At 40.6% G+C, this 72,089-nt stretch overlaps 1 long non-coding RNA gene across 1 annotated transcript; it reads left to right on the top strand.

The window, feature by feature from the left end:
- The first annotated feature begins 13,316 nt into the window (after positions 1 to 13,316).
- Positions 13,317 to 50,910, top strand: LOC134634393 (uncharacterized). Its single transcript, XR_010094835.1, has 3 exons — positions 13,317 to 13,374; positions 24,552 to 24,614; positions 50,738 to 50,910. It is a non-coding gene; the product is annotated as an uncharacterized LOC134634393 (long non-coding RNA).
- The last annotated feature ends 21,179 nt before the right edge of the window (positions 50,911 to 72,089 follow it).

Below are 72,089 nucleotides of genomic sequence, written 5' to 3'. Positions count from 1 at the left end.
AATTAATAGAGTATGGTGGCTCATTTGGATTTTAAAACTGTACAGGTGGATGAGTTTGCCCGCTTGCTGTGGTGCTTGGCCATTTTTGGTATCACCAGGGCCAACAAATCTGGATGGCTCTATCATAAGCACATATTCTGCTCTCATGCAAGCAATGAAAGACTCATTACAATTCCAAAGATTGTTTTTCTGATCTCTTGTCAAGAAGGTTGATTTTACTACCAATATACTTAAGTAATTGTTTGTAACTTTGCATAACTACCATCGTGTGTGTGTGTGTGTACAATATACGCTTGCGCTACAGATCCGTCTTGACTAATACTTTGCCTGTAGCCACTCTGAAACTACTTCCTGTCATACAAATTCTCTTTATATACCCTATATTTCCTCTGTTTCCTCCCCTTGATTTTATAAAGGATCCAGCATCTCCCAGCAATTCTTTCACAAATTTCATTAGGTAAGGGGTGAGCGGGGCGGTGCACTGGTTTTTCAACTTTCACTGCGCATTACTTGTTGTCATATCACTAAGGAAGAGAGAAGAGGTCTGCGTACGGGCCTTATATTCAAAGTCACTGGAGCATTCCATGTGTAGTGCTCTGAAATATTGATGAGTTAGCAAAAACACACTGTGTCCTGTCATTTTAAGGAACACAGGCGGATGGAAGTCACAAGGAAGAGGGATGATGCCGCCTCCCCTTTTTTTTCAGCCTGTAGCCATTTTAACTGTCAGTGAAGGTAATTCGCTTTTGCACAACTCCAAGACAAGCACAGCGAAAGTCAACTGATAGGCCATTAAGTATAAACCGTGGATAAACAAAGGTTTAATCAATAAATCACCTATCTATCTGTGAATCTATATGGTTATATGTCTGTGTACTTCAGGCTCATAATATATGCATTTTAATAAGCTGCAATGATCTATCAACATTATTCATTGCATTATTCCATTAGATGCGCTGAATATATTTAACATGCAAGCCAGAGGAAAAAGAAATCACCATCAATTGTGAAGAAACACTTTTTTCCCAGCACTTGTTTGCATCCAAAGAAACCTTTCTTTTATTCAATCCTCTGCTCTTGTTTAATTGATTATTTGTCTTATTGCAAATTTTATTTCACCTCCGTTTTCTCGTTCTTTCTTCGCCTGGAGTTGAGAGAGACTGTTTGGTTTCAGTGGCTTGTGGGGCTACACTGATGTTAAGCCTATCTGGTTTGTCTGTGTGTAGTCTTATTGATCCTTGGCTAAGACATTAGATCTGAACGTCATGTCAAGGGTTTGGTGACCTCTAGCAGCCTCTCTCCAAGTGATAGCTTTGATAAGCCTCATCCCTCTCTCTGTTCTATATAGAGCCGTGCCCTAACCTTTAGCCCGACTCTGTGTTTGAGCCTGACCTTTCTTTGATGTGTAATACATACCACGTGCCGTCCCACCACTGAACATACTCATTCAGGCACAAGATATACACACATGTAACCCCCCTAACCACCTCTCCCCCAACACACACTCGCACACATACACCCCGTTAGTCAACACCCTGAAGCACCAACTCCCATGGAACCTTATTAAAACCACCTTCAGTGAAAATGGGGGAAGTTCTCAAAGTCTCTATAACTTGTATAATGTGTTGTATGAATAATGTTTTCTTCTCCTCATTTCCCCCTCTTCAATCGTTAATGCAGAAAAGCAGAGGCATCACTCACACAAAAAGACAAACGCCTAAGTCCGCTTGCCACTGATGGGCATGTCTTATTTACTAAAGGCAACAACCTGGCCTGGCAGGAAGCAAACACACACGCACACACCGTGATGTGCGTACGTGGCAAACACAATCACATTTGCACAATCACATCCCTGTATTCATGTATACATGCTGTCTTAGATACTCTCATGCACACAGGCCTACACACACACATGCACACACACACAGTATTTCCGTTTGATGTTTGCCAGTCATCCAAGATCCCTTACAGCCTGCCTTGCCTCCTACCAAATAACAGTCTTCATTAATTAAAAAAGAAAAGGCAGTGTTATTATAATTCTCTTTGCTTGGCCCTTGATGTAATGGAGGGGGTGTGTGGTGTTTTGTGGCTCTTCGAGAGTTTGCTTTCATCATCGTCTGAGATTCCCTATGGCTTTGCCTTACTGCCATCAAACTCTCTTTTCCTTCTTTTTGTCTTTTCATCCAATGAGATGAAGTTTGGAAAAGTTGCTCCAGCCCAACAGGATCCTTTTTAGCAGTTAATGCCCTTCCCAGCTGGCAGGCAACTAACAGCCCACAAGCAGGCCACCAGCGGCAATGTCGGACAATGTTATTAGCTTTCCAGCTTTTTTCAACTCATAGCTGATGGCTTGAAATTAGTATTGGCTTAAAGCAGCCAAACGCTTGCCGACTGTTTGCTCCGCAGGTCAGCTTTGTTTACGGTTTTCCTTGTGCATACAAGGTTATGGATATTAGATTTGAGCAGCTCAATTTTAAAAAGTAACAAACCAGATCAGGGTGATTTTAAAAAAACAAAAAACAAAAAAACATAATTAAAGTTACAGTGCTGGACAGAAACACTTTATATGTACATCTGGCCACTTTGACAGGCATGAAACTAGCAGAAGACGAATTGAGGGACAATTAGAAGGACAGACAGGCTAAAAAAACATTACAGAGCAGCGTGACAGACAGACAGGTTCAAAAAGCTGATGAGAAGAGGAAAGAAAATGAGTGAGAAAATGGGGCACGCTGCTGCACTCTGTTTGCAAGGGCTAAACTTATTAGTCCGTTCTTAATGCCTCTCACTGCAGATAGCATTAAGAAATACACGGTAATGATGATTTGTGTTCTCCTCAGCCAACAGAGGAAGAGGAGCCCACTTATTCCACATGAGTGTTATAATTGGCACCTTATTGCATTAGGGTAGAATGCACTGTGTGATTTCCTGGGTGTCATTTTTGACTAATGGATTCTTAAGAATAGTAATCTAATCGCTGTCATTATTTCATCTTTGCTGCTTTCAGAAAAAGCCGTCGTGATTTAGGTGGGGGAAAGAGTTTTAGCCGTGGATGTGTTGGGGCATGTTGCAAATTAATCTGCACACCTTGTAAACAGAAAGAAAGCAAACAGAAATCAATTTGGCTGAGTGAGGAACTCCACTTTCAGGGCTTTTAGCATCTGCATTAAGCCCAAGTTGTTTGGGTTGTAGTTATTTTACTTTTTTTTTGTTTCTGTGTTTGGCTGACAACTTTGTCAAATCAGCCCACTTATGTTACTTGTCAACATGGTATGCTATTTCCTGCTTCAATCAAGTCCTGTTTCTAATTATAAAGCTAAATCATCAGTACAGATATGTTTTCAGCCATTATTAATAGCAGCTGCAGAATGGTATGCTTGTTATTTGCTGGTGTATTTTTCAGCAATCTCCAGCTCCCTATTACTTTGTGTTCAGTAATCACACAGTTTCAATACACACCCTAGCATCTCATTCTGCCTAAAAATTCGAAACCTCTGCAGCTCTACCAGTCCCTCTGTTTCCATTTCCACATACCTTGATCCCGGTGTTGTGTCACTAATAGAGGTGATGTACTGTTTATTTTATTGATCATGTGTTTTATCCGAGCATCAATGCTGAGTTCACTCACTGGCATGCACATTCCCTTTATCAAAACAGACACTGGACCTCTGCTTTGAGGTTTTCATCAAGCAAAAACACCCATTATGGTCTCTGACTGGCTGGCTTGCTCAGAAAAAAAAAAAAAAATACTGCTGGTGTTCCCCTGACACGCAACATCCCAATTATGCCCACACAGACGAGAATATACACTTACACAGGTCACATAACACAGACACGCACACATACAGACACACAGCTACATAAGCACTCATAATTTTGTTTGAAGCTCTGACACACATTTCGCGTGCGCACAAATATAGACTAGCTGTTTTCTATACAGACATATAGTAGGTCTCTCTCTCTCTCTCTCTCTCTCTCTCTCTTGCTTTTTTATACATCCTCAGAAATACACACACGTATACACACACATTCATTGAGCCTTTGGTTTTCTTTTCAGACTAAGGAAGTGCAGGAATGTCAGAATGGAGGCTGATCTGATCGTCAGGAGAGTGTCCTCCTGAATAACCCTCGACACACATGTGCACACAAAAACACAGACACACACTCCACAGCTGAACATGCACCATAGATACATACACACACACACACACACACACACACACACACACACACACACACACAGACAATGAGACGGTCCACCACACCACACCTTCCCGACATGTCTTATCACCCCTCTACCCCCCTTCCCCGCAGCCTTTTTCCACCATCCCTCCTGTCTGCCCCCCCAACCCACCCTCCTTACCACCACTGTCCTCCACGCTGCCCACCCTCCCCTACGCCCCACCACCCCCCCAGCCTCCAGGGAGAAAAGGCTGACTTGCATTCAGCAGCATCTCTCAGGAAAGAAGAAATGAATAAAAGAAAGGAGATGTCCCGTTGACAGTCAATGTCTGCGCTGCCAGGAGCCAAAATAACTGTCAGCAAATGCTCGGGACTGTCCAAAATGCCACAGAGACATTAAAAAAACAAAACAAAAAAAATAAAAGGATTGATAAATAAATAAATACATGAAATTTGACAAAGAAAGAGGGGAAACCTTACTGTCACCTGCGGAAATGAAACAGAATTAGAAGCGAGGTGTAAAATCGGCTAAAAAGAGAAGGAAGCATCGCCAAGCTCGCTACATTGTTCAATCAGTCGTATACGGTTAAGAACCCTGAAAGAGTAGCTGTTGCTATGGTGTTAAGGCAAATAGAGCCACTAATAATAAACACATATGCAATACAATAAAACTATTTTGCTCAAGTGAGTGCAGTTAGAGTCATTTATAAGCTCCACGTATATTTTATGTGCTTTAAGCAACACAGTGGAAAGCGGTCTATCCAGCTGGGCACCATGCTGATCACTGCTTCAGTGGGGCCACACTTTGGAGGGCATTTCACTTTGCAACAAGCAAACTATGCTGTGCACACTCTTGCCTCGTGTGCAGTCATCACCACACCTTTGTTCTCATGCAGTGCACCGTCAAAGTATAATTAATGGGACCTATGATTACAACAGCAGCTTATGCGTTACATTATGGTGCCTACGTAGTCATTTGTATAATTTCCAACAGTAATTGGACTACTTTTGTACAAGCCACAGTGCCACTGATTGTGTTCTAGTTTGATTCATGGGAGCACTTTAGCCAAATGCTTTATTTGTTTTAACACTGTGAAAAAAAAAATTGTTCTCAGGCACAAGTAATCAGCATTTTCATGTATCTCCTGTATGACAGTGTAGTCATCTGTCTCGATCTGTTACTACATCCTGAAAGCTGTTGGAATTCCCACTCTATACATTTTTCTCTGTGCTTTTTCTCTAATGATCATTAATTGCAATAGATCTGAGAGGGCCCGGATGACCTTATATGCCAGTATCATACCTAGGACCACTTCTTACGGCAGACATCCTAATCGAGTGCATGTCTAATTTATGGGGCTGGAGTTTGCCATTAAGGGCCTGATCCATGGAATTAAATAACTAGCAGACCTTCGCTGGTCCCGGACGGTGGGCGGAGGAGGAAGGGAGATAGCATGATGAATTGCCCACCCCTCCTCTACCTCATCCTTGACTTTGAAAAATACTGTCTCTGCATTTTAGGTCAGCTTCTGACAACAATTAGGCACAGTGAAATAGATAGACTGTGACCCTACACCCCCTACCCCCTTCTTTTAGTGTTTTTTTTTCCTTTCTCCTGCCATATCCTGTGTGTTTGAAAGATAAAAAAAAAATACAGGAGGTTATAGGAGTAAATATGGGCCGGCATGAGCTGTAAAGGAACAGCAAAGTGTTGAGAAAACCAAAGAGCCTGTCTAAATACAATACTCATTAATCAGAAATAAATTTATCAATGGGTACCCCTTTCATTAAATATTTATAAAAACAATCCGACTGGATTTCATCATAAAGTAAGCTTTGGTCAGAGGTTCACATCAGTACTCTTTATAAAGAGGGAACATTGAAATAATACTATATAAACAGCATGTAATGATACGTCTTTATTCACAGGTGCATATTTTTTTGTCTTCTTTTTATTTTCCACAGAATATTTTCATGGACATTTCTATTGATCTTGCCATGTGACGGAGGTCGAGCCAGCTAATTCCCTTTTTCATTACAGCAAAGCCCCCCGAATTCTCTTAGTAGAGCTGCCTCTTAGGGGCATCCAATCCCTGGCCTCTCCCAATGACATGAATATAAGCCTGTGCTGATGGGGCCTGGTGTAAATGTATTAGCCCTGCGCCTGTGCCCCTAGCCTAGCCAGCCATAATTATGTTAGGAACCAATGAGACAGCTGGGAAATCAATATGCTAAGACAGATTGAGTGGAGATGTGTGGCCAGTGGAGTGGGAATAGAGAGCTCTGGCAGCTCCCCGTGGTGCGAAGGGGCTAGAGTCGACGATTAAGCCATAGACTTAGCATTTACTGCTAGGATTCACTGCCTGAATCTAGTTAGCATTTAGGGAAAGATCCCTGCGAGCAGACAATGTTACTATTAGATTGGAGGCTTCACTCGTTAGCTGAGTGGCCTATCATCTTTGGAGGTCGGGTAGTGGCATAAGTGCTTCAACATGCACAGCTTTGAATCCATGGCTCTTGTGGTCTGTGCTCACTTTACCAGTATGTACGGTAGAGTCTTGCTTAAAGAGTAGATTTCAGATGACATTTTGCTATAAGATTGGGCTGCCAAAGGTCATAATATCACTGATGCTGATATTCTGAGCTAGTTTATCAAGTCATTAGAAGTACCTGAGTCTGCAAAGCAGAAAAATGTGGATGGTTTCCTTCAGCACAATTCTTTTTTCCTTTGGGATATGCTTCCTTCTCTTAATTTCAAATGCTGAGAAAGAAAGTATGCCTGCACTGTAGTTCAGCTGTTTCATTTTGTTATAGCTATGGCAGCCATGAGTTGAGAGAAAGAACACTACAAGCACAGGCCTTGGTACGTTACTCTTCTCTGATCTTGATGAGCAGCTGGGAAGGAAATGAATAATTGGTGGGAGGGGGGCAGGGGTGGGGGTGGAGGGCGGTTGTGGGAGCAGGACAAGTGGAGTTGGGTTAAAGAAGATGGTGGTTCAGTCTTAACTTTGATGATAGTCCACATAAGCCAAAGCGCTGCTGTAATTTATATTCAATTAAGAAGGGGGGTTACAGATTCAAGACAAAGGCTCCGTGTTAAGGTGGAGTCAGAGGGAGAATTTAGAAGGGAGGGAGGGTGTGTGTATGCATGTGTGTTTGGGGAGGTGGGCGGTGGGTGGGGAGAGTTGCATCTGCTCTCAGCCCCAATCAGCGGCCTTGAAGGCACCGTCCCTTAACAATGGACCCCATCAGTGCAGGGAGCGGAGTCACAGGCATAAGTGCACCCAATAAGTGTGCAATTTCTGCCCATATGACCATCCTGACACAATTGCTCTAATTTTCCTCCTTTGAAATGACTGATAAAAGACTTAGGTAATTGCTACGCCACAGAATTTCTTCCATGATCAGGAGGAAGGAGGAGGGAATAACTGAGGGACAGGGAGCAACAGAGAGAGACCGAGGGGTGTGTGTCTGTGTGTGTGCGCGTGTGCGTCTGTGTTTGTGTGATCATGGGTGAGAAGTGACACAGCCCCAGGGCCTGACGATGGAGACTGGAGTGTCAGTTTGTGAAAAATCCCAAATTAATACTTGTCGTTTCCTTTTCCCCTCTCTGAGTGGTCGTCCTCTGCTTCCACCAAGGATCTTATTAAGAGGAGGTAATTTGTCCTGACAATGTATCGGAAATCACTCAATCAGATGATTTCTTGGAAAATATATTCAAAACATTGTGGTGTGGAGTTGAGGTGGCGGCTAATTCTGATGCTTATATGTCTCCCACTCAGTTTTTCAGTTTCTCTGCAGAAGTGAAACCTAACGGTGAACTTATTAAAGTGACACAATAAATGTCTCTTTTTTTGGAGTCTCCTTCCCGCTCACACGCTTATTAGTGATGCAACTGGACCCAGATGTTATCATCAGTCTTCAAAAAATTCTTTGACCGCATTTCTTTTCTGTTTGTGTGTGTGTGCGCACACACGCGTGTGTGTGTATACTTTCAGGTGCATGTGTGCCGCTGGAGTCTGAAAGCTTAGCTCCAAACCTGTGTCACTCCTCACTATGACCTTGTCCTTTGTAATCAAGCCTCTTTTATCTGATTCCTCACATGTGTGTGCGGCGTACTCACACCCATCTCATTGAAACACCATGTATTCTGGACTGTGGCCTTACTTGATTGGAGTTCAGTTACAGGGATAGATAGAGAGGTAAAAGATGTGCACTGGGAGTCAGAGGGAAATAGATAAGAGAATAGTAGTTTAGTCGCCTCAGTAACTAACTAACCTGTGACAGCACACCCAATCAGCTTCTCAAAACTGTGTGTGCGTGTTCTTGTGTACGTGTGTGTGACACGGTGTGACAGACTCCTGAGGTGCTGATTCTAAACACAGTCTCTGCCAGTGCCTGGGTAATGTTGGCTAATAGCTTAATCAATACTTATTATGGCCCTATTGGTTCACTAAAGTGAGAACAGAATCCCACCAAGCGCAGTGCCTCAGTGGAGAGAATGAAAGACAGAGCAAAGGAAGAGAAGAAGAAGTGTCTTCTGCTGATCCAGATGGACAGCCTAACCTCCCTCATGGGATTTCCTTATTCAGGAATCCAATTTTCCCAATGTGATTGACTCGGATTGGATCACATGGAATAAGGCTAACTCTTTTAGCACACCCAATAAAGCACTAATGGGCTTTGTCCCCCATTTTCCAACTTTTTCCCTCCTCAACTAGACTGGTCATTCGCAATTAGCACTGGCAAGGCAGTGGGTGGTCGAGAAATTAAGTGATGGGGAGAAGGAATGAGAGTAGAGGGGCATGACGAAGAGAGAGAAGAGGTGATTAGTTACAAATAGCAGTGGCACAAGCATTTACTGAACACCATGTTCTTAGGGCATCTTTAGAAATATGATCAAATTAAATCGAATGGAGTATACTTACAGTGCACATAAAGCAAGATTAAGTTTGTTAGACTGGTGCCAGACAGCTTAGATTTATATGTTATTAGTGTTACTGTAGTAAAAGCAGGGTTGTTGAAATTGTTGTAATGGCGGTTAGAAGTAGCAATAGTTGTAATCATAGCGGTAATGCACTAACATTGATGTTCAGACTGAGACTGAGCTGTAAATCTAACTAAATATGCTGTAATATTAAAATGAAGAGCACGGTTATGATAAACAATGTAAGCAGAGACTTAAATACACAGTGAAAGGACATGAATCGCATCTCATGTGATGTTTGCTGAAAAGTGCAAAATTTAATTTACAAGAAAAAATTAGTGTAATTGAAAAAATACAATCTAAATGCAGCAGTTAATTAGATGCATATACTTGTACAGTCTTCATTAAATCTGAATGCTTCAAATGTAATGAAATTCATTTAGTACTTTAATACGCTCACTTAATGAAAGAATATAAATTGAAAAAATACGATCGGGATAAATTATTATCAAACTGAGCCACTTCTTAAAGAGAAATGATTTATTTCAGCTTTATGGATGTTATTAATTAAATATTTTACACATAGTTGTGGCAGCTTCAATTCAGCTCAGTGTTCAGTGTTGAAGCAAAATCCATATGTATGCGACTTAGACTGAAAATTTTGCTAATGGAAATATTTGTTGCTAAAGGTGTTGGTCATTTATTTTTTTTATAATTCAACGTTGTTTTCTCATTATAATATTTATAGTTGCCACAGAGTATATATAAAATGCATTTTAGACCAATCCAAGCCAAAAATGCGAAGTAACTCTAAGCTGCATTCTTTCTAATGTCCAGCAGGAGGCGACTACTCTGGCTACAAAAAGAAGTCGGGGTGCATGGAAGTCGGTGGGAAAACAACCTGACTAAGCCCTTTCCAGATGAGTTTGTAGTTTTTAGTCTTACTAATGATCTTACTGATGATAAATTATGTTAGAGTCAAAAAGGTCAATAAACAAACAATTTTTTAGGGCGGGCCTACCTTGTGATTGACAAACCACTAATTTACAGGCATGCAGTGTCAGATCGGCCAGTCACTTGTCATATTGATTTTTATTGTGTTGTCAGCTTAAGGCTTTACAAGGGGACTTCCAGTGGGTGACGTCACACAGCTTCATTCATCGTTTGTATACAGTCTATGGTAATTCTGAATAGCATATAGACCAATGTCATGCTCTTCAAAACCACAACAGATGCTAGTATACTTGGAATTAGCATTAAACATGTGTTTTATTTAGCGTTAGATACTACACATTGGATTTGAGTTGCATTTGATGACTTTCCCATTCGACTTAGCATGAGAACCGGCCTTTTTGCTACTACACAGTATGCATGTCTTCCAAACATATCTCCTACTGTGTTCTGTGCATCTTTTGTCATTTCATTTCTGCCAAATGGCTTCGGTAGTCGCAAGTCTTTTCGACAGCCAGCTCTCTCCTGGCTGCCATCATCAGACCAGCTTGCAGTGAAATAGATACGCTATGAAAACTCACTGTTGTGTACGGTGGCCATGTAGAATAAAGAGATTGGATACCACAAAGCAATGTTCTGCATTTCAGCTGCGCTACACTGGCATTGTGTGGAAAATGTTTAGAATGGGCTCTGATTGCACAAATCAAACACAGATGATGAAAAAGTGACACGCACGCACCAATCTTGCAAGCTCTCATTTCTGTTCACAGGAACCTTGCAGGGAAAGGAGGAGGACTCACCGCAGGAAATAGAAGCATTGATTGACAGATTAATCATTCTGGTGCTGGGTGTGTGTGCGTATCTCGGAGCGAGTGTATGTGCATGTGCAAACGTGTGTGCGTGTCCCAACTGACCTTGACAGCTCAGTACTAGCGCAGCAGCCACGTCCAAGAGTCAGTCATTCAGACACAGCTGGTGGCTCGTAGCTACCAGACTCTGCAGCTAACAGTTAACACTGTGTCCACTCTACAATTATCCAGCGAGAGAACACTTATCAACTACTGTGTGCTTTAGAATAGCATTGCATTAATTTCAAATTTTACAAGCTATTTAAACAACGTGAGGTGTAATTAACAGCTTAAGATAATGGGTAATATTATAATGACTTTAATATCTTAAGTAACTAATTATCTTTATTTGATTCTGACTGGTTAGCATGGCTAAATCCATTGTGTTTTGTGTCCTCTGTGGCAAAGCCAATAGCATTATCTGCTGTAGGTGTTTTTTAATTACTTTAGCGTTCATATCAAAGCATCACACAGTTTTCTCTTTTTCACACTAACTTGAGTCCTGCCCTACAGTAGCCTGTGTGAACCTTTTTCCCATCCCACGGCTCCCGGGGGCCTGACCCTGAACTCAGTCACCTTTGACAGCTCCTCAATATCATCTCCATCCCCCAAGCCACTGATCTTAGAACAGATATTTTCTTATCCTTCTAATGGTTAAGGTTAGGGAGCTAGTCCAGGGTAATCTGATCCCGAATCTGTGGTGGGAGACAAGTTATTCCTCGGGCATCTCTGCTGCTCAACAAACACAGAGAGCGAGGCGAGCCAGGGGGCAGTATGGGTCTTGCAACCTGCCCTATAGCAAGGTTGATGTTGTGTATTTGTGTGTGTGTGGGTTTACACATAGGCGTACACATACATTGCATTTTCATTGAATTTTGGAGCACGAAATATGTGCCTGCATATTCTAGCTGAAATTCGAATCGTCTTTAGCTTTTTTGTACAAACGTGTGTGGGAACTCAGGTGTGCCTGTGTGTGTTTGTGTAAATGCCGGCGTGTCGAACTTGCAGACGCAAGGGAGATGTCATGTTCAGTTTGTGTTTGGCTAACCCTGTGGTCTCCACCCCTAATAGCAGGGTCTATGGGGTGTAGGCACATGCCAATATTCATTGGCAGTTGAATCAAGCCACTTAGATACCATCTGTAAACAGCACTCAGAGGGCCTTGAATTAAACTGAAGACTGGAAACATTGGTGCTCGCTGCAGAGATTACCAGGTTCAACCAGGTTAATGGGCTCTGTGGCCATAGATCAGTTATATAGATATTGGCAGGCATGTGCACAAAACCTCATGTCTTCTATGTTTCTGTGTTAAATTACAAATTATTGTTGCTGTTATTTTAAGTATGTGGAGAACTCCATGAACTTGAGATTGCATTCATTATGCAGATCTCAGAAAGGCAAAGGTTAAATCAATATTTATCTTAAATGTTGTTCTTTACTTTCAATTATGAGTCAAATTCCTGATTACCTGTATGGCTCAATTATGTTTATGTGATATAAGATTCCCTATTCTTAAGTGACAGTTTGAAACTCAATACATGCAATGCATAATTATTCATTTCCTGGTGATTATATACATACCCATGTTGCAAAATTACAAAGGATAATTTACAACTGTCATTCAAAACCAGTATATTTTGGTGAAATGACACCACCATGCATCATTTTGATGTCAACCAATCAGTATTTCCCCCCTCTTCTTCCTCTCTCTCTCTCTCGTTCTCTCTCTCCCTCAGCCCCTCTCTGTCTCCTTACTCCCTTTCGCCACCATGGCGCTCTGTTCACCAACACTGATTCATAATCTATAGCTGTGCCTGGGAGACCAGCAGCTATTGATTTAACGCCTACAGTAATCCAGCGCTGTATCCGCTGCTTGTTAGAGATGCTGAGGCCTAGGAACTGGGGCTTGCAGAGGTAGCCAGACAGAGACTAGGACAGATGTGAAGAATTGTTTGGATTAATTCCTTCACAGATTTTTTTATTTTTAATTGTCTCAATAAAAGACCAATTTTGGATAACAGACTGCCATCATCTTTATGGAAAATATAAATATTTGGGTGTTTGTATTATGTATTACAGGCTAGGTGAAATGGTTTTTTGAAGTAAAGTTTATTTTATATCAGAATATTTATGCAACATAATTCAACAAAATGCAGATCACATCAATGGTTCACAGTAGCTAATTGTATGTGGGAACTCCGTCCATCCATCCGTCCATCCATCTGTCCGTCCATCCATCCATCCATCCATCCATCCATTCATCCATCCATCCATCCATTCATCCATCCATTAATTTTCTGTCACTTATCCAGGTGTGGGCTGTGAGGACAACAGCCAAATCCCAGACTTCCCTCTGTCTGCCCACCTCCTCCAGCTCTTCTGGGGGAATACCAGGGCGTTCCCAAGCCAACAAAAAGATATAATCTCTTCGGCATGCCCCCAGCCTTCACCCTGGACTTCCACCTGGTAGGACTTTGCCGAATTATTTTTCTTATTTTTTTGTAATTGTTCACTATCAAAAATATAGAAATACATGTATGTGGACTGCCAGAAGCGCTCTATGAATAAATTTGACTTAGTAAAAACTTGAAAAATGTTTATAGTGTTTGCTACTTCCAAAAAACAAAAAAACAAGCCCCCAATCTTTTGCACTAATTTGGAAATTATTCAACATCAGTATGCTTATTACGTTGTATACACCATAAGAATGAGCGCTTAAAGTTAGAAGGATAATTGTGTTTTCTTGAACATGTTTGGATACACTAACAGACCACCTGAGGAAACAGTGACTAATTTGTTTTCTGTGAACTAGAGCTGGGCGATATAAGATTTTTTCATATCACGATATGTTTTTTTCATTTCAGGCGATAACGATATATATCACGATATAAGCCAAATAACTATATTTGTAAGATTTAAATGTGCCGTTGCTCACAAGTAAAATGTGAAATAATCAGCAGCTTGTTTTGATTTAAATATTTATTTCCCGTAATAAGTTCAACAGGGTAGATGTACTTAAGGAACATGAGACTTTTTCAGATAAATAGGCAAATATTGCAAACTACACAAAAGGCACAAAGCATTTAAGTTTCAAAATAGAACAAACAAAACAGACTACTAAATTGTCAATTCCACTTAGAAACAAAATATTAATTCTAAAAATAAATCTTAGTTTGTTTTACAGAAGAACAGACAAACTTTTGTCAATATCAAATAAACTGAGAACTAAAAGGAAATTCTCAATCTCTCCTTGTTGTATAGCTTAGCTTTTCAAACAGTTTTAAAATAAAGATGCTAACTGAACATTCTTCATATATATGTATATATATATATATATATATATATATATATATATATATATATTAGGGGTGCAACGATACTCGTATCGATATTGAACCGTTCGATACAGTGCTTTCGGTTCGGTACGCATGTGTATCGAACAATACAAAATTTTTAATTTATTTTATCAACTTTTCTTCTGACGATGCTGTGGATCTGCGTTCGACTACTCCGCCTAGGCTGCACTGTCGAGCGCAGATCCACTGAGCGCAGCGCAAGCTAGCAAGACAGAAGCTTAGCTCGTTGCAACATGGCAAATTGAACCTCCCCCACCCTCATTCAGACCTGGCCTTTGGAACTATTTTGGTCTTCATGTGAAGTATGACCCTGAAGGTAAGCGCATCATGGACAAAAGTAAAACAGCATGTCGGATGTGCCACGCAATGCTCAATTACATGGGTGGGAACTAGTGCGTTAGCGCAGTTTGCTCGTTAACGTGTTGACGCCGTCCAGCCCCACGCACGGGGCGATCTGCGGTAGCTCGTTAACGGAGATTTGCCTTGTTGTGGCGTTAATGTCATTTCAGATTAACGCTGACAGCACTAGTGGGAACACAATGAATATGACTGCACATTTACTCCGACATCATCCTAGTGCAAAGACAAGTGGAAGCAGACAAAAACAACAAGCACGCATGCTACAGACTTTACCCGAGTCATTTAGACAGCCGTTAGCACGTGATTCTCCTTATGGGGACCTGATATGTTTAATATGCTGCTTAGAGTATACCCCAGAAGAAGGGTATAGTATAGCTTTTATTTTGGAAAGAGCCATTTCTCTGTAATAAACTCTCTTTTCCAAAGATGAGGGATTTTTTCCATGAGATATTTATTTTTTTATTACTTTGTCGTTTCAGCAACATTAAATTTAAAAACTGTACTTTTGAGTTAAAATATATATTTATAATTTTAATAAATGACAAATTAAAAAAGCATGAACATTCTTTTGTATCGAAAAAATATCGAACCGTGACACCAAAGTATCGAACCGAACCGAACCGTGAATTTTGTGTATCGTTGCACCCCTAATATATATATATATATATATATATATATAAATAAAAATAAGTAAACTTTAGTCTGACAAAAGCCAAATGACGAATTAGCGCTTTCATTCAGAGATTGAGCATGCACCGGTTTATTGTATTTCCAGACTTGCTTTCGGCACAATTTACAGTGCGCGCTACTCTGTTTTTTGTCAGACTTGAAATAGCCGAAAACACTACGGAACTTTTATGGCCCTTCCGTTCGACAATCTCTCCGGCATTGGAACCATCATCTGTTTTCTCTTCGGTAACCTTCGGTCACGCTCTCGGTTGATTTTTCTCTAGTCGGCACACTCATATCCTCCATTACCCGGGCGGCACGGCGGCTAGCTGCTTCCCAAACAAATACACATGTGTGGCTTGGCATTTGTGCTGTACGTAACAAGTCACGTGACGTGACGCTGCGGCTGTGATTGGTTCGGCTCTGCACTACTTAATTTGGATTGGCTGTTCTTTTTTTTCTTTTTTTTTAAGAGAGCAAGAGAGATGAGGCCTATCGCAATAGTTTAATTTTTCTATCGAGAAAAAGTTATTTCGCAATACATATCGTTGTCGTTCTGTCGCCCAGCTCTACTGTGAACTGATATTTCAAGTAAATGTGAAGATTTACATGAAAACAAAAACGCTCAATTGTGCTCTTCTCTTTTTAAACATTCACCTTGCTTGTAGTCTGACAGGCTATGATTTTAACAATTTGAGATGATTGTTTTGGAATTTAGAAGTGTTATTGCTGGTTTTCTGGATAATTATTAGGTCATGTTGCTTGCCCTTTTTGCCTCAATAATACATCTGTTTGTGATTCCTAAAAATCATAGCAAAACACAGATTTGTGTGACATTATGCAAATTTTAAAACTGATCAGAAATCTGAACTATTAATGTCCAGGGATGATACAATATATGTCCTCTGAATGCAATCAGTTCCCTAAGGGGAGGACCCTAGTCTGATGTGTCTTCATTTAAAAAAAAAAAATCACTGTCACACCACGTATCAGTCATGTCACATAAACATATTGTAAATATAAGTTTGGTTTAACACACCTTTAGAGCATAAGCGATTGGACAGATCTTCACAATTTACAGTAGTATGACACTTTATACCCGATATGTAGTAGCTATATGCACGCCACTAGTTTATATATAGCTGCTGTTCTGATTATTAATGTACATATTTACCACTTGCTTTCCACATGAAAATAATAATTCTATATTTTTCCCCTTTATTTCCACATGGATATCTAATTAGTAATGGAACCTTTCAGTTACAATTGTCTTTCTCTAAACGTCTGACGCTGACAAGAGTCAAGATCTCCTCTGCGTCTGTTACAATAACCCACTGCTCACGCTTACAATGGCCTGCATATGATTTGGAATGAGCGACAGCTAAGGCAGCCACGACATATTCATACAGAATGCTAATCATGCATGATACAAGAATAATAGACAATGTCGCTTTCAGTTCATCAAGCATCCAGGTAAGTGGATATGTAATTTAAGTTATTATCAAATCTACCTAATTTGGTGTGGTCCATCCATCATGATAATAGCACCATTCTGTGCACACACTTTCAATTGTGACAAGCCTGTATATATATGGACAATACCTTTGGCATCAGAGTTCCTTTTCATTATAGATAATTGCAGTCCATGTATTTTAGATCTCTTCCCTGGATGTTCACGACAATGTAGTTCTTTGAATGAGTGACAAGAAAATGGTATGACCAGTAGACACAACCAAAAATCTAGTGGTGAGTTTCATTTAGTGTACAAATGTCTGTTTGAAGAGGGCAATTTTTTTTTACAGCATTTTATAATGAGAATAATATGAGTATCGCCCTGGTCCTTGTATGTCCTTTTAAATTGTGCAGTTTAACATTATGACCCTTCAACAGTTCATGTATAGAAAATTTAAGGCATTGAGTGCAAAGAAAAACATGATGTTAAAGAATATATAAAGTATGAGATGTCTTAAATAAAGGTGCACCGTTCAATTCCTTAAGGTCCCTTAATCAAGCTGACAGATGACAGGAAGGTTGAAGAGGAGTACTTATCTCAATCAGGTACAGACCATCAGCACAAAGACAGATAAACACGCTGACCTTCATTAGTCTGGCCAAATAATTAGCTGACCTCGTCAAATAAGCACTCGCGCTGCACACACTCAAGCACGTACGCACACATACACACTTTGCGCACAGTGGTTTGTATGTGCCTTTAATGAAAAGAGGACTGACGCACAAAGCTGATTGCTTTGTTCTGATGAGTTTCTGGCTTGAGTAGCCCACTTGATTGATGGATAGATGAACACAAGGATGGGTGGATGAAGACAGACAGAAAAGGAAAACTCTGGAGGAGATGAGGGCTTTTGTCGGGTAATATCACAGCAGGCAGGAACAAAAAGCTGTCTACTTGTTTTAATGTGCAAAATGTATTGATCAAATTGTTGCTGCAATATGCAGAAAGAAACATTAAAAAGCATTTTAAATGTATGCATCTTTATAAATCCTGCAAGACAAATTCTCGAGTCTAGTTGCAGCTACCTTGTAGGGAACAACCATACTTGTCCATGCAGTTGAGTCCTGTCATGTACTTTATGCTCACTTCACCATGACCAATACACTAATCTCTGCCATTCTCCTCTGGCTACAATGAGCTGAAGAAGGTTAACTTCACCTTCCAGGGTAAATAGAAAAATGAACAGAATGGCTGTCTGAGATGGGGTTATAAACAGTAGTCATTAACTCAGCTCTGCCACTTGCTGGCACAGAGGGAGATTTGTGAAAGGTCGTACTTTGGAAGTCAGCTTTTCTGAGATGAAAAACAGCAACACACCAAACAATTAAGAGACAATTTGTTGTTTCAGAGATACATGTGAATGGCACTCAGACGCGATCCAGTTTTAGTCTGAGGTTTTTTGTTTCTACATGTAAACTGATCTGACTCTAATCCGACATCTGATGTCAGATTCCTACGTTGCCTTCGGAGTCCACTGCAGACTTGGTCTGACACTGTCTCTGTGAGTGTCAAGGATGTAATTTGCATTGGAGTAACTGATACTTTAAGCTGAAGTAAGGGAACTCTTCACAAAAGGATAAATGCAACCACATCACACTGAACATTGTCAGCAGAGAGTAAAACATGTCAGAGACTTGAAGAATAAGTGCCTTCACTTACTCCAGTCCATTTCTAGGTCTTTGGCTTGACAGTTTTAGAACAGCGGTAATATATTCTGGCACCAGGTCTGAAGACAATTATGTGAAATTGCTGCTTTCTCATCTAGATTTGCCTGTCTCCACCATTTTCATCTCAATCCAATCCAATCTGAAACCATTTGAGCAAATAAAATGATATTTACTTCATCTTCTGTTACAAGCTTTCAAAATTACAGGCTTCAGGAAAAATCAATACAAAATGCCAGCTTAGCAGCAGATGTATGCTCTGTGAGAATGCTAACTTTTCCTCTTCATGTGTCTCCCCATCCTCCCACAGAGGTAGGGGGAGGAGACAGGGAGCAGGAAAAGAAGTTCCTCACCAACAACTAGGGGGGTGGATTTTGTGGTGGATGTTTATAAACTACTTGTGCTTGCAGGCCGAATGCACGATTGTCTTGTCCAAGACGCTAACCTTTAGCATCTCGCTGCGCTTCGGCGCATCTTACAAAGTTCACTGCGAGAAGGGAGTCTTGACCCTGCGGATGATTTGGAGGACTGAAATACCACTTTCATTTATTATTTATCCCGGCTGGCCAAGGGGAAGGCAAGCCGTGGCGCTGTCATACCTGACTGGCTAATGTAAGAAGTGGCCATCTCACTGCAACCCTGGGGAATCAAAGCCCATTACTGGTTTGAGAGATTGCCTAATGTCCACTGTGAACACACACCCTGGATCAAAACATTAGGATGAGAGGGAGATGTAGGTACACACAAACGCACTCCAGTCAAACAAGACGTTGTGCAGCGGTTGGAGATGAGAGAGGAGCATTATTCAGAGTCCTGGAAAACGAGAAGTAAACATTTATAATTCAGATCTGGCCTTGCAAGACTTCGTGTAACTCCAGTACAGCCAGTTCATTGGGATGTATTGTTTATTAGATTTTTTTTTATTCTACAGGTGGAGACAATGCGTAAAGCATTTGTATAACAAAGAACTCCTGTTTTTTTTTAGTAGTAAGAGGTAAATTTAAGACCGCCCATATTGAAAATCTTACAAAATCTTAAAGATAAGGACTATAGCGAGTTCAGCAATACCAAAAGTCCCCTAAGAACAGACTGGACAGCTAAAGTGGATGATTGCAGAATTCTTGGTATAAAAAAACTCTTTCCCAACATCTAACCAAGTCCAGGACGCGCCAAAGTAGAGTCGGCCTTTCGTTGTCTGCAATCAAGAGACGCCTTCATGAATGTAAATACAGAGGTTTTACCTCAACCACTGTTAACACCATTCTTCCAAAAGATACTCCCTCATTTGTTATTTTGAGGTTGGTGGTCACGCATCAGTCCAAAATATTGGTTGATAAGTGGATCCAAAGCATATGACTGACATATTTTTATACTTATCAAACCATTCAGTGACCCCTTTGGTGCACTATGAATAAAAATATTTCATCACAGAAAGAAAAAGAATAGGTTTGCAGTGACCCTCTCTAAGAGGACCTAAACTACACCAACAAAGTACCACCCTTCCACATGAGAGAGCTAAAGTAGCCCCTCACTGTACTGTTGAAGAGTTCAGGTTTTACAGGTTTTTGTTTAATTTCTCATCCATCTGGCTATGTGAGTAAAGCTGTAATTTATCCACTGTCAAAAAGGTGGTTGCGTGCCAATAACACTTGCTTATTACAGAGACCATGTCTAATGGTTAAGGACTACCTTTACACAGTTTCTCAGGTTGAAAAGTGCAATGACCACTTCTTTTTCCGTTCTTGTGTGCACGTGAGTGGGTGTATCTGTGTCGGCGTGTGTGTAATTGCCAAGATGGAGGCTTAATGACCCTTTGGATCTGCAACCGAGGTGTAGCTAATGAAGCGTATGTGTATGAAGTACAGGCCTCTGCCTTTAATGGGAGATTCCTATCAATACCACAGATCAGATTAATATTTCAAAGTTAATGTTTTTGTTGAGGAATTTGCAAAACAAACATGAGATGAGGCTTCACAGTCGCTTGTGCAGGAAAATGCAATTTTCTCAGACTTAGCCGCTCATCTTTTTAATTACAGACTTAATAGCTTTATAGATTTTTCAAAGATGAATTCTTATTGGCATTTTTATAATTACTGGTCTTTATTGCTTTTTATGAAAATAATCGTCAAGGCTCATTTACCCCACAAACCCTGAGGCCAAACAAATGCGTTTCAATGATGAGTGCAGATAACCTCCAAAACACTGGTTCTCATTTTTCCAACTCTTGAATTCTTTACGAATATCAGCATTATATTTTTCACTTCATGTAAATAAGTGCTTCGCACCCATAAAACCAATTACTAAGTCTTTTTTTTGTCTTTCAGACAAGTAGTTTCAGTAGTGAATTTGTACAGACAGCAGTTTTATTGTTTAAAGATGTTGGCTGGACAGCATGTTCAAACATACCGTGAACTCCAGAGGCTGCTGAAACCAGAACAATGCGCATTGGCCTATGGGGGATGCAGAGTTGGCCAGAGTTTCACATGTCAACATACTATCAAATGTGGTGCTAAAATGAATGAACCTCCTCAGCATTAACACATGTACAGAGCTGAAGCGGGCCAAGACAGCTTTAGAACTCTGACTGTAGAAAAAATATACCTGGACACTTCAGCGAAAACATATTTAGAAGACCTGGCCAAGGTTTTCTCGTGTAGTCTGCAAAGGCCTTCGAGTGCAGCAGCCTTAGACAAACAGTGGCTCTGAGCCATACCCTGCTAAAACTTTGACAATGAATTTGGGCAGCCGGTAGAAATTCAGCCCTATGAATTTGTGGGATAGCAAAGCAGGCAAATAATCTTTGTGAAATTTATACCCACCAATGGAAGAGGCTCCTCTAATCACTATTTAATTTAGGTTGAGATTCTGTGCAGAGGGATGAGTGTACATTTGGCTAGACTTATCACCACTAAAAGGGAAATATGCATCGATTTAGCCTTGAACTCCCTGTTGAACTTGGCTGGCCTGCTTCGTTGCGGTTTCCCAGTACATTCCCAATTCCTCCTCTCTCTCCAGGACCCAGCGTGGATGCAGACAATAACCGGAAAGAGTATTTAGAAAATTTTGGAATGAAGTGGATGTAAATTTCAGTCCTTTACATTTGCCAGAAGCATCTGTTTTATCTATAAATACTAGCTCCCAAAGAGCCAGAGCTGTGGAATATTTCAACCCATGCTTTATTTAATTGGCTTGGAAGCGTAAAAGGAAAGAAAGAAGACTCAAACTATGACTCTTTTTCCCTTAGACCCCCTGCTAACAGGCAAGTCTGGCTCTTCTGTATAACTATCCCAATCTGCATTTTCTCATAATAGGGCCAGTGCCAGCTAAACATGTTCACAACACGAGATTGTAAGAACAAGCCATTTGCTTGAATATTGTATATAAATCAGTTGGCAAGACCATTTATGGCACCAGGATTAAAGCAAAAATCAGTTTTGCTTTTGGGGGGAAATTGGGTTTCTCGTGGTGTGAATGAGTGTTGGCGTAGCTTGTCTGGCCTTGGCTGTGTCTGCTGAAACTCTAAAAACAGCCTCTGTTTTGGTTCCAACATTTTCGGTCTCTATGGCGCTGGATCCCGTGTAGTGTAAACTCAGTGTGGTCTGAAGAGCCTCTCTGTATGTCTGCTACACATGTGAATATGCTCGACAGATGTTAACTGGCTTCCAGGCAGACAGGCTCTCCTCCCCCTGGCCTTTTTGGCTCTGGTTGTGACATGGTGACACACAGTAGCATCTGGAGTTCAGACTGGGTCACCCAGGGCAAATATGATACAGAGCGGTACATCACTTGCTTAGACCTCCCACAACTTTGAAAAGGATGATTTTGACAGGGTTTTGGAAAAATGTTGGCATTCCTGCCCACTCTACATACAGAGGCTGAAATATTTAGGACTGTTTTGACTTATCTGACCAGCTAACTCCTCATATGTTGGCAATGCAAGCAAGTTTTTACTAAACTCAAGATGAGAAGAAGCAGCAACTGGTAAGGCTGTGAGGTTTTTTTTTTAAAAAAAACTACCACCAGCATCTGATACTCCATTTATGGAATGAACCCAAAGGAGAAAAAAATCTGCTGTCTTTTACTGATTCTAGATCTACTGAGAGAAAAGTCTCCACAGGAATGCACACGTCTTCATCCTCACACACAGGTATAACTGTGATATGATTAGAAATATGTAGCACAGTTAATGACTTGTTATTTGGTGAGTATGCAAGAGATCATACGCAGGGAAAGGCAGATGTTCAAAATATATGAGCTTATATTCAAAAAGCCCAAATAAACTGAAAGTCACAAATAATAAATTTTGATGTCGTTTAGCTTATGGCATATGTAAATTCAAATTCGATTAAAGGCCTTCAGTATCTTTAATGCCAAAGCCAGCCAACTTAAATTCAGTCCATATATGCTGCCAAAGGGGATATATTTGAAAACCACCAGTGAAAAAGACGCCTGGTTGCCTTTTTTGTGTGGATTTCAAATTATCGTCATTTTTCAAATACATTTTGCTGTTTTATGGTGACCCATTTGTTAGGATTTTGAACACTGCCATTTCGTGAAGGCAGCTTTTTGATAGTCAAGACGGGTGTATAGGAGCTGTATACCTATTAAAGCAAACAAACAAACAAACAAAAAAAAACAGCTTTTGTGTCAGACTTGATGTTTGACTATTTGTCTGCATTTCCATTGTTAGCTGACAGTCAACCATGCTCGCAGACAGTGAAGCGTCAGCTCGCAGCTCATGAAACAAACATTTAGCAAGCACATAACAGCAAAGCTGCCAGTTGACGTGCACCCGTTCAAATCCATCCCGTCATGTAAATAACTTGTTTCAGTGTGCTTTCAATTAAAGCGGAGGACGAAGTGCCATTGCTGCCTTTGATGGATGAGCTTAGATATTGGAGTGTACCGTTGGATGACAAAACGTTCCCCCACTCCACCTCAACTCCTCTTTCCTATTGATTCTCCTGGCGGTTATTCATCAGGGCGGTGGCCACTGTCAGATCAGCTGCTCCTTCTTCTCACAAAACACATTTTCCACAGTTATTGATAAAGCTATTTGACCTTTTATTCAAATGTGTGTGTGTGTGCGTAAGGGTGTGTGTGTGTGTGTGTGTGTATAATGTGCACACATCTGTGTTTTCTTTCTCTCTGCTCTTGCCAGAGGCCTGCAGATCACTGCAGTTACATGAATAAAGTCAGGCTGTTTTGATTAACGCCAAATGAGTAGGTCTATTCTTTGCAGATGTGGGTTTTAGCAGTACTGAGCCTTGCTTTCACACAACAAAAATAAACCCCAAACCTGTTTTACAGTTTGGCAAGGGGGAGCGCACATATACAGTACGGAGAGTTTGCACATACATATGCCTGTGTTCATATACGTCAGTGGTCTCGTACATACTGTGATGTGCATGCCTTCATGCATATTATTTCAGTGTTTTGAAAAATTTCGACCATTTTGTCAAGGTGAAGACAGGCTGCCTTGGCTTCGAGTACAATAGCAAATGTGCCCTGAGTTAGAAAAGCCAAAATTGGAGGGAAGAAAGCTTTGGTTGCACAAGGGTTGATCCACGGAGAGGATAATGATTTTACAAAATCTCTGTGAGATCAGTGGAGGTTATAAATTGTGGTCACATACCATATGGCATCAGACTGAGGGTACCGTTCTGACAGAGATGACCGGATCTTGGAATACTTTTGGCTTGTTACTGGAGAAGTTAAAGAGGTAGTAAAAAAAGGTAAATAGTATTAATAGTATTTTTTTATTTATATTATATTGTGCTTTTGTAGTCTTACTTTCCTCTCACCTCTGCAAGTACTTTTTTACACTACAAGCCAAATTCATCCATCTACACACGAATGCAAGCATTGGGGCATTGTAGCTTGCTCAAGGACACTCTGACAAATGCGATGGAGGAGCTAGAGATCAAACCACTGAACTGTTGACTAGTGGGTGGGGCACATTTTAATTAGGCAAAGTCAATAAAAAGACAGACAGAGAGAGACAGAGACAAACAGATATAATGTGCAACCTTATGGAAATTAAACTAGTTACTTTTGCATGTGTTTGTGGGTTTTTTTCAGGATTCAACCCTCAAGAGAAGTGGTTCATTTGTCGACACCGGACGAAGATCATCAATGTGCAAGGTTAGGATACATACAGTCTTTTGCAAAGTTTATAACGTACTAGGATACAAAAAAAGTTAAAAAAGGAAGCACATACTTATTTGCATTTTCTGTGGGAGAAAGTCAAACGAATTTTCACTTTACTTTAAAATAAATGCAAGACTTTTCCTTCATACCTACCACACTTGTTAACATACTAAAAGCATAACAAGACATCTGTGTTTTATATCACTGGAAACAATGTATTTTCAATTTTGATGGTTGGTCAAGATAAGACTCGGTTAAATATGTGAAACATTTTAATGATTTTTGACACGTTCTTGTAGGGAAACATAGGGAACAGTCTAATCACTGGGAAAATACTTAATTAGCAATGAAACAGTTTGGTTGAACCCTTTTGATTTAACCAAATAAGAATTTACTCAACATCTGAGAGCCACATTTTGTTTCCCTTGTATTATTCTCAGTGAAGCCACAGATAGAGGAGGAGAGTAACATTTACACGCTCTAGTATGAAAGCCATTTTCTTGTCCTTCATGGTGGCAAACTGTTCAATTACCATGTCATATAATTTCCCAATAGACCCCAGGTTTTTCACAATAAAGGACTCGAGTTTTAGTGAAAACCCCAGTCGCTCCAGTCCAGATGTGTAGTGATCAGTTCTGATGTGGCCGTTAGATTTTATCTTAACTTAGTGGTAATTAACGCAGCTGGGGGTTATTGTTGTTTTTCACAAAAATATCTCAGATTCATGAAACTGTCGAAACATCTGTACTTCATTGGTTTGAATCCTTTTAAGATCACCGTGTGTGAGTTTATTGTTGTTTATGTACTGTTTATGTAACACGAGCAAAGCATTTTAATGCATATTTACCCCCTAGACGAAGGTTAGGGAAATTGTAGGTCATGACTTATGTTTTAAACAATTAAGTTCACTTAGTTAAAATGATTATGTCCATGTGTGAATTTAACATAGGTCATCTCACAAAACTCTAAACGGTGGAATCCTGAAACTTAAAGAATGAATAGCACAATGAAAACAGAGATTCTCTGTTGGTGTTTTTATTTATATGATGACTCGCAGCTGTGTTTATATGGTGTATGATTTTAAACCCTGCTGAGATTGAAGCGCAACGGTTTTATCCTATGAAATTTTCGCTCATGTCTTTTCCTTGCTATCAATAATTAAGACTAGATCTTGGAATGAAAAAGTAATTTCCCTTGAAAGAACCGGATAGAATTGACATAAACCCTAGCCCCAAAAACACAGCCCAAGAGGTATCGAAAAGCTCAGTAGGTGCCAATAAAAGTGGAAAAACAGAAATCTTTCTAGCAAAACACAACAACAAGAACAAGTACAAGCCATTGAAGTGGAGAAGTGAAAAACAAGAGCGACTTAAGGTGATTCTCATCTTCAACTCCAAAGCCTTGGTACTCCCAAAAAAAAGTGGGAATGTAATTTCCCAGACTAGGAACATAAGCCAGGAGTAATCTGGCCTGTAATACCTCCTAGTCCTTAAATAAAAGCCCTCCATTTTAAGTCTTCAACCTCGTTTTCCCCCTCCCTCCCTTCCCCACCTTTAATAGGATTTGGTAGAAAATGGCTTTGTGAATCGCTCCTTTCCGTCTTGCTCAAGGAAGAGCGGGCTATTCTCATTGAGAAGTGCTTAATTGCTTCAAATGACTGATGATATATCGAGGGAGAAGGGCCTTGAGCCAGGGGCCACATCCAAACACATAACAGATAGCGCTGCTGGACGATGGAAGGATATGGACTGCAGTGTATATCTGTACATTTTTGTGTGTGCGGTTATTGCAACAAAGATGAAATGCTGGGGGTAGACGCTTCTCCGTAAGTCTCATAAGTGTGCGTGCTGTGGATGGAACATGCGTAAACATGCAGTTCCCTGCATGCGTGTGTGCTTGGACTTGCATGTGTGTGTGAAAGAGGGTCGCCAGGCAGTGTGCGTCCTATCGACACCCCAGTAACAGACTAAATTAAAGCTGTGATGAATTGTGGCTGTCATGGCAGGAGAGAGGGGAGACTCTGCACTGTATTCTGCCTCTGATTAGGTAGGAATAGAAAGATACAGTATATCATTATCAATATGTAGCACTATATTTTCATTAGATTTTTCTCTCCACAGTGGACGGCTTGATAGGATGATTTTTCATTTCAAGAAAAGATTAAACATCTTCATGATGTCAGTGAGGAGTTTGGTTAAAACTGTTTTTGGTGTTTCATGTGTTAGGAACATGTATTATGATCTCAGTGGTGCCAAAATAGCTTTGATGAACTGGATTTTACTAGTTTCGTGTTCATAAAACAATTTAAAAAGCTAGTGAAGGTGCAACATGCGCAATTAAAATGTAAAACGTAGAAAACCTAAAAGCTCTTTCATCATTGTAGGAAGCTCATGGCCATATGAGAGGCAGCAGCCTTGGGCTGTTTACTTAAAGAAGCAGAAAGTCACAGCAGTTCCAGGGATTGAGGGTTATTGCATGTTTGTGCACTTTGTGCTTTGAAAGTGACAACCTTTGGGTAGACCACAAGGTTTTTTTTTCTGTCAGCTGAAGTGATATACCTGAGGAAGCAACATGATACGCGAGAACACAAATGTAGCTCCGAAAGTTACAAATGCTCACTGTAGTTTTCAGAACTAATGAGACAAAAGTAGCTCTTTGAGGTTCAAACCAATACATGTCACAAACAGCTGACGTATCCCTATGAAACCCAAAAACTGTTACTAAAGCACAAGACAAACATGGCAGCTGTGTAGGGTTAGGCAGCCTTTTAAACTACATTAAAATTGTCAGCGCTCTATCATGGTCTAAACTTGAAACTGAATATACATCTCATTGGAAAGTTGCTTAGAGAGAAGAAAGGATTGTGTTGCTCTTCAACAATGTATTTCCAGTGTATGTTATTATGGAGTTCTGGTCATTTGTTTGTGGAGCTTCCACAGATTTGTACATTTCCTGACTTTGTGAACCTCCTTATTTTAGTCTATGGTGGGGCAATCAGATGTAAACAGAGATCGTCAAGCACAATGCGCAGTCGTGCGGCGTTATAAGAACTGTTGAGTGTTTTCTGCCTTCCAGTCTTTTCAGCATTTTCCCTTTTGAATCATTTTTGGTTGCTCAACAGTGGCACCGATCACATATATGGAAACAGGAAACATGACGAGGACCGTTTATATACTCTGAGAAATTAGGGTTTGAGATTTTCAATGGTCTCAATTAGGGATGGGTATCGAAAACTGGTTCTTGTTGAGAACTGGTTCCCACTGTTTCAATTCCTTGGAATTGTTTGCCATTTTTGCAAACGATTCCCTTATCGATTCCAGTCGCCCCGAATGACGTCACCACGTTGCGGAGCGTCATTTATCTGGCAGGAAACATGGCGGCTCAAATGCTCAAAAGTTTGGTTATACTTTACGAGAACGGATGACAACAGGGCAACTTGCAATACTTGCAAAGTAGATATTTCATTTAAGGGAGGAAACACTACGAATATGTAAAAGCATTTGCTCACAAAACACGCGATAACTTTAAATGAATGTCGTGTTTTTAATTCCGCTCCGGACTCGTGAATCTTAACCCAGCAGCAGCGGTAACGTTTGCACGTCCTCTCTGATTAATGCGGCAGGTAAATAATCAACTAACAGTGCATATTATGTTAGCGCGATCTGCCTTATTACAAAACCTGCCATTACTGTGCGTTGCATTTAGGTGACCATGATGAGAGAGACAGACAGAGTCTGGCTGGCTCAGATGCTGGCAGTTCTCGCTGCAGTCTACCGGTAGCGTCTCCTTTCAGGCCAGGATAGACGAATGTCACCGAGCAGTGACTAAGTTTGTGGTAAAAGGCTTGCACCCATTTGCCACAGCAGATGCCCCCGATTTTCGGTAAGTGAATGTGTTTAATTGTAGGCAGGGACATTACTGGATATTCTTGTGTTATTGCTACAGAAGAATATTTATTTTATTATTTTACATTTACAATTTTTTTTCCCGGGGACCCTGTGACACCCCATTGAAGAGCCGTAGGCTGTGGATCTCTTAAGATCTCACTGTTGGGTTTGTAAGGCCATGCTACTCCTAAATTTCTATCTTGTTCAAAGAGAAGATATATAACAAAGTTCTAAGCTAATCGACCTTAGTGTTCTCTTTTTTTAAAAATAAGAATCGATAAGAGAATCGATAAAGAATCGAATCGTTAAACAGAATCGAAAATGGAATCAGAATCGTGAAAATCTTATCAATACCCATCCCTAGTCTCAATACTTGTACTAAACGGGGGTTGTTGTTTCGTTTTTTGTTTTTTGCATAGCTCAGCTATGAGTATGCATTTGTTTATCAGTGTCCAATATAGTTTTGTTACTGTGGGCACTTGGACTGACCCCATTATTATCTATGTAAACAGCACATTTAGAAGATAATATGACCTTCTCTAAACCTTAAATATTTGTACAAGGACATGAAAGATGAGATCTATACAATGCTGCTCAAGCTCCGTTTATAGACATGATGTATGGTGGAGAAGGCCTTAGACAAGTACCATCACCTAGTGCCGTAGATAAAAGATAAAGTCAGAGCCACACTGCCGCGTGCAGTAGAAAAGAATACCTTACAGAATGGGATCTTAATTAACAGTGTACACACATCCACTAAAATCTGATAATATTTTTTATCAATCTGTCTGTTGACTGAGTTAATTTTTTATGTACTTCCTGCTGCCGACAAGAAGATACTTGCTCAGTAATAAGAAAGTAATGTCTTCCCATGTCCTGCTTACATCCTTAGCAAGTCCTTTTTTCCTTCTCATCCCTGTTGTGCATTCGTAATGTAAATGTCAGTAAAGGTGTGGGTGCTGTACTTCAGCAGAGAAGGGAGAATAAACGCAGGAAGTCACAGATGATTTAAAATATAACTTTTCCAAACAGCTCAAAAAATATCAGCAAACACACAAAGTGTTTCTGTACACGTTGGATGACAGTTTGTCTGCTAGCTAAATGTATGGATGCTGTATTTACCCAGAGGTGTAAAAAAAAAAGTACAAACATTAATGTGTGAGATCTCAGAGATGGAGAAAGATGAAAGAAAGAGGTCAGGAGAGGAAGATCAGAGGTTATTCTCAAAGCCCAGAAAGTTGATTCTGTTCATCTGGATGTTGAGTTCTCAGTGGGAGAACTCAAAGCTGTGATGTCCACATGAACAGATCAGTTTTCTGGGATTTCCTTACCTGCATCCAGACAATATCCTCAAAGGTAAGGACTGCTCAGCAAAAGTTTGATTAACTGTAAACTTAAATCTTACATAATTTTGTAGCTCATGCTAGATTTTTGATCTATATGTGATGGTTGTGGGTTTTGGTTTTCTTGAATGAATATACAGTTTACAGCAACGAGCTATGCAGACATGGTGTAGAGTAGGCTTCTGCGTTCAAGGTCCAAGTCACATCATGAGTAGTGTACATCATTATAATTTAACCTGATGATTAAGCCACTCACCTAATTCCATCTTTTATACTAGCTTGATATTCTCTAAGGGTCAGAAAGCAGCTATTATTGCCCATGCAACATTTGCTTATCTCTTGTTGAATTCAGTTAGCCTTATGCATGAAGAGTAGTAAACCTCAGAACAGTAGAGGCAGCACTAGTAACTGATCATAGCATGTAGACAACCGACTCGAGGTCACAATTCAAATTGTGCATCTTATTTCTAAGTGATTATCTTCCCCACACCACATTGCTACACCTGATCCTAAAGCTATTAACTGATTATAACTGTGTATTTTATATGATAAAATATGATTATCTAGATCTGCAGTGGCCATCTAACTGTGAAACCCCATTTATGTTATTGTAGCTTTTCTGGTAATAACACTCTAATATCTCACAATGTATGTATTTGTAGGGTTTTTTTTAAACAATAGCAGCCACTTAAATAAACTCTGAAGCAAACCACTTATGAAATCAGCCCAGCTCAACAATACTCTACACATTTGAGGTAACACATGGGAAGCTATTTTTGGTGACACAATCCTAGAAATTCAGTGGCAAGTGGAATTCACATATATTCTCTCATGGCGGTAGACTGTCTATGTGTATATACTGTTTTATCAGTGACCCGTATCCTGTTTACCTGATAGAGGCAAAAACTCAGCGTCGAAACTCCTTAAAAGTCAAAGCCAAAGGGGCGAGGGGGTGGAGGAGCGCATCCAAACGTATACCACATGTTATCACACACAAACACACACTTTCGTACGCACACACACTAACATACACACACACACACACACTCCACCAGCCGCAGGGCGCCATGGTTACCTTGGAACTTTAACGTGGACCAGCTGGTGTACTTGGGTTGTGAAATTGCATTGCACTCTCGCGCGCACACACACGCACGCACGCGCGCGCACACACACACACACACACACACACACACACACACTTTCAGAGGATCAAAGGGAGTTGGAGCCCTGCACAGCAGCCCTTCTGCTCCTGCCCTTGGCTAAATGGACGACCAAACATTCCAGGCTGTCCAGCCCAGTAATATCTGGCCCGCAGCCTAATGAAGATGGACTGTGTTTATAATTCTCATGTTTGCTCTGATCACTAACATAATCCTTTCTATACACACAACATGGAGATAGAAAACACTGTTTCTGCTTCTTCACATTAAGTCAAAGTGCAGGAGAAGAAGAGACGAATGAAAGAGGTACCTAAAGCTGAAATACAAACCCCTGTTTCAGTAGACTTTGTAGCTCTTTGCATTTTCACACAGGGCATCACATGATCTCAAACAAAAGAGAAGGCACCAAGGGATGTTTTTCTGCCTGCTTGAGACTTTGACACCTGCTTCGCCACAGCAAATTGGAATGGCTCACTCTCAAATGAGATTTCTGCCTGCCGCATGAGGAGAGAAAAAAGGTCACCCATTACAACTATTCTACATGATTCACAGAGTTATCACATCTCTGCTCGCCTACCTTCCCTTTAATTAGCTTCGGGGACCTGGGCAAGGTGTATGTGTGTGTGTATGTGTGCGTGTTTGTGAATGTGACTGTCTGATATATACAGGGGATCTTTTTCTTTCTTGCTTCTTTCTCTCCCTTCATCTGTGTTTGGGCCAAAATTAAAATCCCCATGTTGCTTTTCAGGGACATACTATATTTTTCTAACAACAAATGCATTGACCCATGAAATCTGCCCTTATTTAGCTTGCACTGTGAATCAGAGATTACGCTTATCACTAAGATGCATGCTACACTGAGTATGACTGCAGCGATGTGGTGCAGTTTAATGCTGAATGTGAAGGTGGTCTTTTGATTTTTTGTGACTAAATAAATGACAAGTTGCAGTAGACTTCTCCTTATCATTCAAGAGCTCCTACACATGATAAATTCAAGGCGGCATTCTCTGTCTCACATATCCCTGTAAACCATTCCCTTCTGAAATCCCTGTAAACAGAACATTTGGACAACTGGGGAGGGGAGGGGTAGTAGACTGATAATAAGTTTTATGTTTAGATTTTTGAGTCTCTATTTTACTTTGCACTAGCATATTGGTTTGCTGAGAGTTGTCTAACACTTAAAAGATCCTTATTTGCACAGTTACTCGGACTATTGTAGTTATTCGGTATTGAAGATTCAAAAATATCCAGGAAGAAAATAAACTTGGCGAGATGGGATAAATGTAGGAGAAGACACTGGAACCTTCTTTTGTGTGTGTTTTTGTGTTTGTTTGTTTGTTTGTTTTCAGAAAAGAACTCATCATAACCTTTAATGCAATTTGCATGCAAAAATGAAAAAGAACAGTTGATTTTGAGGTCATTTTGTCTCAGAGGTTTGAAAAGGAGGAGCATTGATTTGGCGTTCACTTTAAATGATATGGTCAGTTACAGATTTATGTGATTTATTGGTAATTTAAGAATTTAATGCAGCAAAACGGGCCATATATTGTGTGATCATGTAAGACATGTGAATTACACCTCAAATGATTAGTGGATAAATGACTACTTAAATGTAGAAACAAGTGATCTAGATCATTTTTTTCATATTTAGTGCTGTTTGTTAAATGCAAAGGTTTTCATACATTCTTTGTCTTACATTACAGTTAACAATCACCTTAGGCTCAAGACATTTAAGCATCTTTTTAGTACATAGTACTTTTAAGTATATAAGCATGTATTACTTATTTATTCATGTATTAATAAACTGATTAATCAGTTTATGTAGAAATATAATACAGAATTAATAACTAAAATGTTATTTGCAGAATCATATCTTTTTTTTTTTAAATTTATGGACTTATTTACATAGGTACTACTCTAATACATATTAACATCCAAGCTCATTTCCCTTTAACTTTACTGTCATTTTACCTATTTTTTTTTAAGTCTTGTGAGTCAAATAATAATTGCACCAGTAGTAATAATAAGTAATAAAACTGTATCAAAGCCTGTGAGCTAGTTCAGGCAGGAAACGTGAGCTGCTTCATACACACTGACTTGCCTCACTCTCACCGTGTCACATACCAATCACACTCTTCCAATATGGAGATCTATTTAAGCTACAGAATATCATATTTCTCCCACTTACATCTTGTCCGTGTTGTTACCCTGCATCGCCACGTGCTGTTTCAACCCCTTCACCACCCCACCATTCACCTGTTGACTCTAGGTGGATATTTACTCATCACTCCCCAATTTCTATGTGTATCATATTTGCAGGGAGTGATGAGCTTGGAGCCTGGGTGCCAGACTCTAAAGCCACGTACACACTGGAAGCTGTTTGCTCATTGCACATCGGTTTGAAGCTGACGGCTGGTCGCTTGCAGACATTGTAAATGTATTTACTACCAGATCATATTTCAGTCACTGGTATTCTTCACTCTCATTGGGTAGGCTTCTTAGTTGGTCACCTGGAAGTTGTGAAGAGTTTATCGTGAGACCCGTTCATTTCACCAACACTTTCTCGCACAGTGTTGCTTGAAGTTGCCAAACATCATTCACTTTCTATCGTCTCTCATCGCCGCGTCTCTGCAGATCACTTCTGGTGTATACATGTTTTATCACCCTGTGTTGTGATAATAAATCATTTCAAATGTCACTTGTGTGACTAAAGTTAAACTATTATTGCTTTATTGTTTAATAATTTCAGTTTTAAGTTAACAAATTGGCCAAAATCTGCTTAAATTCTGCTTCAAGTGTGGCAGCTAATATTAGTTCAGAGAAGAGTGAAGTGAACAGAGACTTTAATTTCTAAACAACTAGTGTAATTAATTAAATGAAAATGGTTAGAAGGTTCAATAAATGCTCCATTTTCAATAAAATGTGAATTTTCTGGCAATTATTTCACGTTTTAGGCATTAAAGGGATAAGTTGTGGGTTTCCCAAATGCTTTTATCATTGCATGCATGAATATATGTACACAAACAGGCTTTGGTGTCTCAGCCATATGTGTTCTGCCCCACATTCGCACACACTCATAGACCCAGTTCATCAATACCAAGGGGGTTTAATCGACTCTCAGAGGAAGACATCATTGCATTTAGAATCAAACCTATGGAATCAATACCTGTGTTACACTTAAAATGACAAAGCGCTTAGCTGCTGCTCACGCTGCCACACAGCCCCAGGGTAAGTTTTGAATGTATAGATGGATTTGCAGATCATTTTACGGTTTTGATTTTGGTTGTGTGATAGATCATTGACGATCTGAATCCCTCGGGTAGTTATTTTCACCAGTGAAATAGCTGAACTCCAACAAATACAAATAGGCCTAATACAATAACTACAGCAAACTACTTTGAAACCATCCGATTGCTCTTTGGAAACAATTAAATCACCAATACCAGGTTTTTGTGCTTGCTGGATTTTAACACCTCAACTTAAAAAAGGTCAATAAGTCACTATAATGCCAGCAAACCTTATATAATCAGGTGAATACAAGCTCAACTGGGCCAGTAATGTTCATTTAACTATGTTTAAACACAAAACCAGGCTAGTCAAGACTAATATGTCTTTTCATAACCAATTTTGAGGAAGATTTTGATACAAACAATGTAAACACATTGTATTACAGCAAAGCCTTTCTTACTTATCAACAGAGCTGCTGTCGTAATTAACACAAAGCTCTTAAGAGTCTTAGGAATCCTCACTTTGGAACGAGTCCCTGCATTTTTAATTGAAAAGAGGAAGCTGAATTATACAAGTAAAGTGTTTTTCTTATACCTTGCTAATCTAATGATGAACTTTTGGAATTTTAAAGGGTTTAAGTGGTGTGTTAGTATGACGTCGGGGGACCTTCACTTTAAGCCAATATGTCAATATCAGCTTAAGTGAAGGGCTGGCTTGAAAGCTAACCACAGAATCAGACTAAGTGTGAATTTCCATTTCTCTCAGATGGTTGGTAATTACAGCTGAGCTCTCTTATCCTCATTCTCTCAAAGTGTCTTTGCCCACAGTGTGTGAGCAAGTACATATGCGCAAGATAGAAAGAGGAGGAGAGAGAGTGCAAGAGAATCAGTCTTATATATTATTTCAGTCACGCTGGCCACATCTGAAAACATTTCACAGGCAGTGCAAGGGAAATGTAAATCTAAGTTTGCTGAATCCAACGCGCGCACACACACATACCCACGCAAAGGAGAGGAAAAAAAAGCCTCGTCTCCCCACTCTCCCTTATACACACATAATGCATTAAAATGGAAAACAGCTCACACTGGCCCCGGCATTGAAGGGGGCCCTAATATTTGTTTTTCCCTCCCCTGTAGTGTCCTCATTGCCAATGACCAAATTTATAATAATCTCTAGCTCAGAGTCCAGCGCTGCTTTCAGAATCCATAATCACCTCTGCAAAGGTTTCTTCAGTGTGGCCATGGCCGGCTACATACCCACTTTCTTTTAGCTCTGCTTCAGTGCTACTGCACTTGGCCCCAACCTCTGCAATCTGCCGGTGGGCATGATTGTCTGTCTTTGCAAGGACAACCCAACCTCAGTGAGGTATTGCATGCAGTCATCTGGCTTATCACTGAGTTTTACTCCTGTCACCCAATTAACATCCCTGTGACGAAGACTGCATACACTATTTTCATACATGTGAGTAGTTAGTGTCCTTGCTTCTGGCCTTTTTGCCAACCTCTTTGCTATGTTATGAGCTCAGAACCTAACTACCTATCAGCGATGCTTACAAACTACTGCTCAATTTTATGTAAATCAGAGCATAACATATATATATACAGGGCAACATGGACTATTAAAAACGTAGTACATATTCTTAACTAAATCCAATAATACTGTTTTCCAAAACTTTGAGACGTGTCTTCCTAGGTAAACATGTTTTGTTTGCAAAAATGAAAAACACACAAATTAATTACATGCATCAATAGTCAGGCATCAAAAATGGCTGTGGTTTGTCACTGGGAGAGAGAAAATTCAAGCTTTGTTTTCTTGCATATTTTGTGCTACTGAAAATGAGCAAATCTCTTTAGAGACTTGAAATGTGCAACATTAATATCTTCAATAATCTGATGAAGTTTAAAATAATTTATGTTGGCTGGCTTGATTTATGTGTGCTGAAGCTACCCTCACCCCAGAGTTGAATAACCAATGGGCATTCTGAGTCATGTGCACATGGGCCTACACACAGTTGGGGGGCCATCCAAAATAGTCTTGAAAACCTTTAGATCTTGAAACTATGTACTACCAAAACAAGGATCTATCCAACCGACCAACCATGGGTTGAATACAGTAGTACTTCATATTTTTGCTTGCTCCTTCCTCTCTTATTACAGTTAATTTTAAAGTTGCTTCTTTATTGAGAATGCATGCAAGCTTATTCAGAGGTTAGCTATAGCAACAGCAATCACAGCAGGCCCAGAAATTAATGTTGGCTCTAAATGAAGAAGCCAGGCTCTGCTGTAAGTATGCAGAGACAACAGATCATTTGATCATTACTGATTTTTTATCTCTAATGATGACGAAGTTTTATAAAAATGTACACAAGTTAAACCTTCACAGGGAATATTTCTGATTTGCCTGCGTTAATTCTTGATTTTTTAAAACAGAAAAAAGTATGTATAAATTATTGCTAAATTATGAACTTTGAACAGATTAAACAGATAGAGGATGAGAAGTAGTACTGGTCAGCCCAAGTCTCATGGCAGTTTGTTAAATGGTACAAAAAAATCGTTATTAATGTGAACTGCTGCATTTTTTTGTGTCCATAAAAACAGATTTTTATGTGATGCATTTCAGTAGGAAAATTTTCAGAGAGGAATGCAAAAAAAAAGGAATTATTGTTTATCAACACATTGATTAAAGGTTGTGACTATATCATGAACTCCTCTGAGACAGTGTTGTTCTGGCAAAAGGTGCTGAAAGTAGGACAGTGAGACTCCCACAGACAGGAGAGCGACAACAACAGGTGTGTGTGTCTGTGTGTGTGTGTGTGTGTAAAGCTTTTAAACGGTGTATCTCGATGGCTACTTTTGATTTTCCAGTAACATACAATGCTCTCAATTTAAAACTATTGTAGATGTCTATTGCACAAAGCCTGATCATTAAAACAAGTTGGCTGTGGCCCTCAGGGTAAGTTGAAGCGGTGGGTGGGAATCTGTTTTTTTTTTTTGTTTTTTTTCAGGCGATATTCAGACTTGCTATGTTTGATTTTCTGTGGATCTTTTTGTCAGAATTTTCTCTAAGAATGTGCTTTTTGTACAGTATATTGTACTTTATTAAAACGTTTTAAATCCTAAATGTGAAAAACAGGTTCTTGAAATAACTGTTTGCTTGTAAAACCCGGCCTTGCCCCCCTAGTTATAGGTGAAAGATTAAAATTGTGAGGTATAAATCTTGAAAATTGAATTTTCCAAACAAAATAATTGCGTGTTCAGGCTTTCTGGAGTTTTCAGGGAAATATTCCCGACAGCAGGAAAAGGGATTCCTGGTAAGATGTAAATGTCTTTGACTCCTGCTACTACAGTATATGGCTTAGCGTTCTAACTAAAGCATTACTTTCATAAGTGTACTTATTGCATGAATCTTTATTATAAAGTTGTGAAATTTCACTTTTTTATCTGTAGACTACTTATATGTACTGTATTAGTACAGTTACTAATCAATCACAACACCACAGGGATCAAACAGCCATGCTTTAGATAAACTTTGTACCAGTAACTAGTCACAGCCTAAAATATGAAGTAGGCCTGTAATACCTTTCCTTATTTTCATTTATTATCATTTTCTTATATTAATGATATTAGGTTTCATGATGAGGTCCACATATGTTCATGTTGTCACTCTGAGCATGTCTCTCAGGCTTCAGGCTGCTCTGAATGTCATATTCCAAACTATTTTATTTGCAAGAGGAGATTTCCGCCTGCCTGCTTCAAAAATGCTTTTTTGGTTTTGAAGGTATTTTAATTTGTTTAGCTTCAAAGTAGAGCACACAAGACAGCCGTGGATACTGTATATGTTTTAGGACCAACAACAGCCAAGGTTTTTGTTCACTCCAGAGGGGAATTAAGAGAGCTGGACTTTGGCTGGGCTTAAGGTAAAAAGGCGATCATTTTTCATGTGTAAATGGCCGTGTTGAGGAGTCAGAACCACAAGCTTTAAATAACATTATATAGCTGAAATGGTTGTTTTGATAATCAGACCAAATGGCTTCTAGCTAGTTTAGTGTGTATATTTTCATGTACTTAAGCTCCTTCTTAACAAGTCTACCAACTGTTGCAAGTTGTTTTTCTATGTGGAAAACAGTGTAGAGTTACACTAACAGGTCACTTAGTAACATGAGAATAGCATTTTATATGCTGCCTTACCTGCAATATTTCCTCATAGCATTTCATCACATTTCTCCCACCTACATCTGTTAACAAGATCTTGTAATTATGCTGTTATACAGCTTGTGATTCAAACACCAAATCCACTTTTATGTGTCTAAAATATGCATAAAAGTGCAGAATTTTACAGAACAGGTGGCCGACTTACACCTAAACATGTGTGAGTAGATTTGAGAAAATGCCAACCAATAAAGAATGTGATATTATAGTTTAATAGGTTTACAATTTGTTTTTAGAGCGTCGTTTCTGGCACGTGGAGATGTCGCTGGCAAACATCAGATATTTGCAGAAACCAGGTGAGGGTCAGCAATTCAGAGGAAGGCTGGCATGAAGGAAAGGTGGCCTTAAAGTGAAGGGAGTTAAAATGGCGGAAATTTGAGATAGAGGCTGAACTGAAGGACTTCATTAAAGCCCACTATGAGATAAACAAGGATTTTCTGAAACTGTGACTCATGCAAACCTAGTCTTGTAGAGTTCCATAGTAAAAATATGGACCTGATGAGCCAAAATGAGCATTGTAAGTCCACTTTAGACACTTCTGATATTTAGATCGCTGTGTTCCTGTTTCTTTGATTTATTTACCTTACTAAGCATGCTCCTAGCAGTGCTCATACTGTCACCAGTAGGTTATCCTTATTTGCACCTTCCACACCCAACTTCTTCTTAAGCATCTTACAATTCCAACTAGTAATAGGTATCAAAAGACCTCAACAATTATTGTTGGATGCAGGGCATTCTTCAAGAGGCAGTGGATCCTACTTGTTCAGTGATATTTAAATGGCAAAGCATTGGTAAAATTTATGGCTGACACAAGCAGACATCAACAGAAGAAAAGACTAGAATCTTTACAATCAGAAAATTGTTCGCAATTAGAAAACTGATTTGGTGACGCCCCATACACACACACGATAAACACACATTTTCTTTTGCCAGTCAAGCGCATAAACATGTAAAGCACCAACAAATATGTCTAGCCTTGATTAAAAAAATTGTCTAAATCTGTTACCTCAGGCAGATTGCTCTCTGCATAAATCATAGATCAAACCAATCTAATGACGGCAGCAGTGATGGGTCTACCCTCCTCCAGGTCTAATGTTGTTTCCCCTCTGCCAAAATGCATAACGTAGTAATAATAATAATAATATGCACATAAGCCCAGCTCATAAATATCAGGCTCAATCACGCATGAGAGTTGCTACACGTGCTTAAAAAAATCTGTTCAAGGTGAGTGTCCTCCCAGCATCTGAGTGCCAGTAACAGAAAAAAGGGAGAGAGACATACGCACCTTTCTCCTGAAAAGAGCTGCAAGACCTCTTACATGTATGTTTTTGCTCATTTGTATGTGTGATTGCATCCTCTCATTGTGCATGAGTGATGACTCCAAGCAACTGTGACCCCTCACATCACCTCTCCATGCATATAAAAACAGCCTCCTGCTTTTAATATCCTCATTTAATGACTAGCCCCGGTCCAAGACCATTAACGTAATGACATCACACTGGCCATCTCTTTCTCTCTCTCTGACACACACACACACACACACACACATGCATGCATACCACCCATCATACTTGGAGTTGTGACATTCTTTTTAACCACAAATAAACAATAAATTAACAGTGGTTGTGAAATTTGTTTCAATATGATGCTCATGTGTGGCCAGCTTTGTCTTGATTTTAATCCTAATAGAAGTGTTTGTGTGTGTGTTGGTAACTGCAGCAGAGTTGGGGGTTGCAGTTTCATCTTATTAATTCAAGGACAGCTCCTAATCATGCAGAGTGAATATATGTAGACATTACAGGAAAATACGCATTAACCTCTTGAATATTTACGTCACGCTCGCACACATACACAAATGTGACTACTCGCACGCACGCTGAGTATACACAGGCAATTTGTAATATTGAATAGCTGACACAGTAAGATTTCATAATCTATTGACAGTGTCACAGCACAGTCATGCAAGGTGTTGGAGCTATTGATAAACACAGCACTGGCCTGTCGCCCACGTTCCTTAATCTGGGCCAGCGTAACTCAGAGTGAACGTCAGAATCGAGGCCACTCCTGATGACATCACAGGACACACGGGGGCTGAGAACTCCCCAGAGCAGAGCTTCGCTTTGTGGACTGTTTTTATACATTGTCAAATAACTAAAGATTCTGATTTTTTTCCCCCCTTTTTACCCAAATGGCGTATAGATGATGGAGAATACAAGAAAATTTGCATTATGTTTATTGAATGAACTAGATAAAAAAAAAAAAAAAATTACAACACTGATATTAAAGGTTTCTCAAAAAGGTTTGTGAATATTTATTTATTAAAAAAAAACACATAAAAAAATAGCGTAAAAAACAACAAGCAGTCAAAGGAAACATACAGTCATACATTAAAAATAAACATTAATGGACACATTTACATGTAAAAAAAAAACAAAACTTTTTTACAAACCATAACTAAGAGTTGATGCCACATTGAAAATAATAACCAACTCAACACTGTTCTCACAACTTATAATCTCAGTCAACAAGCTAATACAACAGATATACTATACCTGAGAACGCAATTCCCACAAAGCGATCGAGATCAACATCCCACATCACATTTGCAAACCATCCATATAATTTTTGTCCCTCCAATTAGAATTTTTAATATCTTGGTCGCCGTTAATGGAGATTAATGGGCGATCGCCATGGTGAATTCCAATGTCATCTATTATCATTCCAGCCTTGGTCCCAGTCCGCTCTAATTGCATCCTTAAAATGCCCTCTGCTTCGCAACCCCCAGCATCCTAAGAACAATCAATAATTTTAATTTTCGGATGCCCCCAACCCCGCTCGAATCCCTACCCTCATCCTGTGCTCGTGCTCCTTTCTTCCTTTTCTGCGTGTCGATTTGTTTCCAAAGAAAATCAAATGCGTCAGAATAAAGCCGAATGGGGAATTAATTACCCATCTCGTCTATAAGCTCCTTTTGATTCCTTCGTTTGTTTGTCCGTTCGTTGGGTCGTCCGTCCCCCTTGTTTCTCTCGCGTCTGCTGTGTCTTTCCTCGCTCGCCCTCTCTCTGTCTGGCGCTTGGGGGGCGCTTTCCACTCTCGCCCCCCCCCCCCATCTTGCCACGTAATTAGCATGCAGATATGCATCGCCTGATTCGCAAGTCAAATCGCCTTGCCATTTCTCCCTCTCTCCATTTCTGGCTCCATTTTGATTGTTCTTATTCAAATAGGGTGTTTGATTTGGAGAACCCCCTCCTCCTTCATCCGGTCGACCCAAACACACGCATATGAACACACACACACAGTATATGATAACATTTCTCTTTATCTGCAGACGACAGAGCTTCGCCAGTCTCCTCCTACACTGTGCCCTGCTGCCAATAATGCAAAGCACGAATCAAGCACAATTTTTATTTGAAAATTTCCATTTTCGTGGCCATTTCAAAACACACTAGTTGTACAGCAACCTGTCTGAGGCTCAGAAGTTCCAAGTATAGCCTGTCTCTGAAATAAAGCACACAGCCATGGCAGGTTACATATGATGCATGTTCTTTTTTTTTTCCACTTTTTTATGAGATCCTCTTACTTTAACGCATTCACACAGATAAGAATTGAGTATAGTGTGTTTTACTGCCACTGCACAAATACATTTCCCTCCTTCCGCTCTCACTTTCTCGCACACACACAGAGCATGTCTGCTTGTGCAGGAAGATGTTTGCTCAGCACATTTCAATATGAACATCATAATACTCTATCTTGTTGCCATCCGTTTTCTTGTCATAAACCAACAAGAGCCAGCAGTTTTTATTCCTGAATGCTGGGAGACACAAATCACATGAATTTTCCCACAAACTGAAATGTCTTTATGGAGGGATATATATATATATATATATATATATATATATATATATATATAGAGAGAGAGAGAGAGAGAGAGAGAGAGAGAGAGAGAGAGAGAGAGAGTGAGTTGGTTTGCACTTTGTAATTTTGATTTTTGTGGAAATAGGAGTCAATATTTGACCTTTGCCACGTTGCATAAATGGAGGTCAAGTTGGAGGCCAGACCTCTATCTTTCACCGTCATTTTGCTTTAGGCTCTCATATGTGCTTGACTGTCTCATCCATTGCATGCAGCGGCATATTGAAACACTGCCATTCCTTCACAGATGAAAGAGGGTGGCTGACCATTCAGCAGCTGGTGTGGCACAAGTAAAATTCTGTGTTCCAGCCGGGGAACTGTATGTCCTCACATGTGATCCCAACACACAGCACAGACACAGCAACAAGTGTCAGAGCAGAGTGTAGGGGGAGGTTTCTCTCTGTGCTCATGTCTTGGTATTGTTGGCACAAGGCCAGCTGTGCCGTCTGTCTCCTCTCCCCCTTCCTCTGTCTCTCCTCCTCCAAACCAATCTGCTCTACATTTGCCATCATTACGTGCCTGCCATTCTTATGGCATATCAGAAGGCAGGCGCCAGGCGCCCTTTACCCCTCTCTCCCCTCCTCCTTCTAACGCCCCTCTCTTCACGCCCCTATTTCCGCGCCCACTTTGCCACAGAGTTCTCTGAAGGGTCCAGGTGGCATCTTGCCCTGCTCTCCTCTCACAGTGAGGACAGAAGACAAAGAAGCTCAGCGGATAGAACAAAAAACCAAAAAACGACTTGAAAATGAGGATTGAGGATATACTCCCTTCCACATCCTGCTTGGAGCTTGCAGTGCTTCCTGTGCCCACAGGCATGTTGTTGTTGTTGTTGTTGTTGTTGTTGTTGTTGATGTTGATGTTGATTTCCATACCTGTCCTTCATCTGGGTGGCTGTTGCCGTTTTAGCAAAAAAAGAAAGGCTGAGATGTAAACCCGCGTCAAACCTTGGAACTTTCATGGCTTTTGGCGCTATTGACAGGACCCTGGTACGTCTCATATGCCCACACACTTGCAAAAATACACACACATACACAAGCATGCACAAACATGCTGCAGAGTGTTTCTCTCAGAGCTCCCTGCCACCTCGTCTGCCTGCTGCCTCGAAAGAACTGGGAATACAACGGGATCTACCAGAGACTTACTCATACATACACACAGACACACAGCGGATTTAATACGCACGTGCACTCACCGGTCGTTTGAGGCTGCAGGAAAGTGAATAATCAATTAAGTATTGATTTCTTGTAAGATTTTGTAAATTTCAAAGGCAAAGATAAAGAGGGTAGCTTAAGGAGAGTCGCCGCGAGCGTGAGGAGCCGCAAATTAGCCAATAAACACAGACAGTGGAATAAACGAAGGCGAACGAACGAACCGCTCGTCACTGCAATATGCTTCGCTTTTTTTCTTTCTTCTTCTTGTTTCTCTATTGTTTCTTCGTGTCACTCCAGACGAATTAATGCTGAATGCGACAATGGTTTTCTATGGAGATGAAGAGATGGCGAATGGGCGAACGAGGGTTAAAAGCAAAGGCTGCAGGAGGAGAGAGAGAGAGAGAGAGAGAGACTGGAGGACTTGGTAATTAGGCGGTTTGCAACACACACCTCATTATTATGGGGAGTATGCAAATTAAGCGGCTGGCTCTTTTCTTTTTTGTCATGGATCAGAAGGCAAGAGCTGCAAAGAAGAATTAAGAGCCATTATTCTACCCAAGGAGAGGCTGATGTATGCAAATGAGAGAGAGAGGGAGAGAGGGAGCAGGAGGAGACCAAAGAACAGTCTGTAACCACAGAGATATGCATTGGACTCCACTGCAAAGGAGAGTCAAATGCAATCCACAAATACACCCTTATTCTGCCCCCATACCCTGGAAGATTCTTCTACGTTTGCACGGGAAATAACGAAAGCGAAAACGACAATCAGACATGCACCTTTATTCCCTATCATGCCTATCTGCGCATATTGATAGGCTGCTCCGTGGATGATAATTACCTTTTGGAATATTGAATCGCGAAACGAGCCTCGGAACGAAGGAACGAGAAGAAAGGGGAGAAAAAAAGAAAAAAGAGCGGAGGTATGCAAAAGGCGCTAATGATATTCAGAGCGCTGACTGTGTGTCATCTGCATGATGACAACGGCCAATTATAATGAACCATTGGCTCTCTGCCACAGATAAGTAGGAGAGAGACAAAATATGGCTGAAGAGGAGGGGTAAGCGAAAAGAACTTCCCTGTTCGCTTTCTTCTTAATTTGCCGACGATATTTGCCGATTCTGCGCCATGTGGATTTACAGTAACCCAGTAATGATGCAATTTGGGGGAAAAGAAGGAAAAAAAAGATCATCTTTTCTTTGAAATGTCCCTTAAATGGAATAAAGGCCACAGAAGAAGAGAGCATCCCTCCAGGTTAAATGTATGGCTGCTTGGGTGGTATTCCATTCCATGTTGTTCAACTGGGCTTTGTTTCAGATGGCACTGGCTCCTGTACCCACCATCGCTCTGACAACCCAAAGAATCTGTTGAAAAACACATATATACACACACGCACACAAGCAAATGCACACACGGCGGCATCATTCGCAATGCCGCCCTCTCCCCTTTCTCATCACGCTACAAAATGCCTCCCCATCACAGTCTTGCATATTTGCATGCCGCCCCACCTATCACAAAGGACTAAACAGCGTTATGCAAAACAGTCCGGTATCCCCACTTGCATAGCGATAAGATGAACACTGTGAGAAGGAGGGGGGCAGGAACTGAGTGGGGGGTAAAATAAGATGGGGGGAAGATGGAAGATATGAAGGGGTTGGGGGGGGGGGGGGGGGGTGCGCACAGGGGAGCTTGTTGGCACTAAAAAGGGGGCACGTGCAGTGATACCACTCCTACTGCTTGATGACAGAAAGAGGCGGGCGTGGGAAAAGTGAGGAGTGGAGGGAGGTGTAAGGGAGGGGAAAGGAGGGAGATGGGGGGTGGGTGGCGGGGAAGACGAGGGCATGTTGGCACTAACAGGGGGCACGTGTTGCCGTAGGAGGAGGGGCGATGTGGGTGGGCGAGGTGCGGTGGGAGGCGCTGGGAAATGGGGGGTTACACGGGGGCGCGGCAGGGGGTGGCACTAAACACAGATGAGCGTCTAAGGAGGAAGGATTTTCAGATTGCGGGGCCACCTGCATTAAGGAGGAATGTCATACCATTGAAACACAAAACACACAGCAATCGACCCTACACACACACACACACACTTCTTATCAGATCTCAGGGGAATATGCCAGGGGGTGTGGCTGCCAAGCATGTGATGAAGCACAGCAACTTCACCATGAAATACCCATGTGTGCTTCCACAGACCTGCAGGGGTGCCAGAGACGTGTGTGCAGTCGCACATGCACACTCACACTTTTTTTTTTTTTTTTTTGCATACGCAGATGTATTGGAACTCTCAGCCTTCACTCCAGATCTGGCACATAGCCGAGGATATACACCGTGTGTGCCACACACGCACGCACGCACGCATACTTACACATGGCCTTTTGATTTCCGTGTCACTTTGAAGGAACCGTTTTGATTCTTCAGTGAGATTTCACTCTCCTGTCTGTGATGTCTTATTACACTATACAATAAACTGTAGCAGGAGTGGAAGATCTTGGATTTTCAGCCACTCTTGGAGCCTGTTATTAACATATCACAGCCTGCATGACGATGCGAAAAAAGAGATTGCGCTAAATAAGCGTTAATATATGCGCAACACTTATTTTTACAACTTGGGATTCATGTGCTTTTTAACAGTAATTATATAAAAATAAAGGTTTGCTGTTTGAAATGTACTGTTTATTTTTGTTTCCAGCTGTAAAAGGTATGCCCAATGACGCCCAATCTATGATGCTCTCCTCACCTGTGGTAACTTTGTACTTTCACTGAGAAACGCAGATTGTTGCCTGTTCCTTTCCATATTTCTCCCTCTTTCTACCAGACCACGTAAACTCATCTGGAGTCTGTGTTGCCTATTTGGCCTTCCACTCTTCCAGTCTAGCTGAACTGTGCTTTGCTTTTGTAGCTAGACCTTGACCTTGGTGACAAAAACACCCAATTGGTTTGACTGCAGTCAGGAGTTCACGTTTGCCATCTTAAAGTCATCCAGTGGCAAGTCGATTTGATTATTTTCACATTCGCTTCTAGTTTAAGAGCGATAGTAGTTTCACATGTCCTTCTTGAGATGCAAGCCTATAGCTTTTAGTCTCACTAAGTGAATCATCAGTGGCACTATCAAATTACCCTCAACAGAGACCAAAGGTTACTTAAAGGCCTTTTAGTCATCCACGCTGGCATGCCAGCTAATTTACAGCAGACTCATTAGACCGGCATTAAACACAATTTCCTGCCGACAAATTTCATTTGGTCGAAAAATCATTACCATGGCAATAATAAACAAGCCTATACAGTAGTGGCTAATGGCAATTTGAGTAACCTAATGTCGTTAGCAAGCCCCAGAAATAGCAACAGTGGCTCGAACGGCTATGATCAAAGCTCTGCTTAAGATAGATGTTGACATGATGTGTGTTAATATTACTTTGGAGTTTTTATTTCTTTTTGTTTTCTTTCTCTTTTTCTTTCTTAAGCTTTGTCTTGGGCCTGGACAATGACAGTGGAAATATAATGTTTCATAACTGTCAGTGCACAGGGTTGTGTGTAGCCTGGGGTTACTGTGCTGAACAATAAACCATAATTTGATAGATGAGAAATTACAGCGGTCCATCTACTGTGCAGGGCCCTCACCCCGGGCAACGTAATACCGCTTCAGATGATGTGTCACATTTCTCTGAGAAAGGGAGAAAAATGAAATTATTCTTTTATACTTTGTTAATAATGTCTGACTGCATTTTGAATGTAGCATCCTTGTTTGTTTTATGTAGATAAACTAATACAATAGATGGATGTGCGCTCTCTCGGTAACACTGCCAATTATTAAAGGCCCTCTGTCCTTTAAAGCTCCATACGTTGCAGAATAAGAGGTGCTTGGAGGAATGATTCCTCCGAGTCTATATGGTGCATACTGTGTATTGCAGAGCACAGCAACGATTTATATTTAACAGCCGCTAAAAACATACCACCTTCTCTCTCCCACATGTGGAGAATCACTGCTTGATAGGAGATATGCATCATAGCCAGTCCACCTCGGTAAGCCAGTGCATTTGCCATTAGCAAATGTATATCTCTTTGAGTGTAGCATGGATTTGCCATGTGAGCAGCTTGGAAATTATGTGTTTTCTGTGACATTGTGGCTGAGAACTACTCAGACCAACCATTAGTACCCCTGGAGCATGCTCCAGTGCTGTATCATTTGTGTCAAGCATACAGGACTGATTTGACTTGGTCCTGTGGTGAGTATATGACAGCCGTGCAAACATAATGGTTGTGATCTGACTGGAAACTTGCGCTTAAGTGTAAATTAGTGGGCAGCGCTAATAGCATGCATAAGAGGGAATGTTTTAAGTGCAAGTATTTAACTGGAAGTGCACTGCAGTATACTGAGGCGGGTTTGTGGGGCGATGAGCAGCTATTTATCATCCCTGTTGTGTAAGCTGTTGCTTTGTGATTTCACCACTAGGGTCACTGTGAGGCTTGCGTTAACTTTTACCATGCCCACTTCTTCCAAGAAAGAAATCCATTCAAATGTGCCCCAAGCAGAGTCTGTGGCTGTCTGATCATATATATAAACTATGTACCAGGACAGTTATGCTGTTAAGTATATTATATTTTTATTGCATGCATCAAAAGCTCCGGCCAAAAGCATGGAGGCTAATCCCACTCCTTTGTTCTGCTGTGTTGTATGTCTTGTCAGACAACAGCAGCAGTGAAGTCTATGAGGGAAGCATTTTGTCCTTAGTTTGAAGCTGCTGAAGCTTACATCCTCTGAAGGTGGTGATGTCATGTGAAATGAATGGCTTTTATTCTTCAGTAATTTTACGATCTTGGCATGAAACCTTATATCCTACCCCGTTCCTATTAAGGAACCCCCTACAACCCCCATTCTTTTTAACAAGAACGATCTGATAGATGTTCAGAAAGAAGTTTTTTTTTCTCCCTTCGCCTTTGTTCTGGTCAGTGGGCTCATGCAATGTTTATTAGATTAAAAGTCAGTCACTGCAACAAGAGAAAAGGTGAAAAAAAATGCAAAACACAAAAGGGAAGCCTATTGTACGCACTGGCAGAGCTTTCTCTGCTGGTCTTTTTATTACAAATTGAGACCAAATCACTGTGGAAGGCACCAGAGAGCGGGGGGTGGAGGGGTAGATTTGCCTGTGATTTAAAGCAGCAGTATGTAGTACAACATTTATGATCAGAACTGTGTCTGTGTCTGACAATTAACGTGACTCCAGTCAGTTTTATGGCCGGATTCAATCCAGGACTGCATTTCAGCGTGATGATAGAAGACAGAGTGGACATAAATAAGAATATACATATGTGAAATCCATAAAGCCTTACCAAATGACTTATATGGAAAAGGGAAGTTTGGGTGGAAGAGTTCATCCTCCACATCTGAATTGTCACAGCAGCTTTTATAATGAACAGCACAGCAGGGGGTTGGCATGTTCTGGTGCTTAATATGTGCCTGGATTGTTCTAGAAGCTGAATTTGACCAAAAGTCTGTTATTTTTTTAATCCTTCTACTCTGTTAGACTAGATCTATGTAATCAAAAAAACAAATGTGTGCTAATGGAAAGACTTGTTTTTTTATTGAAGGTATTAAAACAGCTGGCTCTAAGTGATTGTTTTACTGCGTTCGATAAGCTCGGGATGTCTGTTGCTGCTATTCACCCAGAAAATGTCTAATTGTTTGATTGCAGTCTTTATTTCCATGTTTTCGTGTAATCACATTTCCCAGCTAAAGTTTCAATTAGCTTTCCTGTTTGTGCCTTAAAATAAAATCCTCTTCATATTTGTAATATGATTGTAAACAAGTAAGAACAAGCTCATTCTAAGCAGTCACTAACTTGCTACATGAATTTAATTGGTGTGCAAAGGTAAACAGAAGTGAAGTTAATTAAACACTTTGACTTGAGATGACTAGATTCAAGATTCGTCCTATTGTCTTCTCAGTAATGTTTCTTTACTTAGCTTGACATGTTTGGTTTACGCTTTGGAGGCTTTTAATGTAACAACTGTAATTCCTCCCTCTTTGACTGTTAGCATCATGTGTTGTTAAAGCCTATGTTGATGATATTTTGAATTAGCCAGTCATCCAGAACAGTGGCCCCGAGAGAAACACACTGGAACTTAAGAAGACGTCAGCGAATAGAAAAACACTGCAAAAGCACACAGAACATAATGGAAGTTGAATAAAACAAAACAGAAGTGTTTTGGGGAAGACGATAATGTGATGGGCCATCTGCAACAGCGTGACAGAAACCAAAACGTGAAGGATTACAATGAGACACGCTTAAAAGAAGTGGATTTTACAGTGTTGTAGGTTAGAAAAATATTAGAGTTTTAATTGGATGATTCATGTAATACTCAAGATACATGTTTGTTATTAGCCGTTTACTGTTAGCTGGTTCAATCACATTGTCTGCCCCAAAACACTCCCACTTCCACTGGAGTTTCCTTACCTGGATGATTGAGCATGCACCAAGAAATCTGACCGTAGTTTTGATGGCACCTGTTAGCAGTGATGTATTTAAGTGACATACATTTCCATGGCGTAGCTTAGCTTACAATCAAGCTTAGCTTAGCTTGGCTTACACTTTTAGTGAATGTCACACATAAGCGCTGTTGTGAAAACCACACAAGCTTAGAAAGATTAAGTGTAATGTAAGTTTTAACCGTGTTAGTGTTATACCTGTATGCCAAGTGGCCCTGAAATTGTATGTAAAATATCTGTTTTATTACTGTATTTAGCAGTCACTCATCTTAAATACCTAGTTACATGTTTTGTCACATAGTTTCACAGGGTTGGGTGCCACTTTAACTCAGTGGGTGAGCAAGTGACCACATGGTGCCACAGGACCGGAGTACAGTGGCCCTTTGCTGCGTGTCTTCCCCCTCTCTCTTCCCACTTTTTTGTCTATCTTTAAATGCCGAAATAAATCATTCTTTAAGAATTTGTTAAAAAACAAACAAAATGAACTTTTGAATAAATATATCAAATCCAAACCAAATGAAGTACACAAAATGGTCTGATAAGTGATTTAAAAGGATTTGGAAAGGAAAAAAAATAACATGGTAGTATTGATTGGTGTAAAACGACATATGCAACAACAACAACTCCCTTATATAAATCTGCGTGACTTCTAACTGACTGTGAGAGTCAAAGGACTGGTACAGTAGATAATGTATTGGACAATCAACATCACAGATCTCTGCCTTTCTGTCCCTTCTTCTTTCTTCCCAGCCATCAGCTGCATCATCCACCTTTCATCAGGCCAGACCATTGATCCTCCACCCGGCAGGGGGTCCTTTCAGTATGCAGCCTAATGTTCTCATTATGTGTCCTGCATGGTCCCTTTGCTGATGACTGGCTGATTACCATCTCATTAAGAGACATGGCCAGGCAGGGGAGAGAAAGACCTGTCACAGTTTAAGGAGCTCATCAGAGCACAGAAATAATACATGCTGGAGACTTGCTTCATGTCTAATGATACCTGAAGGAATATGATTTCTTTATTGGAGAAAATAGGAAGGAAGAACATTCACTGTGTAATATAAGCTGGATATGTAGCCTTTTTGTAAATATGGCTTAAGATTGCTGGCTTAGGAACTGAACCATTTTTATGGCAATTTTGCCATTTTTAATAATTTTCTGTTTTATGTATTCACCTGAAAGATGATATTTGATCTGCCACATAACTATTTTATACCAGGAAGTTGCTGTACTGTTTATTACAAGCTTCTAAACAGTTTTATTAGGCTTTATACTCCAATCAGCCACAACACAACCTCTCCTAATACTGTAAAGGCGGAATAGGAAATCCTGCCATGACACAGAATGCTCGGGAATAGTTCAAGGAACACAACAAAAAGAACCGAGGCATTACCTTATCCTTTATACTCCGCAGATCCCAATCAGGCATTCATAAGTCTGATTCACTGAAACTGCACCTCACAACCTCTCCAACCCACAAGGACCCAAAGGAATCGCTACCGCTATTCCAATCCCTGATACCACAGGTCAACCTCAAAGGTCTTGTGTGCATGCCCCAACAAGTCAGTGATGTTTTGGCTGCATGAGGGGAACCTACACAACATCAACTTTTAATGTTATAATGGCTAATTGGTGTATACGAAGTGAAGTGCACACAATGTCTACAAGTCAGGTAGACAAGAACCGCCTTAAACATTCAGACTAACGTAGAAGTTGAAGTCTGAGGTGTACACTGTGAAATATCTAAAGCTTTTTACTACAGAACAAAATTCAGCAACACCTGCATCTCTAATAATCAATGACAGTGCAAATTTGCACTCAGAAATAGCATTTTTGTTAGCATTATCAGTTACAACTCTGGTTTTATTAGGAAATGTGCTAGTTAATGACGTCCTCATTCGGTTAGCCTCCTTTTTGAGGTAGATTTTTTTCGACAGTTTGTGTGTGTGTGTCTGTATCTTTATTCCAGCATCCATGTGTGCTGGGGAGGCTGGGATGGGGGGTGACTGAAAATCCCAAGGTAATCTGAGGCACAAAGGCAATGTCATTATAGACATGGGAGGACATTATTCTAAAATGGCAAGTGATGCAGTGCTGAGACAGTAGATAAGGTGAGGAGAAAATGTGAAGGAAAGAGGAGAGGAGAGAGTGAACGCTTAAATTTGTCAGATAAAAACAGGCCAGGCTGGAGGATGTCACGATACGGGGTGTTGTTTTTTTCCCCTCCCCTTCTTTTTCTTTCTTCCATGCCACCTTCTCTCTCTCTCTCTCTCTCTGACTATACCCTCCTCTCTCCTTTTTTTCTGAGGTTTATCTGACATACAATGAATGCAGCAATTTTATCTGAATAGACAAAGCAGCGGTGACATGCAGCCTCACTCTGACGATTGACCTTGAAGGAGACGAAAGGAAGGGAAATTTTAAAAAAAAAGGGAGAAAGGAAGAAAGAAAGAGGGGAATGGCCATGGTTGTTACTGCCTCTGTCTGTCTTTTGCAACTCTCTGGGCTATTTTAATATCATCTCCCTAATGCTGTGTTTGTGGAGCTGTTTTCTAAACCTTCTTGTCTTGTAATTCTTCTTGTCATTTAACCTGATAGAGCTCTGCTTCTAGTGTGGTTTTGAATGAGTCCGGGACAAGATAAGGTTAAAAATAGAATGGTAAATTGTAAACACAATAATGGAGAACTTAATCTTAAATCAGTAAAATAAACTAATGAGATAACTGAGCAAGTCTGGGTCTGTTTTGTTACTTGGCGTCCTGTTTTTCTTATTGCTCCACGAGCACCGGGGACCGGGCGTATGAACGATGTGTATGTGCAAAGGCCTGTTCTCACACATTAGCTGATATTTATAAAGAGGTGAGAATGTGCGCACACCCACTCGTACTTCAGATCACGTGTGGATGATTTTATTTTTTGCTTTGAGCAGGACAACTCTGATACGGAGAGGTGGAGATGAAAAATAAGGTGATAGAATTTAACTAAAAAAAAACAGACAATTTCACAGGGCTTGCATTTCTTATTATGATTTCTTCCCCTGTTCACAGCAATACACAAAAACTAATATTAAAATGTACAATTTAACATTCATAATCTGTCTAGTAAGCAATTGTTTATGCACTAAATTGCATTAGCCTTCATATTTGCTTTTATTTATGTATGTATGTTTTGGTTTTTTTTTTGGAGGGTTCACTGTGGATGCTATAAGCAGTTGCAGCCATGCATAACAGCCCTGGCTGCTGCTCAAGCATACTTGGAGGATCTTGCTGATGTGTCTGTAGTCCCATTGCTTCTTTTTTTTTCTTTTACAATTTTATCCGGCCCTTGATATCACAGCTGCAGCAGAGTACAATGCCACATTTTACAAAAACAGTCCTGCAAACGTGAATGAAAGGCCTTCGTTCCAAACCAAAAATTAATACTTCAACAAGCTGCACTGAGGAGTCAAGACTTACTTTTACTGACTTAAAGGAAAGAAGCTGTCTTGTTCATACCCCTATTGCTTGCACTACACCTACGCGTTCAATCAACAGCTGGATTCAACAAGTTCTCGCATGTTCTCCTGTGTCTTAAAAGTCATATTGCAAAATTTAAGATGTCACAGTCTGATGTTGAGGTAGGCGAACAAGGTTGTTAGAATGACAGGCATAATAATAATTTACAGAATGTAATGTCAAAATAAAACCAAGAACCCAAAGTAATGAAATCTGCCTCCCACTTTTTTTGGATCTAGTCTTGAAATAGGTTGCTTCATTGGCAGACTCATCTGGATCCATGTGATAACATTATTGATTTATCTTTTAGCGAAATAAAAGCTGAAATAGTAAGGGAACACCAGCAGATTTAATAGAGTTTCATTTTGTCTAATGCGGTCCTTGGTACTTGTGCTGCCGATAGGACTCTGTGACTGTGTAACTGATGACATTTCTTTCCACTAGCATTTCTCATAGTTACAGTAAAAGTATCTGCTGCCAATACGCACTCATTAATTAGTCAGTTAGTGGCTCTGTGGCTCACCGCCATTCCACATTATCACACGCAGACCGCAGTACAATTGATAAACAGCGCACTATTTAATACCACAGAAAATATTAGCAAGCAGGCTGTTTCTTTCTTTGTTCTTGGTTGTGATTACAAGTTATTCACTTTACTTTCTCCATTATTAATAATGTTTGTAAGAACAAAACAAAACTCAAACGAGTGACGAATGCACGCAGCATCAACCTTTCCAACATCTACGGACTTCTAACCCAGGGTAGCAGCTGCCTGATGTCACCTGGAGTGCGCGTGTTGAGCTTAACACACTTTGGCACACCTAAATTTTGTAGTCTAGGGCTGCACATTGAAGTGGAACAGGGTTATATGTGGCCCACAGCTGGCGTCTTCACTTGTGATGGGATATTACCTGCAGCACAAACCCGGAGTTCTGACCAAGTCAATTAGCAGATGTGTTCTGACATCGTAGCATAAACATCAGGTTTTGCCACACTGAGAACATGGCACGGGCAGATTTGTTGGAAATTTCTAGAACTGCGTGTTAGTAATTTTAAATGTCAGCAACTCCCTGTGTCACTGATCGCAACTGGAAACAGGAAAGGAGTCTTTTCACTAATTGGCCCACATTGGATCACAGTGGTGAACATAAAGCATGGCAACACGGAGTACTGGAGGAAACGTATGTGACGAAAGAAAAAAAAGGAATTTACATGCAAAGAAATTATTTTAGCTTCAACTTGAAAAGAAAACATTTGACTGAAAGGAGACTAGTCTGCAAATTTTCAGCTGCATCATGCACACTATTTTAAAAATGTTTTTAATTACCTCCGCCGAGGATGTTATGTCTTTGGTAGCAACTGCAGGTGTGCCATTCTGTCTGTAAACACAAAAGCTCACAAAGTTTTGAATGAATTCTGATCAAATTTTGCCTGGGTGTAAAATTGGGTTTTCAAGGTGAACTTAATGATTTATTGGTGGGGAACTGAAAAAAGCCTTACAACGTAGAACTTACAAGTGTGCTGAGTATTATCAACATATAGACCTGACCTCTCCTTCAAGATCAGTAGGTTGATCTGATGGTCAAAGTGATTTATTTTTTTTTCTTTAACGAACTTGTGATCAAATTTTTTTTTTCACTTGATATTTATTTATAAACAAACTGAACAGTGAAATAAAATGAATATTACACATGTACTATAGCCACATAAAAACAAGAATAAATAAGAAATAATTACACTCAAACTTATGTCATGTATATAAACTGGGCTTCAGTGGGGCAAATACTAAAAGCCGTCACTTTGCGCTGTTTTTACTGCACTACAAACTTCTTAAAGTCCTTAATTAATCATGTTACTTAATTCATTTTTATTTTTTAAAATTTGATCAGTTTCCTCAGAAACTCAGATGAAGCCCAAGGATTCAAGGGGAAAGAGTCACTGTGCATTTAAAGACAGAAGACCAGATGACACAATTCCAACTGAAAAAAGTAAACAGTCATTGGATGAAGCTTGTTTTATTGTCAGGAACTAAAAGTACAAAAAGGTTATTGTTTTGGACCATTTTTCCTTGTTTGTCCTGTTATTATTGCTATATGAGCTTTGCGTTTACAGGTTGTACTTAAGCTTTGGAAATGATAGACGTGTTAATTTAGGCACTGCCTTTACAAACCTGATTGGAATTTGAGTTAGCTGCTTATGTTGCCCTGTTCTCCACTAATAACACACGCAGGCACACAAGACCCGAGTCTTACCTTTGAAACTGTCACCTTTTGAATAGAGAGGAAAAAATATCATTTTTCTGCAACCTTTATGGAGCTTTTACTCCTCAGAGGAGCAAAGTCAGTATGCAAGTATGCAACGGATGCAAAGACATATCTTTCTTAGTCCAAAAGTAAACCTTTTCAATATACCCTTTTTCCTGGCTCTTAGGTAAGATCAAATAGGTTGTTGTATTAACAGATTGCATTGAGAGAGATTCTTTTGCACATTTTTAGACCGTTTACTTATTAAACATCTAAAAATGTTGCTCATATTTTGCTACTAAATGTCCTTTTCTATTGGACGTTTAAAAAATAAATACTGTATATAACTACATTTTTTTCACAGCATGTTTGGCATCTACATTTATAGTTTGAGTATGTATCATGTTAGCTTATAAAGAGCTGATATCTAGAAGTGACCCTTGGTTTAGACAAACAACATCCTGTGACATTAATTGACCAGTCACTAGGCCTCCGTTACAGCAGGTGTGTAACTCGATCCAGACAGTGATCTTTTAATCTGTTAATGTGAAGGGACGAATAATCCCACATCTGGAAGTTTTACTACTCCGTAATTACAGATCTGTTATGAGCAGCCCCCTGAGCCTCGGAGAAAAAGAATGACCTGCATTCAGCTCCCCACCAAGACAGACACGATAACATTTAGAGGGGATGAAATTTGTGTTAATTTCAGACGACTTGCCTTTTCCAAACCAATTTGTGTTTCGCTCTGTTTGTTGACATTGCTTCTAATGTGACGACTGTGACATGTATTTCCACAACAGATGGATTAATGTTTTTCTTTTTCTCCGTCTATTTTTTTCCCTCTTTTTTTCTTTCCCCCCCTTTTTTTTTTCTCTGTCTTTCCCTCGCTCTGTTTCTCTTGCTTGCAGGATTTCATCTAGACAGGTGCTTCCTGTCCGGACTTTGACATAAAATTAAACACAAGTCCAGATGTGAAGTGTGTGTGTCTGCAAGTGTGTGCATGCGTGCACGTGTCTAAGACAGACAGACAGAGGGAAGCCATGTTTCTGGTGCCCGGCCTGGTCATTTCGCTGCAGTTGAAAGAACAAAGAATGAAAAGAAATAAAACAAGGCAGACAGAAGAAGAGGCAGGGCAATAAAGAGAGTAGCTGTGGAGGAAAATTTGTGACAAATGCAGTGAAGAAGTTAACTTTCCACGAACCGATCGCTCGATAAACACACGATAAACGGCCTGCTTTTTCTGTTTTTGCTCCTTAAATTGTTTTAAATTTGACACCCAAAGTTATTTCAGTTGCAAATGTGAATGCTGACATTTAGAATTAAGGAGTTTAAATAGATGTGGCACCACGGGACTTGTGTCCACTTCCCATGCACAAAAAGCTTTTTCCTTCTTCTTAATTTCAGTTTCAAGCTGATTCCAGGTTAATGGCATCACAATGCGGCTTTGAAACACTGATTAAATGCAGTTGTCTAAAAGATCTGCTTTTCTTTTCTTCTTTTGCTTTGCTTTTCTTGTCCTTGTCCTGAATGGAGAGACCGGAGAAGAGGAAAAGAGGGAGAGAAATGGAAAGGTCATGAGTGATGGATGCTTTGTGTGTGTCTGTCATTCCCAATTACTGAACTTTGCCTTTTAAAGCGTCGCTCAGATGCATTTCTCATTTCTGCCTTTCTGACTGATGAAGAGCAGACTCTGACTGGGGGCCACTGTGTGTTTAAAAAAAAAAAACTGCCTCACTAGTCATTCAGTATTTACTTCAGATACAATACACCGCAGCGGCCGCTCCTGTTCTGCAGCGTTCCTCCACCACAACTTTTTCTTCATTTGTATTCATTCTCCTGTTCCGTTATCAAATGTATAGTTTCCCTGTGCTCAGGTCTGTTATGGCGCGATGCAAAGAAAAATTAGATTACATATTTTGTTTTTAAAAAGAGAGAGAGAAGAAATGCTCAAAGCTGCAAAAATACATCACAGAGAAAAGACTCTTTGGAGGGAGGTTGCACTTTGATACTGAGCAGCGCAGATGAATAGAATACCCACACTCGGTGCATCCAGCCAGTCTCTTTTAAAGCTTATCGCAGTTATTAATCCCTGAGACAAAATGCTTCCGAACAACCACGAACTTTGGAACGCTCAGAAAAATTACACTTTAGGGTTTTATTTGAAGGAGTAAACAGTTTTGAATAACCTTTTACAAACAGCCAGAAAAAACAAAATCACAAATAGTTTCTATTCGATTTGCATTTATCCAAGATTTTTTTCTCCCTTTTTTAAGAGTAGAAAAACATTCCGTATGCTCCCAGTTCCCATGGATTGGCTCCTCTCCTTTCTTTGTGGGCATTTTTCTTTTCAAAATATCTTCTTGATACAAATGCTTAAAAATGTTTCAACTGCCTGTAGCCAGGAAAACACGGACTATACAGCCACCCTTTTGTAGTCTTCTGTGTTATTTTTAACAGGAAAGAAAGAGGAGAGGGACAGGTGCTATGGCAGGCAGCTAGGTTAATCTCCTCTGTGCTCTGTCAGCCTCCTCGCAAAACTTTAAAAAGTGTCATGTTGGCTGGCTGTAATATCGTGACACTCTACAGACATAGGAAGAAGAGGTGGGAGAGAGGAAGGACGCGAGGAAACAGAGACTGAAGACAGAGGAGGAGGAATGAAGAAAGAAAAAACTGTTGAGCAAAAATATATATATATATATTAATGCCACACACAAAAACAACAGAATCCTCCAATACCTTCCTCCTGTGTGATTTTTTTTGTCCCCCACCTACAGACTATATTAAAATCATTCCCTGTTAATACATCTATTTTCTGCTCGTGAAAACCTCCCTATGTGTCACAATAAAGGTGGAGGTGGTTTGTGAGGTCGGCCTGAGGAGAGCTTTACGAGACAAGCTGCACTGATATATGGCTCGCGGAGACTCCATTAAAACCCTGGACCTGCGCCATTTGGGAAAATGGAGGTCACTCATTCTAGGGTCACGTGACATCTATAAAATCAAACTTTTTCTTACTATCTGGTCATATATCAACCCCCCCAACGCCCCTTTTTTGCCTTTTTTTCCCCCACTAATGCTTGAATCTTAAACAATAGGTCCAGGGTCGAGGATGATCGTTTTTCAAGAGGTAGAAGGGGAGCCTGCAGGGTGTGTGTGTGTGTGTTTTTTGTGTATGCACTGGAGGGTTGGCAAAAGGGAACAGGGTGTGATGTTCAGTTTTTGATAAATGTACCGTATCAGATCTGCAGAGGAGCATAAGTAGAACAATCTGCAGTTGGTAATCTCGGAAAGATGAGAACAGGTGTGCAAAGGAATGGTTGGGAGTCCTTTTTTTTCCTACTCTGTCATCTCTCCTTTCCTCTCCTCCATCACTTTTTTTTTCTGGTGTTTTTTTCTATTCTCCGTGCTCAGCTTCTCAGTTTCTTCCCTCTCTGCAGGTTACCTAATTAAAGTGACTTCACGCTTTCTCCCTTACTCACCTATTATTGTCTCTGTCTCTTGCACTCTTTCTGACTTTCTGTTTTTCCCACTCTCATTCTTTGTTAGAATCTTAAACTTGTCTTAAACTTATCCCTTTTCCCTTTACTCCAGCTCCTGTCTCCCCTCATACTGTATACCCTTAAAAACCCAAGAAACATGTCATTTGCTATCTCTCCCTCCCTCTTCCTCTCTGGTTCCCCCCTTCCCTTATCTTCATGTCTCTTTAAGCCAGAGTGTGTGTCCTGTCTGTCTACGTGTGGCTCCCGGCTCCCTAGGGCAGCATTTCCAGGCTTCATTTGTTTGAGGGCTTTCTAATCTGGGGACTGGGACAACCTCAGTCCACCGTGCCCTCGTCAATCATCCTCGAAGAAGGAGCAGAGAAGAGGTGAAGAAGGAGTAGAGAGAAGCAAGAAGACTGGAGGTGATGGCATGATTAGTTATCTGTCCTCGGTCTTGCCCACCCGCCCCATTGCCAGCGACTACAACTCCCTCCATCTTTCCCATCTCTCGCTCTCTCCCTCCTTCCACCTTTTCCCTGGCTTTCCCCTCACTGTCTCTCAATCTATCTTACCTCCTTATCTCGCTTTCCCTACTCCTCTCTCCTGCATCCTGCGCGCCAGCCTGTAGCGCCAGCCATCGCTCTGTCCGTCGGTCTATTTATCTGTCTGTCTGATTGTCTGACCTCAGCCCCGACGGTGGTCCCTTTTGTATCTCTGGACAAATGAGGATGACCTTTTATTGTAAAACAGACACCTATGGGGAGGGATGAAAGCGCCAGTGTTTAAATTAACAACAGAAAGAAGAGAGGGAGAGGGAGGCCATCTCAAACAGAGAGGGAGTTTGCAGAGATGGAGAGAGAGTGTAAAGTTTTTGAAGTTCTAATAATTATAGAACAGTGTTTGCGTCAAACTGGCATGGCCACTGTTCAATAATAAAGTCCCCTACCTGGCTGGCAGCTATTGATGAACAGTGGTGGAACAGTGAGGAGCGGACCTCTTGAACGTGCCCCGGACCCATCAGTATGGGTGCATGAATTATAAATGGCATTGACAGTGGAGGCCATAAGAGTAGACAGAGTATTATTACACATGAAGGTCCATTCTGATTTTGATTATTTTTATTCCAGGGGGCTCACAAAAGGCCAGGAGACCGTTGGTGAATATTCTAAAAGGGCACGGGGCTGAGATGGGCTTGATGGCAGGCTTTGATTTCTGGCTAATAGCCACTTCAAACAGGCCGGGATGGCTCGGAGACAGGGGAGGAGGATGACACCAGGGCTAAAGGACAGAAGGACATGAGACGCACACAAAGGAAGGCCACACAAACCGCATTCACGGGAGACATGTTGCGTTTTACAGCTTCAACATTTAGCTGACATTCGTATGGTCCAGCTGGACAAATACAACGGGTCATGCACGTGTCTAAAAGCCAAATACACTTATTTAAAGTCATGAAATATGAATCTACAGTAAAAGCAAGTGCTTTTGGTTGCAACAAAGAAGTAACAGTTTAATTTTGTTTTAGCAATCCACACACAGGGATCTTTTTCCATGGCAACATGACACCAAGCTGTGCACTATACTTGTGTGTGACTGGTGTACTGATTCTGTTCTCCAAGTTGGCAGATTTCATCAGTCAGAGTATGAACGCACCTAAATGAATACAGGGAAAAATGTAATATCTAAAACCAGAAGCAAGTATTCTTCTGAAAGTGTGCAAAATGACCCTTTAAATATAATGCATTTCAAAGTTTACAACTCGAGTCTTCAGAAACCTTTCTTTTCCCTTTTCTAAACACACAAACACACACACAAGATCACATCATGAGCATGGAATCATTTGGCTGCTTGTGTGATCTGCATGACTAAAATAAAGGCCTCTGGGTAGTGAGACAAAGCCTGGACTATAGGGTGCACTCAATATGGCAAAATGAAGGTAATCCACTGCAACAAACACACAATATAAATCTTCCTTAAGGTCCAATTCCACCCCCTCTTCATCATAACTGCCTCTTATTCATTAAGCACACAGAAACACACCAATTTATACTCTTATCACACACACATACACACCAACCGGGACTGCCACACGACCGAGAGAGCTTCCACGCCACAGTCACACCCTCTCTCTTTTTTAATTGCAAAGAATGGGCCTTGGTAGGTCACACAAAACAAATCAATAGCTCTAAAAGAAATATTCAAATGTGACCTAGAAAACAGAGCTCGTGCTCCCATTTTATCATTGATTTTTGATGCAAGGCGATTTAGTTTTGCGAGATTATTTTTTTATTAGTATTATTTTTCTTCTTTCTTTTTTTTTTTCCAGCACATAAATATTTACTCCAAAGATAAAGCACAAGTGCGGGAGAATGAATATTGAATTTGGAGGTAAGCATGTGTGTATGATCCAATATCCATCCAAAGAGAGGCTGTACATTGTCTCAGTCAGAAAGGCAATATAAATATAAGCATATTTGTTAGAGCCAGGGTCAATACCATAAGGTGGATATGGTTTGTGCCTCTGAGGCTGCTTAGCGAGATAGTTTGAAATCAATGGTGTGTCTGGCACCCAGCTCATTGTCTGATTACGGTTTTGTTTCTCACAGCTACCAGATTAATGTAGTTTTTCTGATTCAATCAAGGAAGAATCTCATGTCTTACGTTTTTAACACTAAAACTTTTAAAGCAAGCTTCTTAATATTTCATTAAAAAAAATAAAGACGTTTGCTGTGTATGCGGGCTATTTATTTATTTATTTTTCACATTCTGTGTGTTGCTTCACAGATGAGCCGTCACACATTTTCACCTGAGAGCTGCCCAGTACAGCACGGTCTTCATCTGGGACAGGTTTCACGAGAGCAACTGGGAACTGAGAGCTCACCTGGGGGTTAAAACTAACAGCTTTACCAGTTGGCTGGCTCTTCAACCTCTACATTCATTCATTTAAAGCATTACCCCAAACTGTGATGGTTTTCGGAAGGTTTTGAAGTAGGCATACAGATTACTTTCTCTATTTTGACAAAGCTGCAAACTCAGCTGTTTGTGATGGAGTTTTTACTCTTACCTGGTCTTTGCAGGTCTCTTTTCTCATATGTTCTGGCTTCATCTTTATGTGTGTGCATATTAGTGTGTGTGTGTTGGGTTAGGTTCAGGTATGTGTGCATGTGTGGGGTTTTTTTTTTTTTTTTTTGTGAGTTAGGAGATGAAGAGGATATAAGCCTGGATTAAGTTCAGAGGATGATTTTTATCCTTGCAGGGGGTCTCTAAACGCTAAGAGATGGATGCAAGGTGACCCTGTCTGGACACATACACACACACACGGGCCTTTAAAGGAAACATGCAATCATCATGCACTTACCAATGAACACATCCATGCACAAACACATAAACTCATCCTTGCAAAAGGCAAGACACATGGGAGAAAAGAGTCTAAGAAGGAACATGCAATCATCATGTGCACACACACACGTACAGAGGGCAGTGCACACATGCACAGAGGGCACACATGCACAAACATACAGGTTTGTCATGATCCACAAATAGGGATTATATAGTGCTGATGTTAGAAGTGAAATAAAGAAGGCTCTGCCAAAGCTTACTCTTCATTGTCACGCCGATAACACTAACAGTATTGACAGCGGATAGAATCGCACCTTCAATAACTTCCACTTCCTTTTTTAAAAATCCTTTTTTTGTGTTTTCTATTTGAGCGTCCCACTTTTATATGTCTATTTAAGTTGCACTGATTGCGCGAGTGAATGACCTACTGTGTACTCAGCACAGAATAAACATGGAAGCTCAGTTAATTCAGCTCACTTGCACTTCCAGCAGTTTTTCCACCTTTGCCCTCATGTTCAGAAGCAAAGGGACAGGGAGAAACAAAGGGAGATATGTCACCCTGTCATTTTATCATTTCATTTCCCAAACAAGCGTCAACAGCGTTTCACGGAAAGCTGATTGTGACGGGATTTCTCTTTGTTCTCCGTCATTAGAGCTTAAGATAAGCAGCAAACATGCAACCTGGATCTTGCCTCGCTTATATCTCTTAGTCCACCTCCTTTTCTCTGACTTCCTCCTTTTTCCAGCCCTGTGTCCACATCTGAAGCGCTGATCAGATTTGGCCGTTGGAAATGAGATTTCGAGGGCTAAGCATGACCTTTGCTTACTCTCTGTCTTGCCGTGTCTTTCTGTCTGTCTTGTGACATTTCTGCCGTATGCGCAAACAGGTGCAGACACCCGTGTTCACATGTACACAGCGTGCTCCTTTGTGACGCATCAACACACTTTATTAAGAATGAAAACAGCGTAGGAACAGAACAATAAGAGAAACAAAGATGACAGAATGTGGATAAAACAGGCAACATAGTGCAAACTGGGTGTTTGCCTTTACGAGACTGGGGCCTTTGGGTCTTGACTTGGTCTTTGAGGTGGAAGTGTGGGTGTTAGCTCTGATCTAAAGAGCAGGTACAAACTCTGTTTATGTACTATGCTTACATATATTGTAAAACAACATGCTCTGTGGGAGCTAAGTCACTTCTTTTTGACAAGATAAACTCAGCTCAGTGTGAGGCTGTGGATAGTTTACTGTGTACGGTGTGTTAGTGGTGGGGAGCACCTGCACCTGCATCGGTTTTCCTCTGAAACTTCTCCAGCAGTCAAAAAATGTGTGTGTTTCTAAAGTGGCCTTAGCTGTAGATGTAAGCTATTTAAAAAATGCTTAGAATTCAACACAGGAGTGAACTAACCAGTAGAAAAGCACTGCATAAATGCTAGTACACTCCAAAGCACTTTGTTCTTTAGGATGATCCTGTTGTCTTTCTGCTTCTGCCTCCATCTTCTGTCCGATTTAGCCCCTTATCTGTAGACTGCATACCCACCCTGACAGTCTTTCAAATGGTCTTTGGGGTAAACCAGTGTTGCGCTTAAGTATCCAAATAGTCAACCTTAAACATCTAAAGAAGCTGGCATGTGGTGCAGATGATTAGTACTTCATATGATACCATGATCTGCCACTTAAAAAGAATATGATACAGTAGGTATTAAATGGTGGCTTGCCCCCATATTTTTTTCCCCTTAGCAGCGACATGAAGGGAAATTTAATAATGAATTCACTGTTTTCTGTGGCCACTTGCCCTTTTGCCTCCATGTCGCATTGTGTTTCGCCTTTTCCCCCCTTACCTGTCCCTTTGTGTTCTTTTATCTGCTCAGCTGTAAACATAAAAGAATCTGTATCCCACTCCAGCTGTGCTGCTTCACCTTGAAGAAGAACAGCCCCCCACCCCCTTCCTTATACAGATCATTTCAAACAAGTTTTTCATTCAGGGATGGTAATCAGACAGTCAGTCTCTCTCACACACACACACACACACACACACACACACACACACACACACACACACACACACACACACACACACACACACACACACACACACAAAGTAATGGCAGTAAGTGATTAGGTTCACAGATGAGGGATCATTTTTGTCCATTTTCTGGGAAACAGTGATTGCTCCCAGCATTCATTAACAAATCGCAGAGGTCAAATGATTCAGAGGCAGCAGCCGCTCTTTTAAAAGCCCCTTACACAGTCCAAGATGACTAAAATGACACTGCAAATTAACAGACATGCCGCTAAACTAGTCCAACAGATGAAAAGGACGCAGTGTTACTGCGTCCTCAGTGTGTCTCGGTAGTTTACGGAAATGTGGAAAACGGCAAAACTATACGTCGTTGTTAATTGTCAACATGAAATAGCTGCATTTTTAGGAAGGGGGGGGGGGGAAATAGCAGTTTGTTGTGCTGGAGCTGCAGAGAACACATCGCACAAAAGGCTATTTGAATGGCACTGTGTGCGAATGTATCATTGAAATGTGTAATCCCCGAGCAGCCGGGGAGCTGTGTGTGATGGAGAGAGCCGGGCTTCATCATAGCCTCCACGGGAGGCTGGAGGAGTCCAGAGTGAGAGAGGCAGACAGAGATGGAGCAAGAGGAGGAGGGGTGGAGGAGAGACACCATACTGACAGTATGAATGATACATCATATGATTGTCTTGGACAGAGCTGTTCTCTCTGAGTGCCTATACTGCACTCTCCAACTGTCCTCCATTTCACAAGCCCTGTTGCACTGATTTATTACACTCAACAAAACTGCTATAGACTCGACTCCGTGTTGCTGCCCATAAGTTTTCAAACTTTCTCACCGGGAGATATTCCTGGAATATTTTTATTTTTCGGTACGCTGTATAGCTTTGTTTTTGTCTTGCTCATGGTGATGGACAATCAACCACGAGCAAGCCTGTGAAGTTTTAAATATCAACGGTGATCCTGTTTATTAATCATTCCTTCGACTCGTTTTCGTCCGTCACCGTGTAATGTTCACGGCTCTTACTTAAGTGCTTTTGATTTTGTGATTGAATTTTTTTATGTGCCTGCCGCTGGACAGATCGATAGAAAAAAACAAAACAAATGCAGATGGCAAATTAATTTTGGTTTTGTGTACTACTGAATTGTCAATAACGCTCAATAGTCTTTGAGCTGTGGTGTCTTCCGTTTCCTTTTCTGCCGCAGCTCAACAAGCGAAGGGGCCGGAGTAAACACGTGTCATCGTTCGGATAACAGGAATGGCGTGTTTGCGGGATGTAGGTTACATTTCAGAAGTTTGAAAGGCCAGCGAAAGCTACCATCTGTAAATTATTGAAGACGTAAGGGATAGGAAGGAGAATATGAGTGAGTAGCATTTAGAGTTCAGAAGAGAGAGGGAGAGAGACGCGGCCAGCTCGCGTTGCAGTTCTGTGTATGACTACGATGGGAAATCCATACACCCTAACCTTTCTTTGTCTGTAGTTTTATTGAAATTGAGCGGTCAGGGGGACAGTTCCACCAGAACGATGTGGAGCGAATTCAGCCACTTCTGATTCCCGACCTGCTTTATTCTTCAACCTACAAAAAGTCTGTTTGCATCATATGTGGACGATGAAGACTCATAATAGGTGAAATTCTCCTTCCCAGTTCTCACGCACAGCCTCTTTTACAGTTGATGGAAACCCACTCTCCGGATAACAAGTGTTTTTGTGCAACTAGTATGCCAGCAAGCCGGCCTTTTATTAAATCTTTACTTTAACAAAATCCTTTTTGTTGCCTTCCTGATGATATTTTTAAACTTAACACAGTCTGCATATTGAAATGTTGCATGGTATGACCACAGGTTCTCAGAAAACCTATGGGATTACATTTTCTTTGGACGAAAAAAAGATATGAATTTTCACTGCCGTTTCACACACCATTTTCTAAATTTGCCAATTTGCCATAAATACAGACAATCATCAGAAATGACAACATATAGAATTGCAAAAAGGGATTAGGTATAAGCATCTCCCATATCTCCACTAGCCACCCCGTTGAGGGAGGGCAGGTTGGCAAATAGGTTTTTCACATTTCAGACACCACAATGTCACTCCATCTCATTGCGGCATCCATTACGTGCTACCTTGGGAATGGGGAGAGGTCCATGCTGAGAATCAGGGCAGAAAATGGCCGCCCACTAGGTGGGGTAAAATGGCCAGCGTTATTATTCTGACTCCCCCCAGGGGGAATTGGCCTGAATATAGATATGCAACATTATAAAACCAGGTTATTATCTGGGTGCACAGTAACGGCCTCTTGCCTATCTCTACCCATTGACACACACGCGCGCACACTGGCAAACACACATGCGCACATGGCCTGCACACATATTATGAAATCCATGAAATGTAGCATACTGCGATGATTGTACCCTCTCTGGTGATTGAGGGATGTTTACCATTCCTATTGTTGACGGTGTTTTTTTCTTTCTGTTTTCATCATGTGTCATTGTTTTTGCCATTATTCTCTTTCTTCTTTCATTTACAGAAAATTAGCATCAAGCCATCTCTGTTTTCTCTCTGCCTCTCCCTCCACCCCCACCCCGTGTACATAATGTCATTTTACGGTGCAATGATATTTCCGATTTCAGTAATGTAGACGGCCGCTTCATATCAGTGAGCATTATTCACTTATGGGCTCCTTGATTTAAAAACATATTTTTTCCTTGGTAATAAAATTATTATTTGAGTCAGTATCTCTCTGTTGTTTGTGTGCATGTCTGTGTGTGTAGCGCAGGAATCATGGACAGGTTTTGCAGATTATGCCTGGCATGTTGAGCCATGCTTAAGTATTCCCTGCCACAATGATCAAGCACTTTTCACAAAGGCGCACATGGACAAATGGACATTTAATGTTATCTCTACATGCAGCACAGGATTGACACAAGCAATTTAAATTAGATGTAAAGCTCCTGGCCAACCCCCCCATGTGTGTGTGTGTGTGTGTCTATATGTATATACATATATATATATGTGTGTGTGTCATCTTCTTTCTATTAATGTTCTTATCTTTCTCTCCTCTGTTTCTTCCTTTCTCAGTTCTATCTGTTCTCTCCTTCTTGTTCTAAATTTCCCCCTTTCTGTTGATCTCCACTGATTATGCCTCCCTTCCCTAGTTTTGCCCTTACCCACTGATGTTTTTCATACGATTTAATAGCTCGCTCTCTTCCTCCACCTCTCTCTATCTGTCTATCTGCCTTCTCCAGGTCCACTCTAATTCCCTCCTTTATTCATGAACCTAACCCTGCTGTGTTGTGTCGGTGTGCACGTGTGTGTATTTGGGTGTGTATGCTGCACGAGAGGAGAGGCAGACAGTAAATAGGAATATGAATCTTTAAGGGCCTGCTGCTACTGTGGCTGAAATGACTTTTCAGAGCCGTGGTGATTTTCCAAGAAGGATGTTGATGAGGGGCGGATTGCAGGAGATGCGTAAGTGTGAGTGCCTGTATCAACCATCTTTTTAATTACCCCCACCTTTTTCAACCTCAGAGCATTTGTTTAGTGCTTTGTATTTTTTAAATGTTTCTTAGTCCAATAATAAAGCAAGATTCATAAAACTATTACATATATTTCACTTAACTCTGCGAGTAATATTGTATTTTCATTAAGTCTGATGAGATGTTTACTCACCCAGTATTCTCTATATCAATTCATCATCAATCAGAGCAAGTTTTAAAACCCTGCTCTTTATTTTTCAAATCTTAGTTTACAAGCAACCAGCTCCCCTGTGGCAATATAGACAGAGTGCGGGACCTAAATGACTTTTTGAGCACCAAAGCCATGTGTCTTGAGCCCAAAGTGTCAAGTTGATTACTCACTGCTGACCATGATGAGTCAGCAATAATTCATTAGTGGCTCGAGAGCACGGTCGGGATTGCAGCTGGGGGTCGGGGTTAGGGCCGGAGGTCAGGTGGGAAGGTGCTGCACAGTGAATTAAAATTAGCGGCTAGTCTCAGAGTGTGGGCTATCAAAATATTTGACATTTGGCGGAATTCAGCCGGGACATTCGATTTGAAATGTCAAAAGAGAAAGCAAAACACTCGTCCAAAAAGATGTAGATAACAAGTAAACAGAACAAAATCGAGAACCGGTGAAACCTTGCGTGAAAAGATTGTTGTTTATTTATTAGCCACGGAAATATTTGGATTTCAATGTGATCTAGCCGAATGCCAACTTTTCCCTCCCAAACATACTCCTATCCTCTTTTTAAGTTTAAAAACAGACTGTGAATATTAAAATAAAATTTTATAAGGATATCTAATTTGCCTCATACACCTAACCCAGTCGTTGCGATTGGATCTTCCTCCTCGTGATGAATTTGCACTTCTATGCTACGGTATATTACCTCATCTCATGTGTTAATGCTATTTCATTCTCCTTGCATGAAAGTCGACAAAACTAGACTTTCTTCACTTTTAGAATTCACTTGCTTCCAAAAGGCTCATCGCAAGTTTGCCTTATAGGCTACAACTGTTTTAACATTAGATTAGATGTAGCTCTAGATGGAAACCCTAGAAAGGCCAGTGAGTGACATGTTCCTGCTTCATAAGCTAATCAAACCCGACAACCCCATCAAAAAGGTCCAAGTAAATGCTGACAGCTTCTAAAATTTTTTTTGACTTTGCTTGTGTGTGTATGTGTGTGAGAATGTATTTATTTGTATCATGTGTGTGCACCGACGACTGTGTGCAGATGTACCTGCTAGAGTGTGCCTGCAACTCTTGGCTGTCTGTCACCGGCCTCCATCACATTACCATAGAGCCATGACATCTCTGGCAGCCTTCTGAAGCCTCAAATCTGATAAAAACAGAGATAAATCTGCTCTCTGATCTTCCTGATGAATATGATAAGACCTGCTCCAGGTTAATGGACCTTGACACCTATCAGGGCCCCGAGAACCACTGATCCCAGATCAGAGGTGGAAGAGACAGCAGAGGTGGAGTAAGAGGGAGTAAGACCCAGGGGGGTTTATCGGAAGCTGCCCTAGAGAGGTGCTTCCAGGCTGGGCTTGGATGACAGCCACGGCTGGGTGACGGTCCAAAGCTCCATGCAAATCCCCCACCCTCCCCTCCCTCATTCTCATTCACACTCACACCTACCCACTCACACGCACAACTTTCGTTTTCGCGTTTCCTGTTTTGACTTCTCCCGTCCTGTCTCCTTTCTCTTCCCTTCTCTCTCTCCTGTAGACTCTCCTTCTATTTCTGTTTTCTTTCACATACACTAACACACAGGGATCTCAGGGATATACAGGGGTGTGGTAAAGCTAGTGATGGGGCTCTGCTTTGATGCCCGGTGGGAGATTACAGGGCCAAGAAGCAGAGATAAAAGTACAACCAAAACACAGGTATCTGCTCTTGCTTATGCCTTACAAACACATTCACGCAAACACACATCCATAACACGTGTTCAGAGTAGACCGAGCATGCTAACACACAAACACACACCTACATACACACTAACATCTAATGGCTAGTCAGTGACACTGAGGTCTTAGCCCCTGTCTGCCAGTCCTCATTTGTTTCCCAGCCCCTCCTATGTGTGTATAGCAGTAGCACTTGCTACTGGGTGTCTTGTTACTCCTCAGAAGGTCTATTGATTTAACTCTTGCCACAATCTATAACACTATTGTCTTGCCTTAAGTGTCTCATCTGTACAATTCACTGGCAGGAGTCTATACATCAAAAAAACCCCGCCTGCTTAAGGATATTGGTATTCTGCAACATGCTGGGAATACTTTTTTTTTTCTCAGTGAATTTCACATTTCTTGCACACTCAACCTTCCTTTTTTTAAAAGTGAAGATGCTTGCAGCTAGGCATAAAACAGGCTAGTACAAGTTTATTTTTACTACTGTTGTGTTTATGAAGTCAATATTTTATTTCACTATATCATACAGCGGTGTTGTAGAGCAGAAGTTATATTTTAGATTTTTCTATCTATTGGGACACGCATGGAATATTTAACTTTGTTTTGACATTTCCAAAAAAAGAAAAAAAAAAGAAGCATCGCTTGTTGAACTATACAGGTATGTGGATGCAACGTATTCTCATTTCTAGGGAGTCCAATACTGCCATAGTGTCTCTAAGAGATATGCACAAGGTATACTTAGACACCTATTCCTTTTTTTTTTTTTTTTTTTTTTTTTTTTTTGTCTGTCCCATTTGGTTCTTTAGCCGTCAGAATTGTTGTCTGAAGACCAACAAGGATACCAAATGGATTTATTTTGCCAAATGGATCATCATGGCATTGCCGTATTGGTCCATTTGATCAACCTTTGTTGTTATTATTTATTTTATTTTCAGTTGTTACAGATGGGACAGACATGACTGGGGGATAGGAAAGGGAGAAAGGAAAAGAAAAACAGAAGGGAAGAGGGACAGTGAGAAAGGGCACTTACAAAGACAAAGAGAAAAAGAAAAAAAAATCTCCTGGATCACCTGTTGAGAGAAAAAGAAGAGAAAACAAGCAAAAAAAAAACAAAGCAACATACTAAACACAACACCATCCCGTTAATCTAGCTAAGTGTGAACAGCAGTAAATACTAAATATTGAATGTTGTTGTGCAGCACACAGGACAGACAGCGCACAATGTGCTTTGAAGTAGCAGCTAAGAAAGGTGTAGTTTATGTCTACGAACAGTGAACACCCGTGTGCACACCTGTGTGGATCAGCGCGCTTGTATACAAAAGGTTTCTCCATGTAACGGTCTGCTAGAGGGTGTGGGGGGCCAGACTTAGACACCTATTCCAACAGAGCACCAAAATCTGCACAAGGAGGCCGACTGTTTGGCGTCGGTCTAAATCAGATGTCTGCTAAACAAGAGACTTCTGTTTGTGTCCCATCTGGCAGCTTTTGCTTTATTTTGCTGTTTGGTGAGGCCCTAAAACTTGGTGTGATTAACCATATGATCATAGTTTTCATAAGGAAAAAATTCATTCACAACATACAGACGTGATGTCAACCAAGTATACATTAGGGTTGAGACTCGGCTTGTTGATCTGTTTGCCTAAAAACTTGGATTTTAGCCTCAAAAGGTTTTTCGGCATTTTGATGCCTCTGTTTTCGTTTAAAACTTAAATACTCACGTTCATATCAATGCAGGTCTGAGAATACAGATACCGTATGCGTGTTTCAGCGCTTCAACTCAGATCTTTTGATCCTTTTTGCCCATCAGATCCAATACATTTGAAATCAACAAATCACCTCAGTATAAAAAGGCAATCGCCTTTTCTGGTATTTGAGAAATGCTTTCTTACAAGCAGCCTACACAGTCAGATGTCTGTTCTTTGCTGCATTTATACCTTTGTGAAGCAATAGAAATAGAAACTATAAAAAAATATGAGTAGTTACATAGCTATTCAGTTGAGCTAAATGCAACATTTTACAAGCTTTATCCTACAGTGCACAAATTCCAAGGTTACCTTTCAGAATCTGGAAAGATCTTACCATTGATTACCTTTAAGTGGCACCTCAATACAAAT

The sequence above is a fragment of the Pelmatolapia mariae genome, linkage group LG9, assembly GCF_036321145.2.
Source record: "Pelmatolapia mariae isolate MD_Pm_ZW linkage group LG9, Pm_UMD_F_2, whole genome shotgun sequence".
Lineage (NCBI taxonomy): Eukaryota > Metazoa > Chordata > Actinopteri > Cichliformes > Cichlidae > Pelmatolapia > Pelmatolapia mariae.
Note: the sequence above shows the minus strand (reverse complement) of the source record. Positions and strands in the feature narration are given on the sequence as shown.